The sequence below is a fragment of the Quercus suber genome, unplaced genomic scaffold (genome assembly GCF_002906115.3).
Source record: "Quercus suber isolate HL8 unplaced genomic scaffold, Cork oak 2.0 scaffold_48, whole genome shotgun sequence".
Classification (NCBI taxonomy): domain Eukaryota; kingdom Viridiplantae; phylum Streptophyta; class Magnoliopsida; order Fagales; family Fagaceae; genus Quercus; species Quercus suber.
Genome location: NW_027069513.1, coordinates 201,934 through 274,022, shown reverse-complemented (window position 1 = coordinate 274,022; position 72,089 = coordinate 201,934). Strand labels below are relative to the sequence as shown.

Sequence of the window (72,089 nt, the reverse complement as noted above, 5' to 3'; positions counted from 1 at the left end):
ATAGGGACAAATTTTTTTTAGTTAGTTTGGGGTACCACTCAGAGCACTTCGTCTCACAGTGCCCGGCAGATATTTGGGCAGCGAATTACGGCAACAGTGTTGTCGTAATTCGCCATTTTTCTCTTACCACCTTTTCCAGCATTCTCTCTCCTACTTTTCTTGGAATTTCGGCAACACTGTTGCCGAAATTCAATCTCTCTCCTCAAATCTCCAAATAACTTGTAACAGTACCTATAACGCAAATATGTTTCAAAATTAGCAATATTTAATCAAAAGACTCCAAATACCTCGTACAAAAGAGAGAAAGATTCTATCCACGCTAAACAAGGGCACACCATAAATTGGCCCTTCGAGTTCAAGGAAAACGTGGGGGTTTGGAGGTATTACTAGATAGCCATTGAATTGAATTCAATAAGGTGATTGAATAATTGCGCGTTGAGGTGGATTCGAGACACGTTATAAGCACAATAATTGAGAAAGAATCTGACATATATGGCTCTTTGTGCAGCTGTACTGCGGTATTGCCTATCAGTCTGTGTGGTTCCTATCAACTTTTTTATTTTTGCTGAAAGTGTGGTTCCTATCAACTACTAAAAACTAAAAAGTGTGTGAGACAAAGGAATTTATCTAGTTAATTGAGTTTATTTTCATGGGTTTATTATACAAAATTACAGTTATTCAATTTTAAATATTTTCACTTAGAATTAAACTAAAGAAGCAATGGAAATAAATACATCCAGCTTTGATTTTAGATCAACAATTTTTTTTTTAGGTTGAAAGGATCATAATGAACAAGTAGAATGGTTGGTGTGCTTTACTCAAACAATTATTTTGAGGTTACAATTGAAGGGTCTTTTCTTGTAATGTTTCAGTTTGTAACTTTTATGTGAAGAAAATTCAATGCCGGGTCAAGTTGTTCAGCTAGTGGAAGGAACTTTAGTTCCTAAAAATAAATAATAAATGTAGTGGAAGTGTTTCTGAAAAAGAAGATAAGAAAATAAAAGGACAAATTTGACTAGTTGGAAGGAACTATGAAGTTTACTTCCCAACAGTAAAAATTAAAATTAAGAAAATGAGTGGAAGTTGTTTGATAAGGTTGTTCATGAAAAAGAAGAAGATTGAAGAAGTATAGGACTAACTGATTTATTTATTTTTATTGTATTTTTAAGTAATAAACAAAAGGAATCGGATATGCCTATCTCTTCATAAAAAATCAATCAAAATAGATAATCTTTAAGGGAAAAAGGAAATGAGTTTGTTGAGTTTCAATAATCTTATCAACATTGGATAACACAAAAAATACATTCTCCAAAGATAATTTGAATTTTTATAGTTAATTTTCATTGTCCAATATAATGTGAATAACTCCAAATGATTTGATTCATTATCTCTATTAAGATGGATTGACCCATTTTGACACAATTAAACTCGTTTAATTTATATAAATAAAATTCATTTCTTTCCTATGTAAATTATAATTTAAATATCAAATTGAATAATTACGTATGGCATTGAATTCTCTATTGAAATTTGAAACTCTAAGACCCCTTCTCTTTCATCAAAAATAAAGAAAAATGTCTCATTTCATTTTATCGTTTTTAGATTTGTATTTATAAATTCTGGTGGAAACTCTTGTAATAAGAACTTTTAGATTTTATAGTATAATTATATGAAATAAAATTTAAGAAGAATTTATATTCTAATAATAATTAAAATTTATGTGTTTACAAAATATAAAAATATTTAATCACTTTGGGTTATATTCTTTAAATGAGTTGACATGTGTTGTATTAGTGACAACCTAAGACAGTATATTTATTTTAATACTAGTCATAAACCTGCACTATGCATGACAAAATTCAGCGATTTTTTTTTCCAAGTAAAAAGTTAAAATAATAAATGAGGCTTATAAGGGAGTTCCAAGCCATTCTTAAAATAATTTGATTATTTTCTAATAAATTATAGTTGATACAATATGTTAGATTTTTAAACTAGGCTATCAATATTTGTTATTTAAAAATGTTTAAAATTTGTAAAGATATGTTAATCACTTTGGGTTATATTCTTTAAATGAGTTGACATGTGTTGTATTAGTGACAACCTAAGACAGTATATTTATTTTAATACTAGTCATAAACTTGCACTATGCATGACAAAATTCAGCGATTTTTTAAACTAAGCTATCAATATTTGTTATTTAAAAATGTTTAAAATTTTGTAAGTTTTTTTTTCTTCAAAAAAATATAATACATTTAACATTCAATTATTATATAAAACTAAATATTTTATAAATAATATAATGTGCAAATAAAGTTTATTTTTAGTATTCTTTATAAATAATTTATTCTTTATACGTCTTAAATAGTATAAAAAAGAAGGGGGTTATAATTAAATTTAGGGTAAAATGTCATTTTCGTTCCTAAACTATCACAAAAGTTCGTTTTTCGTCCCTAAACTATCACAAAAGTTCGTTTTTCGTCCCTAAACTTTCAAAAGTTTTATTTTCGTCCCTAAACTTTTCCAAACATATTGATTTTTGTCTCTCCGTCTGACGGAGTGCTAATGTGGCTTTGACAGTGTACTGATGTGAGAGGGATGAAAATCAATACATTTGGAAAAGTTTAGGGACGAAAATAGAACTTTTGAAAGTTTAGGGACGAAAAACGAACTTTTGTGAAAGTTTAGGGACGAAAAACGAACTTTTAAAAGTTTAGGGACTAAAAACAAACTTTTATGATAGTTTAAGGACGAAAATGATATTTTACCTTAAATTTATCACTTATATTTATAAAAAAAAAAAATGTGAATCAAATGTGAACCATTGAGCTGATTTTAACGGGATGAATGAATAATTGCGCGTAGTGGTGGATCCCAAACACTGTCATTGCGCCTTTTCCAGGAAGCACAATAATTGCAAATTTGACTCTTTCATTTGTAGCTATGCTGTGCGGTGGCTCTCACTTCCTACCAACTACTCCAAAGTGAGTGAGAGAAGTAGGGTTTGTTTGTTACGTCAATTTAAATATATATTTTTAATTTTTAAATACTATACGTATTTTTATATTTTTTTTATCTATATATAGTTTAAAAAAAAATTGAAAATTGTTGTTTAAATTTATATACCATACAAGCTCGTAATTTCTCTAGCTTATCTTCGTCAGTTTAAAAAATTTCAGTTATAAACTTACAACTTAGATGTTAGTATCTTAGAATGGTTGGTGTTACTTAAACCATTATATTCTTGGGTTAGCATTCCTGTAGTGATCGTACCTGCAAAGGAAGAAAGAAAGACTCTAGTGTTTAATTTTGAAAGGTTAAAAGATAACTTAACTGCAATTGTTAATGCAGGTTCAGTTAACTCAATTTGTAAAATCTTTGATTGTTGAATAAGAGATTTGAAATTCAATCTCCGCTATACTAAAAATAGATTGGTATCTTAGTTTGATGATAAAAAGTTATCATCAGAAGCGGACATCATAATTAGAAACTATTTAAAAAAATAAGTGCAATTGTTAACAAACTATTTTAGAAAACTGTCTAAAAAAATGTGCAATTGTTACAAACCATTTAAGAAAAGCTTTTTATCATAGTAGACGTCATAAATTGAAATTCTCTAAAAAAAAAAATGTAATTGTTAACAAACTATTTTGAAAAAGTTTTTTAAAGAAAAAGGTAATTAATATTTTAATACTAGTTATTTTTATTTTTTATAAAAGTCGTATCAAATTTTTTTTATAAATAAGAGATTAACATTTTACTTAAAAGTACCGATTAACAATATCTTTTAAATTATGGTAGCCAATGAATTATGAGAGTGTTTGGAATTACTGTTTAAACAATAATTTTCAATGTTTAATCAATTTTACACGTTTTTTCATATAATTTTTTACCCACAAATATTTTTACAATAACGTACTAGAAAGCCATATCGCTGACTAGGAACCATAAAAATTAATAAATAAATTCCATAAAAATAAATAAATAAATAAATGAAGACAAGAAAAGACAAAAGACTTACCTTTAACTAGCTGTGAGGCATTTACCTTTGCCCCTGTGAGTGTTTACTTTTGAAAAAGCGAATTTGATTTATGATCAACTTTGTCAGCCAGTGTAATTATTTTGCTGACTAGCAACAGTAATATGCTTAGCCACAATAATTCTTTTTTAGTCCAAGTAATATCCTTTTTCCCCTTTTTATAAGAGGGAGCCTTAGGTTTAATGCCCAAGAGAAAGGACCTTAATGAGAGGGAATGCTGATTAACTTTTTTTTTTTTTTGGCTAAATGCTGATTAACATTGTTTGCTATTTTACAGTTGTTGTCCTTTCATCTAATCCATAATATTTTCTTATTATGTTCACTTATATATTTTCAACAAATTAAAAATTAATAGTTATGTCATTAATTAAATGTTTAAATTTTAAATCTTTGTAGTCTAAAAGTATGTATAAAAATAAATTTATGAATCGAATAGTAAATAATATTCAATTGGAAAAAAAAATTGACATATATGTTAAAAATATAAATAACATACAATCTAATGGTTTGATTTTTGCAATTTATAGCCATGTTAATTTTTTAGTGAGAATTGTAGTCATTGGAACTTTGTACATTTGATACTATCTATGTGTATTATTTAAACAAATCAATTGACTTATTAGAAAAATGATAAAATTTGTCTACAAACTTGGTTAGCCAATGGTTATAACTGCACTTAATATTTTTTTTTATTAAATATGAATTTTGACAAATTCATCATGGATTACATTTTCTTCTTATATCTTTTATTCTTGCAAAATTTTCAAAAGATCAAATATTAATAGTTATGTTATCAATTAAATGTTTAAATTTCAAGTTTTGTAGTATAAAATTATGCACAAAAAATAAGTTTATAGATGGAATAATAAATAATATGATAAACTTTGGCAACAAAATTTGTTATAGTCTAAAGCTAGAACTCCACTTAATATCTTTTTATTGAGTATGAATTTTGACAACTCTACCATTAAATTACATTTTCTTCATATATCCTTTATGCTTACAAAATTTTCAAAAGATTAAATACCAATAGCTACATCATCAATTAAAGTTTAAATTTCAAATTTTTGTAGCATAAAAAGTATGTTTGTAAATCAAAAAGTAAATAACATTTTATTAGTATAAAATTTGACATGCGTGTTAAGAACATAAAGAAAATAAATTCCAATAGTTAGACTTTTAAAATACATAACCATGTTTTTTTTTATTCTTTAAGAAAATATAATGCATTTTACATTCAGTTATTATATAAGAATAGATATTTTGTAAATAATGTTACTTGTAGTTAGAATTTGTTTCTAGTACTCTTTACAAACAATTTATCCTTTATACGTCTTAAATAGCATAAAGAAGAGGATATTATAATTAAACCTATCACTTATATATATATATATATATATATATTTTTTTTTTTTTTTAAATTCATCTTTTGCTTTTAAGGCGTGCAACATAATGGTCCTTTACCACTAAAGGTGTGAATCAAATGTGAACCATTGAATTGATTTCAATGAAATGAATGAATAATTGCGCATAGTGGTCCTGGTGGATCTCAAGCACGGTCATTGCACCTTTTCCAGGAAGTACAATAATTGAAAATTTTGATTCTTTCTTTTGTAGCTGTGCATGTGCTATTAGTTGTGGTGGTTCCCATTTCCTACCAACTACTATAAAGTGAGTGAGAGAAGTTAATTTCTCTAGTTTATCTTCGTCGGTTTAATGTACAAAATTTCACTTATAAACTTACCAATTTAGATGTTAGTATGTTAGAATGTTTGGTGTTACTTCAGCCATTATATTCTTGGGTTAGCATTCCTGTAGTGTTTGTAACTGCAAAGGAAGAAAGAAAGACTCTAGTATTTACTTTTGAAACGTTAAAAGACGACTTAAGTGCAATTGTTAATATTGGTTCTAATTAACTTAATTGGTAAAATTTTTTATAATTAAGTAAAAGATCTGAGGTTTAATTTTCATCTACATGAAAAACTAATTGGTGTTCTGGTTTAATGATAAAGAGCTATATCATGACTAAACGCTAGAGGTTGAAATTTCTTTATCATTAGGAGCAGAAATTATAGATTAAAATTCTCATTAACAAACTATTTTAAAAAAGTTTTTAAAGAAAAAAAAAGTAATAAATATTTTGATACTTAATTTTTTTTATTTTTCATAAAAATTATGTCAAAATTTTTTAAAAATAATATATAACAATTGACCTAAGGTGCCCATTAAAAATATCTTTTAACTTACGTTAGCCAGTGAATTATATTGATGACCAGCAACAGTAAAAATAAATAAATAAATGAGGACAAGAAAAGGCAAAAACTTTGAGTGCTTACTTTTGAAAAAGTGAATTTGATTTATGATCAACTTTGTCGGCCAGCATGATTATTTTGCTGACTCGCAACAGTAATATGGTTAGCCACAATAATTTTTTTTAGTCCAAGCAATATCTCTTTCCCCCTTTTAATAAGAGGGGGCCTTAGGTTTAATGTTTAATGCACAAGAGCAAGAACCTTAATGAGAGGGAATGCTGATTAACATTGTGGGGGCAGATAGCTAGGAGGTACTATTAAAACTATATATATCGGGCCTATGGCTTAGTCCGAGGATATTAACCAGTCCGAGAATGGTTAAACAATATTATTATGAGAATGGTAGAAGAGAAAGAAATAGGGATTGTACATAATAGTCCAAAAGTTGTCCGATGAGAGAAGTCATGTCGAAAATGTGGATCTGCGATCAGTAGGAATGTCCTACCGTCCTGAACATCCTACCAGGTTGTATAATAGTTAGAAGGCAGACATTGGATAGAAAAGGAGTAGAGAAATGCAACAAATATCTACAAAAGCTGTCACATCCGCATTTAATGCTCTGCAGCTAACTCCCTAAGTGCATTAATATAGAGGTGATACTTGAACAGTGCTTTTCAGCCTTACAGCTACTACGTGAAGACTTATGGGAAGGGTTGATGGGACAAGCATCAACACCGACTATCCTGCATACACGTGGAAGGTGGAGATGAAAAAGAGGGGAGTATATAAGGGAAGAGGGGCAACTAGAATAGAGGATCGAGAATTGAGGAGAAGAAAGATTGTAGCGTTTGATAAACAAACTTGTAATTGAGCTTGATAGTAATACAAAAGATTATATCTCCTCGGACTTTGCCGAGGATAATTTTTCTTCATTACTTATCTTCTTCTTTTTATTCTCTTATCATCTGGATCCATTTAAAGGTTGTTCGGTCAATGACAGCCAGTATTCAAACCCATTTTCTACAAATTTATTATTTTAGGCCTCTTTGGGCCTAAGTTCATTCACACCGTGAGCTTGGATTTTAAACTTGGTCTCTACAAACATTGTTTATTAATTTACGGTTGTTGTCCTTTCATCTAATCCATAATATTTTCTTATTATATTCTCTGTATTTGTATCTTTTCAATCTTTTCAAAAAATTAAAGACTAATAACTATGTCATTAATCAAATGTCTAAAGTTTAAATTTTTATAGTCTAAAAATATGCATAAAAAATAAATTTGCGAATCGAACAATAAATAATATTCGTTTGGAAAAAAAAAAATGATATGTATATTAAAAACATAAATAACATGCAATTTAATAGTTTAATTTTTGTAATAAGTAGCCATGTTAATATTTTAGTAAGAATGATAGTCATTGGAATTTCGTCCATTTAAAATTATTCATGTATATTATTTAAATAAATCAATTGGCCAAACTTTGTTAGTCAATGGCTACAACTGCACTCAATGTCTTTTTATTGAATATGAATTTTGACAAATCCATCATGGATTACATTTTCTTCTTATGTCTTTTATGCTTGCAAAATTTCTAAAAGATCAAACATCAAAAGTTATATTATCAATTAAATGTTTAAATTTCAAATTTTGCAATATAAAATTACGCAAAAAAAAAAAAAATTTATAAATTGAATAGTAAATAATTGGATAAACTTTGGCAACAAACTTTGTTATAGTTTAAGGCTAGAACTTCACTTAATATCTTTTTATTGAGTATGAATTTTGACAAATTCACCATTAAATTACATTTTCTTCATATATCCTTCGTACTTACAAAATTTTCAAAAAATTAAATACCAATAGCTATGTCATCAATCAAAGTTTAAATTTCAAATTTTGTAGAATAAAATTATGCATAAAAAGTAAGTTTTTGGATTGAAAAGTTAATAATATTTTTGATTAGTAGAAAATTTGACATGCGTGTTAAGAACATAAATAATATAAATTCTAATAGTTAGATTTTCAAAATACATAACCATGTTTTTTTTTTTTTTTAATTTAAGTTGTAGCCTTAGGCTAAAACCAAGTTTGTAGCCAAACTTTGTCATAAATAATATTCAAATGGCACGAAATTTAAATTGCTTATTAATTATGCTAAGCCCCCACTTTCTCCCATGGAGATAATATCGCAGCCTCACAAATCACAATTACAAATATGAAGAAAAAAAAATTTTGCCACTTCCTCAAATCCCTCAAATGAAACTAAAAAGGTTCCATCATCAAATTTATGATGTTTCACATTTCTATAAATATAAAGCAACTAGCTTAAGCATATCTGGGGCAAAATCGCTGCAAAACAAAGCATAATATTTTCTCTAAGGTGGCATCAATCCCCAAGAAACTTCCTTTTCTTGGTTGTGTTCATGTATGGTCTGATGACCCATTCAGTCTGAGCTTCATCTTGATCCAATGTTCCTAATGTTATCTGAGACAGCAACAAAGAGACACCGAGTAGAACAATCAAATACAAGCAAATTACATAACAAGCTAAAAATTACAGAGAGCAATCCATCATCTAAGTAGAGAGCAACAAATTATGAATAGATGCTGATGAACTATAGACACCAATAGAAAGCTTGGCATCAGCTCAAGTGGATCAAAAGCATTACAACTAAAATTAACGGCGTATAACCAGTGGCATCATTAGGGTAGCCCATTTCCACACCTTTAATAGTCAAGGTCTTGGGTTTGACATGTTGTGAGTATTAAAAACTGTGGAGATAAGGTCTCCTGTTGTTGTTCTTGGTTCTTTTTTTTTTTTTTTTTTCCAATTGCCAAGTAAATAATGCTTCATTCCAAAAAAGGATGAAAAGGTACAATAAAAAACCAAAGTACAGGCAATGTGCTAAGGAACCATAAAAAACAACATACTATGGAAAAAGGTCTTCTATTGTTTGACAAAACAATTAGCATAGGTACACCCATATATCACTCACGCTTATTTAATATGAATTAAGGTCCTTTTTCTCCAACAACACAACAACCAAAAAAAAAACTATTAATTTTGGAAATATGTTTGTATAGATCTACAATCTTTATACCCCTCAGGAATCTCAGGAATCACAGGTCTTCGGATTACTCATCAATGGACATAAACCTCAAGGATATCTGGTACAGCGTGATGCCGTGGCTAATGCAGGCTATCATAAACCAGCACTCTTACCCACCATGAATTTAACTCCAGAGTGACTACCACTCCCAAGTGTTTTTCTATATAATTTGAAGCCCAAAGAGTAGTAATATATATTTGAGGACATAAAACCCAAAGATCAATCAGGTTTAATATGAACTAAGACTCCCCCTGTCAACAAAGGGAATATATACATACACACACACGTGCACATATAATATTTATTTAGTTATGTGTGAGCATTTCAGAAATATATTTGTAGATTTGTAATCTTTTTACCCCTCCAGGATCACAAGTCTTTGGATTTACTTATCAACGGACATAAACCTCATTGATATTTGGAACAAAGTGATGCTGTGGCTATTGGCTAATGCAGATTGCAGACAATCACAAAAGATTCTTACCCACCTTGAATTGAACGCCAGAATGGTCATCACTCCCAAAGGTTAAATTTATAATTAAATGCCAAAGGGCAGTAATATAGCTTTGTGGAAATAAGAGTCATTTAATATAGCATTGAGGAAATAAGAGCCATTTGCAGCCATAGACTTCCTTAACCAGAAAAACGTTGTCCTCCACCCTTCAATTTGCTCTATTCCAAAAAATGTGCATTTCAAATATCAGTGGGTAAGTTTTTCCTACTCCCCCAAATGATCCTTCGCTACAACTGTTCCTCTCTTTTATTCCCACATTATAGTATTAAGGACAGCATTTAAGATTGAAGTCAAATCAGTCAATATGATTCTGTTACAATGCTGTTACAATGTACACTTTTTCAAAGGGAACAACATTTGTTGGGTAGAAAGTTAACAAAGCTACCAGCCAGAAGGTTGATACACAAAATGAAAAAAACTATGAAGACCTTTTATACCAGTTCATATAATAAAGGCCATTTCCTAGTGCTAGTTCCTATAAGTGGGATTCTAGGAGGGGTGGCTATCCTCAAATACTTTCAAAGTGGCCACTCACAAGAGTCAAATCACAATCTTATGCTTCACAGCATAGCACTTCACCATCTTTAAAGATCACATCACACATATTTTCTTTCTAATTCAGTTGCTTTATTATTTATTTACTTTGGCAACACCACTACGATCCCATCTTAGAAACATCTGGTCTTCAAATGATCCATCCAAAAATACAGTCCAATGTTTGAAATTGTTTAAACTAGTAAAGATAACCAGAAAAAACCTAATTATTGTTAAAAATGTATACTTAAGAAAACTTTGCTGATTCCAGTGAAGTGGCGGGATTCTACCTCAAAGGTAATGAAGAAATCCAATGCTAAGATGTATATATTTAGGTCATTACTGAGCCCAATGCCCTAAGGATCAGTGCCTTTCAGCTATAATTACTAAAAAATGGGGGGTGCTACGGCATCACAATAAAGAGATAGTTCTGGTGGACACAGAACAGAAGAAGGTAAAAAGAAGAGAAGAAGATAGATTGTGTAGACACAACAAATGCTCACCAATTAATTGATGAATGACATCAAGCCAAATAGAGGGGATGGCTAAGGGTCCCAATGAAACATGAAGTTAAGGACAAGTTTGGATAAATATAATGAACAAGAATAGGGAAGCATAAAAGGAGATGATAATGACAGGAGGATTTAGGCTGTGTTTGTTTCGGGTGAAAACCACTTCCGGAAATGCTTTTCCGTAAATGCGGGTGTTTGGTTGCACATGGAAAATAAATTTTTCGGAAATGCTTTTCAGTTGACCGTATAAAATGAGCCTTTGACCCGGAAATGCTTTTACATTTCTATTTTACCTTCAAAGTGTTTCCGGAAAACACACCAGAAGAGAGAGAGTGAGAGAGAGCTCAGATCGCACCCAAAGACAGAGAGGGAGCTCAAGCACACACCCAAAACCCATATCCAAGCTCACCTCAACCAAGCTCCGGCCAGCCCACCCAAGCTCCAGCCAGCCCAGATCGTGCCGCCCCACGGTCCAAAACCCATCTCCAACCCCAAATCGCAAGAAGAGAGAGTAGAGACGGCGAGATCGCGCACAACCCCAAATCGCACCACGAGCTCAGATCGCACCACCGCACCCAACGGCAAGATCGTGCACTGGTCTCGTCGCACCCCAGCACTGGCGAGATCGCACCCATGACCCACCCATGCCGGATCTCTCTCTTTCTCGATCTACCTCTCCCTTTCCCTCAATTGGCGATCACTCTCTCTTCCTCCCTCTCTCCCTCTGTGACCGAATTTTGAGTTTAATGAATGCTCTGTTTTGATTTTTGTTTCTTTTAAGTTTATATATTGAAATTTTGTATTATGAAATTTGTTTAGAAACTGAGAAAATGGTTGAGAAAATGTGAGAAACTTGTAAGAAAATAACATTTTCAGAATGCAACCAAACACATTAAAACATTTTCTAAAACAATTTTCATAATGCAGCCAAACACTTGAATACATTTTCCTTTCCCGAAAATAGCATTTCTGAAAAATATTTATTTTCCGGAAGCGGTTTTCACCCGAAACAAACACAACCTTAAATAAATACCATCAGAAAAGGAATGTACCAATTTAAACTCATATTGAGAAAACCTAAGACAAAGGAAGAAAATGGATTTACAAACCAATATGCACACATTGGATAATTACACATGCAGCTGATGGGTCTTGAACCCACAACATTATCCTCCACCTAGAACTTATAAGGGGAGGTGCAAATTTAGCTAGACCTTATATATATCTGTGTGTGTGTGTGTGTGTGAGAAATAAATTTTATTGAAAAAAGTAGGCTCTAATTGTCACAAAGCAACATATAATGATGATAGTGATATCAGTTTGTTTCAGCTGTATAGTAGTACTCAAAACCTCTAAACCAACAATGACGAAAAAGAGGATTCATGACAAGAAATATTATGGAACATCAGCTAAATAGAGAATGTGAAAGAAAATCCCATTTGATCATAGTTCCAATATCTTAAAAGGAAAATAATGAAATGACTTCTTTACAAAATACTAAGAAGCCTCCCCCCCCCCCCCCCAAGAACATGCTTACTTGTGACAGGTTCTTGGATGTTGATCACATAAATAACAAAGCAAAAATATCTCCTACCATCATTATGTATTCACGCAAAATAGCACCCAACAATAGCTAGCATATGATAGTGTAATACCAGAAGCAAATTATTTAAGGTGTTGTGAACCAATTTCCACACAATTAAAAGAGAATAATCCTTCAAAAAAATTAAGCTTTACTGAAAAGTAACAAAGTAGCATAAGATACCTTATAAAGCCGCATTTCAAACCGAGGACCGACTTCTTTAAGCTCAATGGATTTAGGACCTCCATGCTTCTCATAAATATGATGCCTGATTGTTTACAAGCTGTTAATAGGGTTCAAAAGCAAACATGTGTGCTATTCAGCCATAGTTCCACATCAAGACTCATTCCAAAATTTGGCATTTGACATTTCATGTGAAATCCAAATAGAATTGGCATCATTAAGGGCATAAGTGACATTTCAATCGATATTCATGTGGGCCCGGGCATGAATTTAAGAAAAAAACTAGAAATTTTTGTTAAAAAAATTGACTCCAACGTAAATTTGAAACAATGGGGGCAATTTGCACATAACCAATCAAGCAAAGGGCATTGCAACCACCCAAAGCTTAGGAAGGAAATCTGCAATTTACTCTTTTTGATTTATATGCTAATTACTGTAAATACACACTTTTTGATAGGTTAATTACTGTAAATACACACAAACATGGAGAGGGGCACTTTGCCTATTACCAATCAATTAGGCGAACATTGAAACTACCCCTTTTTTTCTTTCTTTTTTATTTATTTTTATGATTCAATAGTTGAGGGAGGGTGGATTTGAACCCTAGACACCTTTGTTAGAAACACCAAGAGGTGCCAATTGAGTTACAAGGCTCTTGGCTGCAACATCCCTAAAGTTTAGTGAGGGAAAGTGCAATTTGCCCTTTTTCTTTTGTATGTTAAACATTGTGAACACACATTCACACGTAATTTATGTCAATGGAGATAATATAGGTCCAAGCTAACATAATCATTACTGACAAAAGTTTAACAAACTAGAGAATAGCCAATAGAAGCATCACTAAAAGTATCAAACAATAAACCAACCTGAATGAAATATAGTCAGACTCATTAGCAAAAGTTATAATGCGTTTGGTATCTGGCTTTGGCACTGGAAAAAGATGCTTCAAAATGTTTGCTGTCCTTTCACCTAGCTATCAACAATATAAAAATAAATAAATAAATAAAAAGCTGAATAAGATCAAACAGGGAACACTTTTTTTATAAGTAAAATATAGAGGTTATTTTAACAAGTTTTTGTTAAAAATGTAAATATAAAACAGTGAACACAAAAGCAGAATTGATGCTACATCCATGAGAGTGGGGAAGCCAAAACTGCCAAAATAAAGGCTCCTACTGTGTTTCTGGCAGTAAAATCCTTCAAGTTACTTGTCCTGTACTTGTTCCAGTTGTTCTTTTAAAATTTTAATACTAAAATAACTGAGAAACCATTTATGGTACTGACATTTACATCTCACGGAACTCATTTAAGAAACCATAGATACATTCCATATTTTTGCTACATTCTATTAGATATGCAGTGCCCTTGGGGCAGAATTCACCAATAATTTCTGACAAGAACACAACCTCAATATACAGTTGAAAACTCTCCATATTTTTTTAATAAGCTTTCTTGACATAATATATTGATTAAATCCAACAAAGATAAACAATACCTTTGTTGAAAACTTGTTAAGTATCAAATGTGGGTAAGCCTCAGACATTGTTCCAATGGCTTTCTTGTCCTTAATGTCATGTCTTGTAACCTACAGGCAAACACTTTATTAACATATTGATGCCCCATACAACAAGGCCAAAGCCAAAGCAAAAGTACAAAAAACACTAATATGATCATACTTACCACATTGAGTAATCCAAAATATGCAGTTGGACCAAAGGGTAGATGGCTTATAGTGATACCATCTGGCACACCACGGTGTTCATGAACTAGGATAACATCTGTAAAATCATGTGCACGGCAAGTTTCAATAATTTCTTTAATAACCTGCAAAGGAGAAAAATTCAAAAAAATTATGCCACAAGCTTAGCATCATCACATATGTATCCATTATCAGGATGAATTTTGTAGGAGTACCAATTTTCTAATATCGCAGTAAAATAACTTGTAGCATATTCTAATGTCCGAAGAATGAGGAGCATTAGAATTCCAAAATAAGCTGATAAACTATATACAACTTCTTCAAGTGAGTGAGACTAATGTAAGCATGTGCTAGAATAGAACTAATAGTGAATATATCTACACAATATTCAAATGAAGAATGGAACTAACGGACTGGTGTAGTCAAAGTGCCTTGCTTGCATAGGCACATGGGTGAGGCGAGGCGCCAGTAAGGCTTTAAGGCAAGGCACCTTTAGTGCGAAGCTCGCCTTTAGAGCCTAGGTGAGCAAGGCAACTGCCGTAAGCCATGAAAAAGGCACTAAGGCAAGAGACTCAGTGGTTTTTTTTATAAGTTTAAATTTAATTTTTTAAAAGAAATTTTTTAAAAGAAAAAGAATAGAAGGCTTGTCAAACCTATAATTAGATTATTAATTTACAGAAGCTTGTAAAACTTATTCTCACATTAATTAATTTATTGAAGCTTGTTGTAAGCCTAATATTAGAATAAATAATAGAGCCTAAAACATGTTAAGCCTATTTGAAATCAATTAATAGACCTAATTTCCTCATGCAACACATTTAAAAACACTTGATTATAATATTTCAAATCATTAGGTACATATTGTTTAAGGTCTATATCTATATTAACTATATTTAGATTTTGGAGGCTTGCTTTAATCAGGCTAGCGCCTTTTGGTTGCCTCACACCTTGGGCAATACAAGGACTTGGCGCCTTAATGTCTCCTTTCACTTTTGATTACCTTGTAATGGACTAACCAACTAGTTTGTGCCAATTCACTCAATGGCAAGTTACATAATTGAATCAAAAAGAGAAGTAAAACATCACATAAAAATCTTTCTGTATGTAATAGGCAGCAAAACATGTTGATTATCATCTCTGTTTTCCACTTAAAATTCAATTTAGTCTGTTTGACAAATGCAAAAGCTTCACAAATTTTTTTTTTTTTATAAGTAAAAAGCTTCACAAATTACAGGCCAACTACACTAATACTACCCCCATCCCATATTGTTGGTCCTGATTAAACAATCCAACTTTTTAAGGGAACACGGAACACCATTTAATGCATTGTCTTGTAGTTAAAAAGGTAAAAGTTTTCATAACTACCCTCATTGATTTAAACTCCAGTGAAAGAATATTATTGAGTTTTTATATAAAGTAAAGGATAAGATAGGAAATTTATTTATCAACTTCAAAGAGGACTACATTTTGGTATATCTTAAAATGGAATAGCGGACCAATAATTTGGGAAGGAGGGAGCACAATCTTTTTGACAAAAAAAGGGAATAAGATAGATGGTTACACAAACTGGATACAATCAAAAAACAACATTTTAGCCACATTATGCATGTTCTTCTATTAAAAAAATCAAATATTTTGTAAAGAATGATATATTTCTTCTAATCATAAATCTATTAATAAGATGCAAAAAGGTACAACATGGAAATTGGATATCCACAAATTCTAATGCCTCCAAGCATGTCTTGAACCAATGGGAATGAAATATTAGAATGAAGCAATTGCAAATGCAGCACAGAGCAATGTGGGTGGAGAAAAGGGCTGTTCACCAACCTGGCCACCACGATTCATCCGTTGTGCATTAGGAAAAACAAACTTCAATTCCTGCAGGAACATGCTAACAATTGCAATCATGACTAAAACTAAATTCCTTGCAGAATGCCAATGAAGTAAGCTAGAGTACAGCTGGAATACATTAATTGAGAAATATGGAACAAATCAAAACCTTACCAACCTTTACAAACTGTGTAAGTGGAGCACTTGGATTACGGGATGTAGTTATCAAAATTTTAGGATCTCTTTCGGATGCATTGGCATACTCATCATCAATATGTGTCCTCGGGACTAAAATAAATTGCATGCACCATCAGGGGAGAAGAATAAAAACATAAACAAAATTTTAACATATATATATATATATATTACAACTTTAGAAAAGTTACAAATTAAACAATCATGAAATAAAGATAGTAAACAATCATAATTAAGTCAGAATCAAGATTCTTCTTAAGACAACACACACACACATACAAAGTTCCTGGATACAATCATCTTGGTGTCTATCTATCCATCAACAATGACACACAAAAAATTCTATAGCTGCCCATGGCTCCATATTGTGTGATCAATTTGCAAACTATCCCATGTGCCTAAACTTCATTAGCTCATTTTTCTTTTTTGGACATTTTATGTCATAATTAGACACCTAAGCATATATCCAATTACACTTTGAGGAAAAAAAATGTTCACAGACAAAGTGTTTCACAGCTCCATCGTTGCAGTCATCCTAATGTGTACAGCCCAAATCCAAATTCACTCAAACTGTAGAAACTAAGAAAGCTAGAGTTTCAACTTCCAAGTTATCATGATGAATCCCATTATTCACAAAACTTTCAAATCACTCTTTCATATGTGAGCTTATCAACAGACACCGTCAACATTTTCCGAATTCCTCTATTAAAAAAAAAATCCGTATACATGTTCCGACTTTCCAATGCAAACTCTAAGGGTCCATTTGGTTAGGCATTTTGGGAGCTTAAAAGTGCGTTTTTAAAACCCAAAACTCCGTTTTGCAAGAGAAACTCTACATAGTTTTTTTACAAAAACTCATTTTAAATCCAAAACACCATTTTGCAGTAGTTTATCCAAATGCACCCTAAGCTACACAATCCAATAACATCAAACAAAAGCAAAATCCAGCAACGCTCACTTCCAAATTAGTCAAACTAAACACAATACAAGCACCCCATATTCAACCTCAACTAAAGAACACAAACTATTAAGTAGTAACACTATACACTATTTACCATTCTCCATTTCAGCTTCCCATTAAAATCTACCCCCCTCCCCACCCCCCCCCCCCAAAAAATACAAAATTAACACCAACAATCAAAACCCATCTCAAAAATACCAAAAAGACAAAAAATTTCATACATTCATGTATGTATGAATGTGAGAGAGTGAGTAAAAACTGAAAAAAAAAGCAGCAAACCTTGAAGGGCTTCTTTGATCATTCGCTTTTTCTCATAGAGAATGCGTTCTTTGCCTTCTAAGCTCTTTCTGTACAAGTACTCCCTCCTCAAACGAGTGTTCCTTCGATTCATCTTCGCAAAACCCTAAACCCTATTCAGGGTTTTAGAGAGAGAGAGAGAGAGAGAGAGGAAGAAAGGTTAGGGGTTTACGGTGTGGTTTTTGTTTCGTTAGGGGCTGTTTGAAATTGAGAAAAAGCAAACGACGTCGTTTTTATGTATTTTGTTTAAACTAAACCGTGCGTTGCTTGCTATCAAACTCAAAAATTACAAAATTGACCCTACTTCTTTCTTTTTCTTTTTCTTTTTATTAAGGCAAAAAAAAAAAAAAACTATTTTGGTCTCTATATTTTGGTTTGTGTTATTTTAATTTGGTCACCACAAATTTTCTTTGCACTTTTTTGACAACCAAACACAAAAATACATATTAAATTTTAAACTTTGATAAACATATATCAACTCAGCAGCTAAACAGATTTTGACCCAAAATGACTGTAAATTGAAATCAATAAAGAAAAAATTGACAACAAGTTGAAATAACAGTTTATAGTTTATATGCTATCAAAATGTAAGAACCAAATTGAATGCAAATTAAAAATAATATAACTAAATTAACAGCGATCCAAAGCTTTTTGCAACAACATTTTGGTCTTTTTGGGATAAAAGTTTAGGTTAATTTTTTGTTAGAATGGATTGATTTTAACTATTTAAATTGTTCTTTTCAAAAAAACTATTAAAATTTTTGTAATTTAAATTTAAATTCAAATTAATTTGTATTAGTCATCTACTTTTATCTATATCATGATGGTGTTTGTGAAGAGTGTTCTTCAATTTTTTGCATATAATATCGCATGGACTATATGCTACTGCTACTAGTGTCTAAATTAGTGAGTGGATTAATCTTGAATTAGCATAGAGAACCTAGGGGGTTGGTCGAGTTAGTTGGGCTCTCGGTCTCAAGGTACTTGTATTGGGCTTGACTGGGTGTGCTCTCCAGTTCGAGTCCTGCCACCTGCATTTTGAAAAGAATTTTTTGGGCTAGCGCTTTACCCCTTCGTGGGCCCACCCGGCGCGAACAGTGATCAATTTTTTGCATATAATATCACATGGACTATATGTTACTGCTGCTAGTGTCTAAATTAGTGAGTGGATTAATCTTGAATTAGCATAGAGAACCCAGGGGGTTGGTGAGTTAGTTGGGCTTTCGGTCTCAAGGTACTTGTACTGGGCTTGACTGGGTGTGCTCCCCAGTTCGAGTCCTGCTACCTGCATTTTGAAAAGAATTTTCTGGGCTAGCGCTTTACCCCTTTGTGGGCCCACCCGGCGCGAACAGTGATTAGTTTCTGGTTGAAAGACTTGAGAAAACACTGTGCGAGAGCAAAAAAAAAAAAAGATAAATAGGAGAAGATCCCCCTTATGTTTATTCCTTGATATGCCCTCAATTTTTTATGCAAATAGCTCTAGAGAACTTAGACAATTCCTAAGTAAGTAAAATTTTCATATTGGATATTCTAATGTCAGGGTTGGTTTGATTTCCTTGAATGGTAGAAAATGGTGTCATCGTGTCTACCTCATATTGGATTATTCTAATTCATTTGGGCTTTCAAAGGAATGCTACAATTTTTTTTTTTTTTTTAATAAAGGAATACTACAATTCAACCATGATATTTTCCACATTCTCCATTGAAAAATTGTTTTATTATTATTATTATTATTATTATTATTATATATATTTTTTTTTTTTTTTTAATAAAGGAATACTACAATTCAACCATGATATTTTCCACATTCTCCATTGAAAAATTGTTTTATTATTATTATTATTATTATTATTATTATATATATATAGTGAAAAAGAAAGCTGTATGGTCAAATAAAACTTGATGCATAATTGGACAAATTGATGGATCATGGATATTATTGGCAGAGACAAGCAAAACAAGTCTGCAATCCATGTGATTCAGGAGCTCAAGATTCATGTTCCAAGCTTTCAATAACTTAACTAATTAGATTAAAAAATAGCTAGAGAAAGCACCAAGGAGTTGTTGTTGCACTATTTTCATGAAATTATGCAATTTAGTTCCTCATTTTAGTCAACAGGCTGTGGAAGCTTTTAGTCTTGGTTTGAAAGGTACCATGAATTTTGGAAATTTTATATATTCTATAGGTTCATTCCAAGAGGAGTGGAATAAGATTCCATCACCAACCAACAAGAAAAGTATGACCAAATTCCTTCACCTTTTTTGCATATATATATATATATATGTATACAAATTTGGTGGCAAAACTATGCACAACACAGTTGAATTACATTATTGAAACCAGCCTCAATTAGCCCTCCTTCTCAAAGAGACAATTCAAATGCAGTAAAAGCGCATAATTAATCATTGAGCAAAACTTAGGTACAGTACTTAGGTGCTGTTCCTTAGGTTTTCTTTTCAAGATTTTGCCATGTGGATTTTTTCTCATAGGATGGAAGTGTATTTTTTAGTTAAGTAACCACATGACTGAATCTTAAGAGGAAAATCTAAGCAACAGCACCTGAGGTACTGTACCTAAGTTTTGTCCTTAATCATTAATTAGTTTTTTTACATACATCATAACTAAAGTCAAGCACAGCAGAGAAGAAAACAAATTAAATACGGCTGCAATAAAACTGTAACTTACAAAAGCAGATAAAAGTAACAATCTTTTTCCTTTTTTTTCTCTTCCTCCCTTGTTCAAAAAAATGCATAATAAAAATTTATAGACAAGAAATATAAGAATAACAAGCATAGGGAATATTCACTTTTCAACATCCAGCCTTGCTAGTTCTAACACTTCATTATGTAGCTGTGTCATGGCTTCGTAACATTTCTCAACATATATATACTCATTTTTTAAACATATACATAATAAGGAATTGAATTTTGGGTATTGAGGAGCATTTAAAAGTCTTTGAAACAAAATTACAACTATGATATAGCTTATACACAATGAATCTTCTCAGAAGTAACTAGACTGATCCTGCAAGACCTCAAGCTGAGCCAATAATTTTGCAACAGTTGGTTTCAATTTGGGGTCGCCATTCTGGGCTAAATCGATAAGCACTACCTGAGCTGATTCCCCATACTTTACTCTGTATTCATCAACTCTTAAAATCCTCTCCAATATCCATAGTGCTTTCTCCTGAGCCTTCACATTACCTGATTCTAAAAATTTTATAATGGCTTGAACGCCTGATATTTTGGCAATGTAATTGCTTCCATTCTCCCAAATTTCATCTTGCAAGAGAGTTGCAAGGGAGCCAAGTACAGCCTCATCTGCTTCCCTATCTTTACCTTCCAATATTTGAACCAATGGAGGAATGGCACCTGCCTTGACCAAACAAAGTGTACTATTTACAAAGCAGAAACCATCATGAACATCACAATAGGCATCTGCAGAAGCAGGAACACACAACCACCTTGACTTTCTAGGCTTTCTAAGAGATAGTGTATTCTGTGATAACTGGGCTAGTGAGGTTGCAGCTCTGCATTTTGCAACTGGTGACCCACTTGAAAGCAATTTCAGAAGCAAAGGAATCACCCCATGTTCCGCTGAGAGAAGCTGTAACTTCTTATCAGAAGGATTTGTGAACCGAATTAGTACACCTGCAACGCTCTCTTCTAACCAGCATTTTGTGGGTGTTGAAGGTGCATTGCTTGAACTAATAATAGAGATCAAAATTGGCAGAAAATTTGCCTTCTTAAGTATATCCGTTGCTTTCTTATAGCTAATGGGAAGATTGCTTAGTATGCCAACTGCTGCAGCTTTTTCACTCTCAGATGTTGATGATGAAATAATACTGACAATTGTACTAATGTGTGTTTCTCCTAGCTGTTCAGTTAACTCTTCTGGTAAATATTTAGATAGGGTGTAAATCAAGTTTAAGGAAAGACTCCTGATTTTTGTGTTGTTTTCCATCAGGAATGGTAGAAGTAGCTGAATGGCACCATTTTCTTTCATTTTCCTTCTAACTTTGGATGCACTAGAATGGGCAGCAATGCTGTTAAGTGCTTGTAAGAGGTGACACTGAATTACTGGACTAGACAGATTTAAAAGTGAGAGCATCTGATGTGCCACATCTTGGTTAACAAGAATGGATTCTGACTCTGCAACCCTTGCAAGAATTGCTGATGCTGGCTCCCGAAGAGTCATGAGCACAGACGTGACAGAGAAGAGGAGCTGAAGCAGCAGTGCTACTATTCCTGAACTAATCAAGCGTTGAATGTTTTCTGGCAATCTGGATAAATTTTGCAATGCACTTAAAGCTGATAATTTAGATTCAAGTTTTCCTGCATTAAACATCTTGACAAGGGGCTCAATTGCCCCATCTTCTCCAAGTGCAGCTCTCCACTTATCTGTCAGCTCCATCCTTGATAGTGCTGTTGCCATGAGAACCTTACTCATGTCAGAACCTGCATATACATTGCATGGAGTGTTAATCAGAGAACTTATACTTTTTGTACCCTGCAGAGGAGAAACAGAATTTGTGCTTTACTAGTGACAAACCTTAATATATTTAAGATACAAAAGCTGGGAACTAAAAGCGTGCGCACACAAGCATATGGTCACTGTTTTAATTGAATTATACATGGACAAGTGGTGACAAAAACAAATTCTCTTCAATTTTAACCCAGTCACTCAAACCATATCACCAAAATTTGACCATCTGTGACTTAATGCAATCTGCAGCAAAAGTATGGTGTTTAAAGGGGGTGAAGGGTAGGATTGAAGTCTTCAATTGGCTTTTTCCTAAATTTAAGGTATATATATCCTATTAATTGCTCCTCTAATGGACACACCAAACCAGCTATTACCTCTTTTCATCAAAGCCAAAAATTGAACTACACACGAACCCAATCCCATTGATGTCTTCACTGCAATGTTAAGATGCAGCGAGCTTTTATTTTCTATCACGAGGTCTCCAAATCCATTGCCCCAATGACTTTGAAAAAGAATGAGCCAGTTGCTTATCTTAATTATCAAGTCTTACTGTAAAAAAATTCTTGGATGTGAGAGAATCAAGACCCTCCTCTCCTTCAATCAATTATGTCACAATTGGTGCTTCAAGTCCATATTTGACTCCAATTTGATGAAATAGAAGACTAGTACAAATCCAGAATTTTTTATATCAAAATTTTAAACCACTCTAAACTAAACTAGAATGACAATTCAACATCAAAGGAACAGAACTAAAACAGATATATGGTAAAATAGGAAAGGCACAAAGTAGCACACAGAAAAGTCAGTGTAATCACCTTCCTTTAGGTACTGAACCAGTGGCTTAAAGTAACCAGCCTCTGCCATATGAAGCGCATTTTGAGTGTTACTTGAAAAGGCATTTAACAATTTCCCTGCATCTCTGGAAGCAACTGGATCATCCCCATTTAGCATAGCAACTAACATAACAATACACCCTTGAATTCTGCCCATCCGCCGCCTAACTGCAGGAAGATCAGAGAAATTTACCAACAGGCCAACAGCTTCTCTCCTCTCTTCCACATCCCGTGTCAAAGACTTCACCAGCGTTGACAAATACTCAACATCCACCATCTTTTCCTGTACACTCCAATTAATGAAAAAACATATAAATTTGTGATTTTTGAAGTCCAATCCAAATGTTGGGTTAGTGGGGAAAAACAGACAATAGATTTACATATCATATACCTTGTTATCAGCATTCTCCAAAGCTAGTCTTCTTAGTATTTGAATTATAGTCAACCTATTCTCCGGCCTGCTTGAACCTAAACGATTAAACAGAATTGGAATAATCCCTTCTTCATCAATCCATTCATTACTAACTTTTTCACTTCCAATCAACTCATTCAATCCCAAAAGTGCATATTTGAATTCTTCATCATTGCCATACTTGAGTTGCAACACAACATCACCAATATCAAGAGATTCAAGACTAATACTCTCCTCCTCTATTTCATTCACCACTTTCAACTCACTAACAAACTCCGATACCCAACTTGAACTAGGACTAGAATCCAAACTAAACCTTGCACTCATCAATTCTTTATGTAAGTCCCCAATCTTTTCTTTTAAATCTGTGGACACTCCAAGACTAGCTAAGAGCAAAAGGCCTAGTGACCGGCCAAGATCATGAGTCACTTCCTCCACATGCTTAACAAATGTATCTGAATTGGGACTTTGTACCAAAACCTTGGAGCGGTTAAGCTGTTCCTCAAGGGATTCCACTGCTTTTCGAATAGTTGACCTGTCCATGAACTTTTCGTTGTCCTTTAATTCATTCAGACTTGGTGAAAACCTTTCAACAAGCAGTGCAAATTCTGTGAAAACCTCTCTTTCAGTATCTGAGTCTTTTGCCAGCGAGACAATCTCGTCCACCATTGCTATTAGCTCTGTCATGAGCTCTAAAAAGCTTCTAGTATCAATAGTTCCCATTTCTTTATGTGACACAGAGATTAAAGAACAAGATGAGGAAGGACTTAGCCAAATAGACAAAATTTTGATATACAAACCAAAAAAGAAAAACTGTATGTCTCTATGTGTCTATGTGAGGAAGAAATAAACAAATAGAAGAAGTATACAAAGAAAAATAGTGGGAATTGAGAGAGAGAAAGACAAGAATAAGAAGAAATATAAGGGGGGTACTTATTCTTTTGTATTCTTTATGCTTCTCTATGCCTTTTGTACAAATAAGAAACGTATATATAGAGAAACAAAAAAAAAGCAAAGAACAAAAAAAGAATTCAATAGAAAAGAGAGAACAGTCAGAGAGAGTGAACAATAAGGAGCTGAACCTGCGGAGCAAAAGGCAAGAAAGACTGACTGAAGGACTGACTGAGTGGCTGAGACTGCAAACCAAAACTTTGTTGCTGTATATTTCAGCTCTACGTCTTAGACCAGTAACCACAAAGAAAAAAATCAAAGGCAAAGAAAAGACCAAGACTTGTATATATAATTCATGTTCTTGTTCTTCTTCTTGTTGATCTTGTTGGGTCAGAAATATATGAATGAAACAAAGAAAAGATAGAGAGAGATTGTTGGAGTTTTGCAGTTTGGTATCATGCGGAGAAGGGTATTTGGTGAGTCAGTGTCAAACTGTCAAAGTCTGCTCTTATCACACGTTAATCAAGTTACCAACAATTATAAATGTACAACCTCTTCTTCGTCCTCTTCTTCAGCCATTTTCGAGGTGAAAATTCAATGAGAGAAGACGAAGTCAAATTCTGTGTTCCTCTCTCTCTCTTTCTCTTTCTCCCTTTCTTCTCCGTTTGACTTGGCCTTTTGAGTGTGTAACTGTTTTTATTTTATTTTATTATTATTATCCACAATTCTAACTTACGGTTTGCTTTGGTTATTTTTAGTTTCACACATAACAAAGGAGCTTTTACTTTGTGGGCTTTTGGAATCATTGAATGTGAATGTGTGCGGCAAATTCTTTCTTGGGGTCACCGGTCACCTTTTTCTTCCATTTTTGAAGCGGGTTGAATAAGGGGTTTGTGGCTTACAGTGGGATCATATAAGAACATTTTGTTTTTACATGCTGTAATATTCAGGCAGTGTTTGTATAAATTGTTGCAAAACAATGTTTAAAGTTTAAAATGATTGTTTGTAAATATAAATAAATAAAGCTATGAGGAATTATTTTTACGAAACGGAGTTTTAAGTTTTAAAAATACACTTTTAAATTCCCATAACGCTTAATCAAATAGACTCATAATAACCTATATAAAAACATGTAAAACATAAAATGATTGGAATAAAAATATATACTATTTTTTTAGGAATATATATATATATATATATTAGCTTTTAATTTATGTATACGCATATCTAGAGGAGGTCCATTACGTATACATAATTAGTTTTCTTAATAAAGGAGAACCAATTATGTGCCAGAGCTCCCACTTTTTCTTCTTCTTTTTACGGATAATTTGACCATTGACAATTGAGAATGAAGGATTTAAACCCTAGATGCGTGTAGTGGAAATACTAAAAAATGTCAATTGAGTTTCAAGTCTCTTAATTATTCAATATATATCACAATATACTAGTATTTTTTTTTTTATTTAATGAAGACCAATATTTTGGTCTTGATTGAATATAGTTAAATAATGTTTTACAGCTCAGCATTAACTAATATTAGATTGACCCCATTCTCTTCCAAAAATAAAAGAAATTGACCCCATCCGTGCATCATAAATGAACAGGTAGGTTGGAAAGGATTTTGATTTCTCAACTACAAGAGGGAGGGTATGATAAAAGATTAGGTAAAATGTAATTGGATTAATGAAAAATTTTAAACTTAAGAAACATTTTTTATGGTTGAAAAATGAAAAAGACTTCCCTATTCAATTTTTTTATTTAAAAAAAAAAAGACTTCTCCCTTCCCAAACAGACTTCACCCATTCTTCTTCCTAAAATGTCACCACAAGATTGTGTGTAGAACAGAACAAAAGTCATGCCCACATGGGTTAGTATAAGGCTCTAAGCAATAATAAATAATTAATTTTTTTACCAAAAAATAAATATATAATTAACATGGTCATTTGGGTGGTTAAGTATTTTGATTAGAATCAGGGCCGGCCCAACAAAATTTGGGGCCTAGGGCAAAAATTTTATATGGGGCCTTTTTATATGTAAACATTAATTAAATAAAATCATATAATACTAATTAAATTAAGATTAATTTGATGTAAATGTAGAACTTGATGAATAATACTAGCTCAACTAAGGTTAATTTCAAATAGAAGATTGAATATTATAGTTGAATCAAAAGGAACTTACTTTAACTTGGATGTATGACTATGCATAGTTAAGTACAGTTGTAATCTAAATTTTAATTTTATATATTCTTTTTAAGAGAAAGAGATAGATAGATATTATTTGGTGTGTGGCTTAGTAGGAAATTAGTCATCATTGGTGATTTATCACATTTGCAGCATTTTATTTGAAACATCTTAGGGTTTCGATTGGGTTAAATTTTTATTGGTCTCCTATTTTTTCTAAATTTTAATTTTATATATTCTTTTTAAGAGAAAGAGATAGATAGATATTATTTGGTGTGTGGCTTAGTAGGAAATTAGTCATCATTGGTGATTTATCACATTTGCAGCATTTTATTTGAAACATCTTAGGGTTTCGATTGGGTTAAATTTTTATTGGTCTCCTATTTTTAAAGCCATGTTAGAAATGAAAAAGAAAAAGACTAAAAATACTACAAAATATTCACAATAAATGTGATTATGACTGTAATTGATGAATTTCAACAACTTAATATATTTGTATTTGAATTACTTTTTTATATGATTGGTGAAATGTCAATTAAATCTATAATAAAATTTATGGTATTGTTAGCATCGCTCTTAAAAAAGAGTACTAATTATTTAAAAAATGTTATATTTTTATAAAATTTTGGACTTTTTACTAAGAGAGATGGGGCCTTTTTTTAATAGGGAAATTTTTTATTTGTTGTGGGGCCTTAGGCCTAGGCCTAAGTTGCCTAGGCCTTGAGCGGCACTGATTAGAATAACCCAATTTTTTGGTGAAAACGACCCCAACCAATCTAATAGGACATAAGCTTTTCACTAAATGCAAATGGCCCACAAAACTCCTATTTACCACAAAATATATGATACAGGCAAAACGTTGATCATGTTCTCCTAAAAGGCATTTCTTTTTTGGGGTTCACACTCTAACAAAAAAGGGGTAGTCATAGAAGAAAAAACACAAAACAAAAAAGGGTAGCCCCAAAAGCTTAGGAACTTGATTTTCAATTCCAATGAGCTGGGATGTTTTATTTTTTCTTGGAAAAGGTTTGCATGTAAACACTTTGCACGTTTGAAAAGATTAGAATAGGATTTGAAAATGTGCTCAAATTGACAATAAAAAGGGGGTAGTCGGAGAAGAAAAAACACAAAACAAAAAAGGGTAGCCCCAAAAGCATTTTAGGAACTTGATTTTCAATTCCAATGAGCTGGGATTTTTTTTTTCTTGGAAAAAGTTTGCATGTAAACACTTAGCACGTCTGAAAAGATCAGAATAGGATTTGAAAATGTGCTCAAATTGACAATAAATTATTAAAGTAACATTGGAAAAAAAAAAAAAAACATGTGAGTAGGTTGGGGAAAATGCCAGTGCTGCTTGACCCATCTTGTCCCTTTTTGTGTTGCACAAGTTTTTTCCATTTTAAAGAGGGGATGAAACTGTGACAAGTTGATTATATTCTACCTAGGTGTGAATTAATCACTTTTGTTGTTAAAGCCTTAAATCCAATATAAAATAACTAGTCACTAACTAGTGTAATACAAAGAAAATTCGAAAAATAAAGTATTGTTAAATAAAAAGTTAAATTAAACAACTTATAGAAATGAACATACATAATTTAATTATAATTTTTTTTTAAAAGATCAATCCTAATTTATTTTGATTTTATCTAGAAAGAAACTAATATAATTTTAACACTACTTCTAAGTTGTAACTCCAAAAACCAAATTAACCAAATATATATTAGAATGATAGTGAAAATTTTTGGTTTTTCAAAAGCTTAGGTAGCAAGTTTAGAGGAAATCAACTAAAAGTTTGTTTGAAATTCAGTATTGTAGATAAAGGTAAAAATTAGTTGAAATAGTACAATGAAATCCACAAATAGTAGCAAAAATAAGCTGAATGGTAAAATAAATTGGCAAAATTAATCATGCTAAACAAACACGTGGACATTGACATACAGAGATATAGACTAAAGCCAAAACAGTTCAGCCAACTAAGACTTATTAATTTCCCAAATGATTCAGGTCAGCTCATGAGTCATTTTTCTAGGTTTCCAACTAATCCGGCAAAACAATTTGATAAAAAAATTCATAAGATTTGAAACCTGCCAAACAAAACCAGTCCATCTCATAGAAGTGTAAACTATTATTATGAGCAACTGATGAAACAAAACATGTTGGAGTAATGCTGTCATAGCAACAAGCATACAATATCCACCTTTCAAAGTTAACCTTCAGTTTAGAACTTCAGAAATAGACCTCTGAAGGTAAAATTCAAATACTGCAAGAAACTTAAAACAATTTTTGGACTAGTTTCAGAACCAACAGAATAAGTTTTCTCTAAAACGCAAGAACTTTTAATCAGTATTGTCTTCTCTTCCGGTAGTCTTACTACTCTAAGCATGAATCCCTCTATGAAGACTGACCAAGCGAGTTGAAGTATCTATTTGGGATCCCCTCACAGCTGAACCACTCTGATAAGCACTCCTCTAGGTTTCCAACTAATCCGGCAAAACAATTTGATAAAAAAATTCATAAGATTTGAAACCTGCCAAACAAAACCAGTCCATCTCATAGAAGTGTAAACTATTATTATGAGCAACTGATGAAACAAAACATGTTGGAGTAATGCTGTCATAGCAACAAGCATACAATATCCACCTTTCAAAGTTAACCTTCAGTTTAGAACTTCAGAAATAGACCTCTGAAGGTAAAATTCAAATACTGCAAGAAACTTAAAACAATTTTTGGACTAGTTTCAGAACCAACAGAATAAGTTTTCTCTAAAACGCAAGAACTTTTAATCAGTATTGTCTTCTCTTCCGGTAGTCTTACTACTCTAAGCATGAATCCCTCTATGAAGACTGACCAAGCGAGTTGAAGTATCTATTTGGGATCCCCTCACAGCTGAACCACTCTGATAAGCACTCCTCCCTGACCCTCCATATGCAGCGCCTTGATACCGTGTACCCTGGTAGCCACCACCTCGTGACTGACCCGTCCGGTCCCTTGAATACCCGCCTCCAGCAGCTTGGCTTAGCGGGAAAGGTCTCCCTCCACCACCATATCCTGTGCGCCCAGTGCCACCACCTTGTCTTCCCTGAGTGAAAGACAAGTTTTCTTGCCACCTACCTCCAGGAGCAGCTGTTCCAGCAGCATAATCCTGGTTCTCTCTCCGCCTCTGAGGCAGATCCAAACTACCACCACCTAGCCTTGCTTCTATCGCTCTCTCATTACTGTCTGCGAGGACGGAGAGCTTCTCTGTAAACTGGAATGCCAGAGCTTGCAACCTAGTGTGCTCAACATCATGGAAAACGATGCACTGAGTTGGCTGATCCCAACTTGCATGGAGCTCCTCGTTGATCATCATCTTGCTGACAATACTGTGAGTCTGGGCATCTGAGAGGTCAAACAGTTTGGTGAGCTGGTCCAAGCTCAGGGAATCATAAGATGAGGAATAAGTAAATAGGTAGGTCCTCAGAGCCTCTTCCTTGATCTTAGCCTTGAGCATCGCAAGTACATTCTCTCGATTCCTTAGAAGCTTCCATGCATCAAGGGACTTGATGACATCAAATGCCTTCTCAAAATCTCCCTTGCTAAGGGCCCTGGAGGCAGCCATTATGTGGTCTCTGACATTTTCTGGGGGACCTGTAAATGTTTGCCTCTCACTCACCTCAAGCAACCGTCGGAAAGTCTTACTTATGACCTTGCGTTTTGCATCATGAATGTTAGCTGCCATGTTGGGTACTTCCAGCAGCATGGCACAGATCAGATGGACAGCCTCCAGGAGCTCAAGATTTATGTGCATATGGTATGGCATTTGGCGTCTCCTTTCAATCCTTTCCTGTTGTTTTTGTGCAGGGGACAATTACAACAGTGAGTCCATGGAACATACACGTGCACACTTACATAACATAGATGTACAGAAGCTAATCCAACAACAATATTTACAAGAAAAGATGCGCAATTTTTAATTCCATATGGAATAACCAACAAATAAGTCTCATACAACACATTCTACACAGCCTGCAAGCTTTCATTATCATACACAAGATGAATGAAATCAAACCAGCAGAACTGCAGCTAACCTCACATCAAAATCTACATTCAATTTTTTTATTAACCTTAAATGTAATGGCTATATCATACAGTCACATCATCATATATTACCTTTACTCCTCCATCATCTCATCACATGATTCACATTGTAGCCTTTTTTGTATGATGTACCATGATGTGTGCATGTATGTGTAAACAATTAAAATCCAAATAGCAGTTGGACAAAACCTCACATAGTATGAAAGGTACACAATCATACTACATCAACCATGGTCCAAGCATTTTTTTTTTTTCTCAAAAAAATAAAAAAAATAAAAAATAAAAAGGTCCAAGCAATTTACAAGTTTCTAACTTTTTCTTTCTTTTTTTTTATTTTTTATTTTTATTTTTTTTTTTAATTTGATTTAAGAAAAGAGTACCAAATAATTATAAATGTATATATGAGACAGAAAGCAAACATCAGTACCTGTTCTGGAGTCTTCTCATGATATCGGCTTTGCGAAACACCTTGTGCAAGCAACTCCTTTACCCTTCCACCAGAATATAGTTCAGAAAGGCAGCCATGGCCCTCTGTAATTAATCCAACCCGGAATGCACATAGACCAAGTTGGGCCATAGCTCTATTGAAAAGGATCTGTGTTGATATGTCCATATGCTGAATACTTTCCTGTAAGTGACTCATTAGCAGCAAGTCACGTGAAGTCGAAAACTCGTCTAGGAGAGCATGGTGGTAAATATCACATAGCATACTTCTTGCCTTAGTCCGCTCATCCCCAAACTTGTAGATGAGGGACACCAAAAAATCCATGTGAGTCCTGCTATTCGTTGGAAAGGTGGCTTTCCGAGGCACAAGCTCTGGTGTAACAACAAATGCAGATGGCCCCCTACTTTCCTCAATCACTTTAGGCTCCTCACCTGCTTCTCCATTATCTCCATCTCCTGTCTGCTCAGCCAGTTTTCTCATGGCATCATAAACCTCTTGTGGCTTATAATAGATGAGTTCAACCCGCTTTAATGCAACCTTTGCAGCAGCTTTGAGGTTCCCAACCCGTTCTAAATAATCCTGGACATTTTGAGCAAGAACTGAAAACATGGGCTCATCCCTGAGTCTCTCAACATACTCACGAGTGTGGGGATCAATGCATTGCAAGCTCTTGAAAAACTCAGTGTCTATCTTTTCAACAAAGGCAACCAAGTTTCCCCAAACCCGGATAGTACCGTTATATTCTGGTCCCTTCTGGGTTTCATTCTCATCAGGTTCCACCATATCATCTACCACAATGTTGGGATACTGGACAAGAATGTCCAATATCACAAGCATGTTCTGCACGCATTTCTTCCATACATTTATAGGCATGTAGCCATTGAGTCCTGGATTGACGTCAAATTGTGCCGAGACAACACTAAATAGAATTTCCAGTTTTTGAGCAGGGGTCTTAGCAACCTTGGTCAAAAAAGTAAGCTGCTCAACCTGCTCAAATCTTCCAGTTCCTTTCCTACCCCGAGCAGCCACAACCTCCTTGAATTTCTTGTTAACTGTATCCCATGTAATCTCACTAGGATTCTTGAATTGCTTATCCATGAGCTTATCTTTCTTGCTCATCTTCTTCTCCCACTGTCCATCATCATCATCTTGGCTATCCCCAAACTTGTCATCATCATCATCATCCTCGTCCTCAGAATCTTTGAATTCAATTTTTGTCGGATCCTCTTCAATCTCCGAATCAGTTTCTTCATCCTCATCCTCCTCGTCATCCTCGTCCCTTTCCTCCTCACTCTCAGGATTTTCTCTACACTTAATAATCATATCCTCATATTGTTTGTTGTTTTTCTTCAGCTTTTGTTTCATTGAGTTCAAGGCCTTGGCATTGCTGCTGCTCATCTTCTTCTTTGCATCCTTGTTTGCCAAAGTCTGACTCAGGAAGTCCTCCAGCATCACAAGTGTTTTTATGTAAAGGTTGGGGACCTTTTCAGACTCTGTGACACGCATGACTTTCTCCAGCTGCTTGTTTATCTTGTCAAAGCTTTCCTGCAAGCTAACCCAGTCATTTATTTTCATCGCATTCTTCATCTGATCAACCGTGGCTGACATTTCCTCAAAGCGCTTATCTTTTGCAGACCTGACAACCCGCTTTTTGCCATCGGAGTCATCGCCATCACTGTCATTCCCATCATCAATATATTTATTTTTCATGTTATTACCTACGTTGCCAGCGTCAGCAGACACCTCATTCTCAATCTCGTCACCATAATCACTATCATCATCTTCAGAATCACTACCACCCTGTCAACAGCAAAAAATAATAATAATAACAGTTAATAACAACCTTTATCAAAACTGGTTCTCAAAGTTTGAACATAATACAGAATAGAGTAATTGAGACGAGCAAGGCATCTAAATAAAAAGTAAGAACCTGGGACGTCCAAAAACGCGAAGCCATCTCAGAAATTGGTTAAATCCAACAGGCTATAAAGCTCCAGAAACTGCATTTTAAACAAAAACCAAACAAAATTTCAGATACTTCAGTGAATTAACATATCAGATTCAAGTGTCTTAACAAGATAAAGCACTTAAACCCCACAAAAAGAGTCGGTCGGGCCAAAACAGTTAAAAACACAAAAGGGTCCTATGGTTTTTGGGAAAAAAATATTATAAATTTAAACAAGTTAATGCTCTTACAGTTTTACGTTCTTACCATCCACATAAAATACACATTAACCAAAACACACACACACAACTCAACTGGGACAATCTATGAGAATCTGAGCAAAAGAGCATCAAACACTGAAAATCAAAAGTACACCTTTACATAATAAAACCGATTCAACAAAACCCAACAACCATATACTCTCAATTTTTCAGGTACAACAATGAAATCAGAAGTTTGATAATTCATACTAAGCCTCTGGAAAATCCAGATAATGCAAACAAAACAAAAAAAAAAAAAAATCCTTAATTATATTAATAAACAAAAAAAAATAAAACAATAACAAAAAACAAAACACGCACACATACATAGAACAAAAACTAAAACAAATCTTTCATGGTTACCTGTTGTGTCTGTGGCGATGTTGCTGGCTGCGGCGCTGAGAGAAACAAAAGGGTGCGTTCGTAGAGTAAATAGAGGTTACGGAAGTGTTTTAGTCTTTTATTCTGGATGGGCTGGGCTTTGTTTAGCCCAAGGGCCCAACCTAAATGTTAGGTTATTAGTTTTGTTTTTAATTTTTAACGTTTCACTTAAAAAAAAAAAAGTTTTACGTACTTTTATTTTTAGGAAATACGCAAAATTAAAGTAACTTTATTGTGGGTTCTATTTAGTTCAACTGGTAAAAAAATTTATAGTTAAATAAGAGATTTAAAATTCAATACTCGTTTATATCAAAAACCGATTAGTGTCTTAATTTGATAATAAGTTATCATCATAAGCAAACATCATAGATTGAAACTTTCTTTAAAAAAATGATTCTATTCTAATTTGAAATTACTAAAAATAAAATAAAAATGACCAAATTACAATGTAACCAATCATTTACAAAATCAAATTAGTGTAATTGTTATGGAAGTATGGTCAAAGCCTATTCTTTATAAACATGTAAATGTGTAATTATGAATGCATTGTAAAACTCAAACATTTTTTCATATTAAAAAAATGGTAATTTTGTCAATTATACTGGACAGTAAAAAAAATCTAATTATAAAACAATATTTAATAATCTAATTTGTTTTAGAACTCATTTTTTTAAATTATTTATCTCTCTTATTTTTCTTCTTCATCCACCAAGTAGTCATAACCTTCCAAAGCCAACTATTTATAGCAAATAAAAGGAGAGACTGCAAGGAAGGAGAAAGAATGTTTGAGTGAAAATAATAATAATAATAATAATAATTAAATTTAAAAATCATAACAAGAGCTATAGTTCTCTTGTAATAGCTTTTGCAAACTTTTTGAATAGTATGCATGACCAATATTGTAGGGATTTTTTTTTTCCCCTTTTGGAGTTTGATTAATAGGATCCATTTTAGAGTTTTAGGTATTTTACTTTACATAATCAAATGAAAATGCTTTTACAGTATAATTCTTTGTTGTAGAATGTTATTTCTTTTCTTTTTACACAACCTCTCAATGTCAACCTAAATGAAATATAATAAAAATAAATAAAAAATTGAACATGTGTTAAATTACCAATTCTCCCTAAATTTATTTTGCTTTAATTCAACGCATGGATCATATTAAATCAAATTCTGTTGAAGATAAAAATAAAGCTCCAACTCTAAATTGATAGTATGGCTTTTAAAGTTTATACTTTATATGGTTTAATTTCAAATGTTTGCCAAGCTATATAGATATGGATAAACTGTATATATAGTAGATAAGCTTATTACATTTTCTATTATAATCTCCCTTTCAAATATCTTGCTTGTAACAATGTTATTCAAACAAGAGAGCTTTGCAAATGATTGGAAGGCTCCATATATATATATATATATGACATTGACATTTTCTTTTTCTTTTTTTAGAAACAAACACATATACATACAAGAGAGAGAAAGAAAAGAGTTTTAGCACAAAAGCATGCCACAAATTTCATTCAGAAACCATGGTAGCTTTTAAGAAAGTGTAGGATAAATTATATTACACACAACATACTCTCTTTTATAAGTTAGAATAACAATCTATATCCTTATGTGATTGCTTTTTATTTTATGCCCTTAAAGAAATTTCATGAGTGGCTCTCCCTTAATAAATCTCCAACTATTTCTGTTTCATGTACCATTTTTTAAGGATCCAACTTCGTTCCTAGTTTGTTTCATGTGCCATTTTTTAAGGATCCAACTTTGTTCCAAGTTTTATAACTAATAATTCTTATACTCTCTAGTTTGTAACTAATAATTCTTATACTTTCTAGTTTGTTCAAAAGATTTTTTTTTAAATCAGAACCTGTACCTATATTATGGGCCTACATTACGTAGTCCATATTCAAATGATTAAAATTCTTAAGAAAAATGGTAAAGTTACAAACTATTTTATAAATTATTTTATAAACAGCTGGCATGGTGAATGATTATGAATTAAAAAAAAATGATGTTAATGGTGGGTCTAAATGAAATCCACTAAAAATTTGCTACATTAATAATTTCTAAAAATATTGTAGATTAGTCTATAACTATAACATTACTCAATTCTTAATCACATGATTAAATTGAGAAGGCAATGCCACAACTCACAAGGAAAAGGAAAAGGACATGAAGGTAAAAGATGATCCAATCTTTCTGCCTTAATTGTCTCTCCTCCAATAACTCACATTTGCTTAATCTACTTTGACAGTTTCCCTTAATTTTTGAGCAGTTTACTCTTTCTACAATTGAAATGTTCATCCTCAGTTAATTTATCATCCATGAATGTAATAATATAATTGAAGAATAATGCTACAGTCACAAACTATTTTACAACATTTTTACAAAATATTGATGTGGCCAAACTTTTATTAGTTTTCATTTAAATCCACCATTAATATCACTTTTTCATTTACCAATAATCATTCACTACATCAATAGTTTGTAAAATAGTTTGTATTTCTAGCATTATTCATAATTGAAACGCTGCCTAGCTCTATAGTTAATCACCCATAATAATTCAATTGAAAAACAATCCAATATATTCTCTCTTTTTCTTTATTCCTTTCTAAAATGTCTGATCATTCAGAACCCACCACCCCATCCTCCACCTTGACACCGACCTCAGAACATGAACACTCCACATCATTGGACTCCCTATCTAAAACCAAATCGGCCATTGAATCTCTCTCCTCCATTCTCTCCTCCTTTCCATCCAATCTCTCCTTTTCTATCTCCTCCTCCAACCCTAACCCTGCTTTCTCTCTTCTCCATGACCCCCAAGTTGCCTCCCAAGTATCCTACCTCCTTCGTGAACCTAACTCTGGAGCTGGTGACAACAACCTCTGTCGTTGGCTTTATGACACTTTCCAATCCGGTGACCCTAACCTCCAACTCATTGTCCTCCGCTTCCTCCCCATTATTGTGGGGATCTACCTCTCCCGTGTTGCACTCCGCAAACCCCTTGCCGGCTTTGAGGCCGTCCTTCTAGCCCTCTACGCCCATGAGACCACCTCGCGTGCCGGCCAACCCATAACCATGAACGTACCGAACTTGTCACTTCCCAGTGTTTACCATGAAGCCAAAGCACCCATTAACAACGACTCCACAGAGCTTAACCTAGCAGTCATATCTCCTAGTTTGGAACCACATGGGACTGTAAGGTCTACGAGAAGAGCCAGGATAGTTGGGGTGGCCTTAGAACTATACCACAGCAAGATTTATCATATGCCAGTTGGGTCCAAGATTGATTTCTGTGACTTTTGTGTGGTTTGGGCTGGTCAAGACAATAATGATGATGACAGGGACTTGAAGAAGGAGAGCGAGTCAAATGGTCGTAAAGAGGGAAGGATTCCATTGCCATGGGAGTTGCTACAACCTGTATTGAGAATTCTTGGTCACTGCCTTATGGGGAACACGAAAAACAAAGAACTGTTTGATGCGGCGTGGGCAGCATGTAATAGTTTGTATGCAAGGTCCATGCATGATATCGATCCTAAGGCACTTTTGGCCACTGGGAGTTTGCTTAAGCTTGGCAAGAAGGCTATGGAGCCTTCGGAAGATTTAGATCCAACTGAAATACGAAGGTCTAATGTCCTTGTCATCTAAGATATGTACTCCTATCATAGTATATATCCTTCCCCATAAGAATCCATTTTGCAATGATGTGTGAGAAATAAACGCCGCTCTAAATTTTTTCTATTTATCCGCATGAATTATACTGACTATCCAATATGAGCAATATTCCATGTTGGATAGGTTAGAATTGTAGAATTATACACTGCATTTTGGACCAAGACCTTTCTTCTTCTTTTGCCCATTCCTTATTTTCTCTCTATTTTCCTCTCCTTCTAAACAACTTTCAATACATTTCTCTTAGAATCTTCATCTATACCTCTAAATTAAGCACCCAACTTTATGCATGGGTTAGATAAGATCCTTTTGTCAATGATCCCATAAACTCACGCTCTATGAGATTAAGTATTAAGCATTCTTAATTTTCCTGTTTTCACTCAACCCCTTTAAATCAAACCAGCTAATTAATTTCATCCCACGTATCACACTTGATGCATGTATATAGATGCACATCATGACACATATGCTCTCAACCAAATGCTAATTTAATTCATTCTCCAAAAAATAAATGCAAATTTAATTCATTTTGAATTGAATATCATTTCAAGAGAGAGTCAAAATTAATTATGTAATGTTTAGTAATGGACCTAATGGGCTGTCTACCTCCTTCACGCATAGTCGAATTTAACTACTTGAATTTAGAGATTGAGGAATTGGTAAAATTGGTACGTAGTAAGCCGAAGGACAAATTGTAATTCATATATAGTTTGTTCTTGTACTCCAACGTTAATCAAAAGGTAGAAATACTATAATCAATATGCCATGAACGACCATTGTCCATGGGGTTGGGGCAACTCAACTCTGCCATTGAATTGCAAATAAGTTAATAGGTGGAAAAGTAACACTTCACCCATCCAAGATTGGCTCTATTAATCACTTTCACAATTAAAAACATAATATAACAAAAACATAGAACTTAAGATCTAAAAAGAATATTTGTAGATATTATGGAAGTTACTTATGCTTTGACTCAAGTAAATTCATGAGAATCCTTAATTACAAAAGAAAAATCCTGACATCACTTATAAACCCAAGATCTATGTGCAAAATACTTGATGTGAGGCTCAGTACATGCTTGCATAATACACATCCAAATAATTCAATCCAATCAAATTTGCACAAACAAACATATATATCTTGACAGCATTGTTGTCCTAACTTCAAACTAACATATCTTACCCATTTAAAATCCAAATTATGTCAAAGTTGTGTATATTTTGAAGCCCTAGATATCTTATTAATGGAACAATTCTTACAAAAATTGGTTGAGTTTCAAAAGATAATATTGTTTTAAAAAGTGAACAAATGTCATGTTCAACAATGCAATTGAAGCGATTTTGAACATTTTTTAATTGTGGTTATTTTCGAACTATTGAAAATACTTAATTACCCAAACATCCTTATTAAGGACTGATGACTTAAGTTATACTAGGATACAAAATAGGATGTCTATAGGTAGCTCCTCCTCCTTCCCCCAAGAGTGAGGTGTCCTTAGGACCCTATGGCCAACTCCCTTGTATATTAGTCCATCTTTTCCTATTTGGGATTCAAATAAATATACTCATTTTATCTATAATCAAATAGGCACTTTAGGATTTCTAACTTTTTATTAGGGAAACATAGGTATTTTTGAGTTATTTTTTCATTCATTCCTTAATAATTTAAAGCAAATATACTCTTCTTATTAAGTATATTTAAGTTAACTCAAGAGCAGACGTCATAAATTGCGAAACTTAAAAAAAAAAAAAAATAATAATAATCTTTTTATGAAAAAGAACATGTCCTAACTCAGACGCACTCCAAAGAACATGCTAGTCCTACTTTTATTTTGGTCCAAAGTTAGCCACCCAAACAATTATCAAAACCATTTTTCCAACAGTTAATTATCAAAAAAATAAATTTTTTTTTTTTTGAAACAGTTAGTATAAAAACTGAGCAAATTCTATGAATAATCACAGACTTAAATTTAGCACGCATGCAGGCAAAGCAGTTACGCATGTCTTACGTTGTCCTCAACGTGCAACTCTGCCACGTATATCACCAAAGGTGGCAAGTGGCAACCTCTGTGTTTGTCTGTGTGTATGTTACACTGTTACACTTTTTAACTTACAAAGCGAGGGATCTCTCTCAGTGTGTGTGTGATTGTGAAAGTGAAAGAAAAAAAAATGAACCCCCATAGTCTGTTTGCTTCGGCAGCCATTAACATAGGCTTGGCCTTAGTGACTCTCACCCTCTTCTCCATCTTCAAGAAACAGCCCTCATTCGCTCCCATATACTACGCTCGTCGCCTCTCCAATGGCCAACAGATTCACTTCCATGATCAAACCTTCTCTTTCCGTCGCTTCCTCCCTTCTGTCTCTTGGATTCCTCGCGCTTTTTGCGTCACTGAAGATGAAATTCTTGACTCCAGTGGCCTTGACGCTCTTGTCATCATCAGACTCTTCAAGTTCGGGTCAGTTTTTATATGTTTCTGAATATGTTTGCTTTTTTATAAACTCTCGTTTACTTAGTACTGCTTTTATTTTGTTTATACAATTCAGTTTTGTGGGGTTTCTTTGGATTTCAGACTGTGAAGATATTATGGGAAAAAATAGCTAACCTTTAGTTTTTTGTTCAAGGTTGATTTTCACAATGTATATATATATATATATATATATATGAAAGGAAGGGAGGCACTAGTTTATTTTTGGGTGGTTGGAATATTTTTGGGTTCTCTATATATAAATGATATGCAAACAATTGTTGGGTCAATGTTGTTTGTTTTAAAATTTGAAGTGGTCAATGTGTAAAATTAGAAGGTATAAGGCTTTGACACTAAACTGTTTGATTTATTGAACCAATGAGATCTCTACTGATTGTTAGGCATGTGTTAAACAATAAAGATTTCTGGATCTTTCAGGGGTAATCGCAATTCATTGGAGTTGGAACGAAAATCTATACTTATGTTGTTGATTTTGTTTTAAGCCCAAAAGAAAAAGAAAAAGAAAAAGAAAAAGAAAAGCTTATATTTTAAGGGCACATTACTGATTATTGTGTACTTGTTAGTGTACATAGTCTGTACACACCACCCATTTCATGTGTTATATGTGGACATGCTTAAAAATGTGGAAGCTTGTGTGAAATTATGGATATTGTGTGCAAGGAGTGTGCAGTCAAGAGTGTGTAAGAATATTTACCAGTATTTCAATGGCTCTCCTAGAATAAATCTTTTTTTATTTTCATGTCATGCTCCATACTTGCGATTTGAATCACTGAATGCTGAATATTTTCTGAATTACAAATGTTTCACCATGCTCATGTTTAAAGTATGAACTTCCTTTCCTGTACTACAGAACCGAAATCTGATTGGCTGCATTTTAAAGAAAATGTGTCAAATCATGCGTTCAGTTTTATGGGGTGTGTTTTTACTCGAGCAAACCCTTTTGGGCAGAACCTTCCAGAAATTAATGCAGTTAGTTCTAAGAAATTAATGATGGGATATTTTTGTAATGACTTATGAAAAATGATTTAGCATATCAATAATGCTATGTATACTCTAGTTACAAATTTTGTTGATAATGATGCTCTTAGATTTTCATTATTCTAATTGTACTTGTTTTGCAGTATCAAATTTTTTGTTGTATGCTCTCTTGTGGGGTTGGTGGTACTTCTCCCAGTAAATTATAATGGCCAGGATGTACCATACCAGAGCTATCACTCCTTGGATTCTTTTACAATATCTAACATTACTCCTGGTTCTAACAGGTGAGACTCTCTTAACCTTGCACATAAAACATTTACAAAGACTGTCATGAAGAAAGTTTTGCACATCTAGCTATAATTTTTTTTTCGAAGTTATTTTCAGATTTCAGTTCCAAGTCTAAAACATAAGAATGTGTGGCTATCATTGTCAACTATTGATCCTAAAATGTTGGGAGTTTAAAAAAAAAAAAGGTAAATAAATCTTATGCTCCAGGATGTTGTTTTGATATTTTATGTTCAAGAGAAAAAAAATAAGGACACAAATTTGTGGATTAATGCCAAATATGCAAGATGATTTTGTTAAATTGACTTAAATAAATGGATTCGATAATTAACTGAGTGATGTTATCTCACTCCTAATGTTAGATGAAACATTTTGTAGCATTTTGTACCTGATATGGACAGTTGGATATTGTTGACCATGTAATGCTCAGCAGAGAAATTCTTTTACGATGCCATTGTAAGTGGCGAATTAATGATTGCCATTTTCCTTTAAATGAAATTTTGTGAATGCAAGTTTTAAGAGTAATTCTGTGTCATCCTTTGGAATCTGTTATCATTAAAATTTGTGATGGCAAGACCATTATTGTATCAGCTTAATTAGAGGAAGGCAAGAGTGGTATTAATAAGACTTCTCTGAACAATGAACACTAATATATACATTTCTAGGACTGATTCCACAAATAAAAAAAAAAAAAAAAAAAAATTACTTAGTGAGCATCCAGAACCAAACTCTCTGGTTTCAGATTATTTATGAATTTACTAAAAAAAAATATGGTTTTAGCTTAACAAAAAATAAAAATAAAAAGTTTAATTGTGCTTCTAGTACCAAGAAGCTACCTCCATGTTTTAATTCATAACACCTATATGCATGGTGTTAAAGTGCATATATGTATTCAAACACAACTAGAAAACAAAAATGCTTGTATCATACTTGTTTAACTCTTTTTTTCTTTTGGTAGCATCACATATTATCTTATTTATACAAGCTGAACTGACAACATTAAAAGAAAATTTGCTTACCGAGTTTCTTCCTATTCCAATCTGCAGGCTTTGGGTGCATTTTTCATGCTTGTGGATTTTATCTTTCTACGGCTTATACCTACTATATCAGGTGAGTTTTTCAGTTAGCTATCTAGCTATATAATTAGTAGTTTACTCCACAAAACCACTTAATGCATCATATTTTGGATTGGAGGAATGCTGCTGACAGTCACTGTATAAGCAACACTCACTCTTTGTATTAAGTGAACATTACAGGTGACTTCCTATTTTTTTTTTTTTTTTCACCTCAGGAATATGATGAAATTTTGGTTAAAAGGATTCAACAACTTCAGAAGATTAGGCATCGACCTGACCAGTTTACTATTCTTGTTCGGGAAATTCCCATTTGCTCAGAACACAAGGCTCATGGGTGTTCTGTTGATCACTTCTTCTCTAAACATTATCCATACAGTTATCATTCTTATCAAATGGTATACAAAGAAATAGATCTTGAAGTGTTGCTGGTAAGTTTTGAATGGTTTGAAGGTGCTAATTATTGAACATCCATGTTATTGGCTATGTCAGTATTTGCAGCATTTGCCTTCAGTTGTCCATGAGCCCACAGCTTCCTTCTTGCAGATCTATATTTTCCATCTACGATTCTATTTCTTATTTATTTTTCTTCAATAGTTGATGGATAGTTGTTGAGGATGTCATCACAACTGTTAGTCTCTTAAAAAAGTATCTACATTTTTTTGGGGTGTTTTTCCAAGAGGCTCTGAGACCTTCACACTAGAAGTGTGGATATGTTGGAAAACCTCAAGAAATATGACCAAGAAATATTTGAGTGAAGAGTTTATTTTCTTCAGTTGATAGTTTTCTGTTGGGTGGCACTGATATCATCCCTGCAACAACATGTTCAGGTTATTATAATTCAAAAAAATTACACGTGTGTGTGTGTGTGTATTTGAGTTGTGATGGGAGGGTCTCTTAAGCTAAATTTTCAGTCCATTTACATAATCATACTGCTGCATGTAGGGGCTCTAGCCTTGTTTGCATGAGTGTTTTCTACGTTTAAGAATAGCCTTTGTAATTAGATTTTTGTTTTGGTTCCACAGAATTGGCCTTAAAGAGTGTCGTTTTTTTTTTTTTTTTTTTTTTACACATTTCTAATGAAAGATGTAAAATGACAAGTGCAAATCAGTGGTAATACATAAAATTATTGCGGTATCTTACAACAAAAATTAACTTTTGTCATTAGTCCTCTGGCTTGACTTTTTGAAGATGGTGATTTTGTTTTCACTGAGTACATGTGGAATTTTCAAGTAAAAATATGATATTTTGTGAACATCCTTATTTTATCTCAGCAACACATGATATATCCTTCCCTTTCAGTTTTTTCCTGTTTGTGATGGGCACCTCTTACAGATATTATTAAATGTAGAGCCAGGCAGAATCTATTGCAAGAAAGATAGAGGACTTGAGAGAGAGGCCCACAGCTAACAAACATAAGAGAGAAACTTTGCTCTTGGATGGATCTAGAGAAGATGCTGTGAAGATATCCTTGCACGAGGACAGCCTTCATGTATTTTGTGAAAAGATACGCCAATTACAGCATGAAATTGTTATCAAGCAAAAGGTAATTATGTTGGTGGCAGTAATTATGATTTATTCCAATGTTGGAGACGTGGACATAATCTATTTAAGAGAAGGGTTGCAATAGGTTTAGTCACTTTATTATGAATGGATCCTGTACAGAACTGTGGTTAGTCTGTTGAGGATCCGTAGCTAACCCTAATGTTTAGGACTGAGGTTATGTTGTTGTTGTTGTTGTATGTCATGTACTTTTCTATTCAAATTCTTGTATGGTTTTGGCATTTCATCTCCTATGCTTTCAACAACATTGCAGTTTGTATTTGCAGCATTTTCTCCATTAAGCTAATTGGATAGGTTTCCTTGCTCTTTATATTTCACTATACTTTGATTTAGAGAAGTGTGCAAAGTAAGGTACTGCTCTAATTATTTGTACCTTTAGGAAGTTTGTGAAGGAATAGTTTTCACTCCTCCCAGATGTAGTCCTTTTCTATAATGGGCGGCTGTATCTTTTATTGAATCTGCAGTTGCTGCCTTAGTGAACTTGAGTTGTGTTTTCTAGAGTCATTTAAAATGTGATAAAAATTAAGCATCTGTTGAACTCCTCATAGTTAAATATAATTGTCATGATCCTCTGGTTTTTCAAGCTTAGATACCTGTGGAGTACTTGATAAGCAGAATAAAGTGAATGTTTTAGGTATAGCTAAAGTCACTCTACTTCTTAATAATCTGCTACACCTCTATAGTGAAATTCACTGTTCATGATCTTCTGGTTTAGCTAGCTTAGATACTTTTGGATTCCTTCATAAGCACGAAACCATGAGTATTTTAGGTTAAGAAATATTGATATGCCTATCTTTCAATACATGCTTAAGTGGCCAAGTGGGAAATTGGGAACACCATTCATATATACATACGGTACTTTAACTCTTTGTTTGAATAGGTATTATTCATGCATTTGTCTAGACTCAGGCCACTTGGGTAAAACTTGTACGGCATTGCTTGAGGCTTGAGAGGGATATGATAAGATTTGAAGAGTAGGAATTTGCTTAGGTGTTTGTATTGCAGTAGTGCTGGTGTTGGTGGTTGAAAGGCAGTGGTGAAAAATAGGCACGTAGGTTCTCTAAACAATATAGCCCAACTGGTATTGTGATGGGTGTTCTATGGAAGTTGTAATGGTGCAGGGATACTCGTCATGATGAGGTTCCATTGAGAAACTTCATAACAGCATGCATATGATTCTTTTCAAATACTGTTTTACGCCCCAATCATCTAGTATGAGCAAAAAAATGTTTAATAAAATCATCTTAGATCCCCTTCAAAAAAAACCATTAAGATAAAAAAAAAAAAAAAAAATTTACCTAAGGGATTTTGTGTCCTGTGTAATATGAAGTCAAGGCAGCTTTGCTCAAACTATATATTTTTAGGAGTATAACTGTATTGTGAATGTTCTTTGCCTCTCTGAAGATATTTCAAATATACATGTCCTGAGTTATTGTATTTTTGTAGGAGCTACCTGTTGCCTTCGTCATATTTAAGTCTCGTTGTGGTGCTGCACTAGCCGCTCAATCTCAGCAGCACTCACATCCACTTCTATGGATCACCGAAATGGCTCCAGAACCAAGGGATGTATCATGGAGGACTTTGGCAATTCCATATAGAATACTTCCACTTTACAAAATTGGAGTTGTTCTTGCAGCATCACTTCTTACAATTTTCTTTGCCATCCCAGTCACTGCTGTTCAAGGAATTGCCAAATATGAGAAACTGAAGAAATGGTTTCCTCCAGTCATGGCTGTAGAATTAATGTAATGACTCTGTTCCTGCTGTGCTTCTTCTGGGATAAATAATATCTGTGGAATCTTTTCTACTTATCCCTTTTGTCTGCAACCGAGTAACAGTTGCTAAAAATTCTTCAAACTTCAGTGTGACATGAACAAAAAAATTAAGAACGTAAAATAACTCTATTAGTTTGTGTGTGTGTGAGAGAGAGAATTTTGTTAGGAGATATATTTTGTAACATTAGCTTTTGTCTCAATTGTGTGACACTCGTTTAATTTGCATGCATTTAGTCTATGTATTATCAGGCTTATCACTATCTCCGAGGAATGTTTATAATTCCTTTGATTGTTTCATCTAATGTTCACCAAATCTCCTTCAACTTGACACATCTATTTTGCTGCAGACCAGGATTAAGCTCTGTCGTGACAGGGTATCTTCCTAGTGTCATTCTTAAAGGATTTATATACATTGTCCCCTTTGCAATGTTTGGGATGGCTAAATTACCTGGTTGTATCTCAAAGAGCAAGGAGGAGATTAAAGCTTGCAACATGGTCTTCTATTTTCTAGTGGGAAATGTTTTCTTTTTGAGTGTGTTATCAGGATCATTACTTGATGAAATTGGAGAATCTTTTTCTCACCCAAAGAATTTTCCTAGTCATTTGGCTAGTGCTGTCTCTGCTCAAGTAAGCTTGGTTAACCTTCATTCATTTTCGGTTTTTCTTTCATTACATCTTTTTTTTTTGTTTTAAACTATTTTCTGTGGCTGTGATGAAAAAAGGACATCAAAAAAATGAACAAACAGAAACTAAACCAATTTATCTTACATCTGTATTGGTATAGTTTCACATTTTACATAAAATTGGGATTTCTGGCAAATTAGTCTAATTATTCTGCACTTTTCTCTTTGAACAGATCTTTTGCTATAGATTTGACAGCTAATATATTGTGTTTCAGGCAGATTTCTTCATGACATACATCTTAACAGATGGGTTTTCAGGGTTTTCTTTGGAGATTCTTCTGCCTGGCTTACTCTTTTGGGATGTTATAAAGTCACACACAGTTGGCCGTGGGACGGAGAAAGATCCTTATCTTTATTCACTACCCTACTTTAGAATTATTCCTATGGTGTCCTTGTCAGTACTGATTGGTACAGTATATGCGGTTGTCGCACCATTGTTGCTTCCATTTCTTATTGGCTACTTCTGTCTTGGCTATCTTGTTTTTATCAACCAGGTTGAATTTCTTACCCTTCTGACCTTTTTATATCAACCAGGTGTATTGTTTTACATGTAAATGACCACTTCTATGCCACTAGTTTTTCAACTCCCTCAAGCTATGTTGTTACAATAATGATGTCATTAAAACCTAGACAAAAGTTATAAGATGGGAGAAAGGAAGAAGAAAGATTTTATCAACTTCTAAATTTTTACTCATCACACTCCATCCGAAAACATGTTTAGGCATGTTAAAACTTCCTTTCATGCCCGTTCTTCATTCAATATTTGATTGTATACTATAAGACTAAGCAGCAAATCTGGTTTTTGAAAATTCAGGTAGAGCTCTGGCCATTTTTCTTTTCTTTATTCTTTTCCCCTGAAAAGGAGAAGAAAAAGATGCCTCTGGAAGAAGCTATCATTGCAATGCTGATGCATTATACATTATTCCTACTTCTAACCAACCAAAAAATAACTAATGACCCTTAGGGAACAATCATTTTATCATCAAAACTTTTGCTAAAAAGTCCTTAAAATATTATCAAATTTTTTTGATAATGGATAAATTATCTTGACATATTTAACTTTCCATTATGTATTGAACATTTTGTCTTGAGTTAACATCAAACTTGTTTCCACACTTCCACAAATGGAACTATTAACATTTGTTTCAGTCATTGTGAGGATTGATATACACCTTGAAAGTCAATGATTTTCTTTTGTTAACAACATTATTTTTCCAACTTACCAATATCAAGGCTTATAAATAAAAATATGTTTTGCAGATTCAAGATGTATATGCAATTGTGTACGAGACATGTGGACAATACTGGCCATACATTCATCACTATATTCTTGTTGCAATTGTTCTCATGCAAATTACCATGATTGGTCTTTTTGGACTCAAGTCAATGCCAGCTGCTTCCATATCAATAATTCCTCTGCTCTTGCTCACTTTGATGTTTAATGAGTACTGCAAGAAACGTTTTCTCCCCACATTCCATCATTACTCTATCCAGGTATATTTGGTCCTTCAAAATATTTTTATATGATTCTTACAAAATGATTCCTCAAAAAGCAAAGAAATCCATCACTTTATGCTGATTTATTTATTGAACTCATGACCTTACTTCAATTGATGTCTCGCAGTGCTTATACCACAAATATGAGGTCAAGAATCAATTAGTATTTTTGTATACCGTGCTTTTGACATCACTCCATATTTATATACTGCTTGGTTGAAAAAAATGATTTCTAGCCGAATGGCGCTTCTCAATATTGCATTTTGTGCGTTAAGAAACTGAAAATGTCATACACTAGATATTACCACCTGAGAATTAGAGACTCATAGGGAATGTCATATCAGTAAGGTTTTGGACTAAACATGATTTATGTACTAGTTGAACCTCTCCACATCAAAGCTTAACCTTTTGGGTTCAACTGTGGGGCCAAAATGAATTGTGGGAGGGAAATTGCCTCCCCAACCTTTCAACAAAAACAGGAAAGAAAAAACCAAGGAAGAGAGTCGAGTAGAAGTAGAAATTTTCTCAATTAGAAAATTTCCCCTTAACACAAGAATTCCCTTTTAGGAATTTTGGGTTTCCAATGATGAACTAATATTTTGAATAATTAGGACTTAAAGCCAGGGTAGAAAGAAGAAAATATGGGTTTTCTATAATTATTTAAAAGAAATTAGGCCCCATGTAAAATATTTTGGAAACTTTCAACTTTCAAGTATACTATCATACTAATTCTTTACTTTGATTTATTTTCTTAATTTACTTTTAATTAATCCAATAGCCTTTTAAATTGATATGTTAATTGATTATTTATATTGACATTTTTTAATATAATGATTATGAAGAAACCTAAGTATAAAAATTGCTTTTATGTTAAATCTAACTTCTTTCTAGTTGGTTAGCTCATTTTCTAGATGGCCTTCATTTATGTTTCTTAGTTATGTGTTCCTATTATTCTGTTTTGCTTGCATATTTTGTATCTTCTAAGATGGCAGTTGATCTCTTCTACCAAAAAAAAAAAAAAAGAAGAAGATGACAGTTGATCAAACGTCACTCACATACATGCATCACCATTTCCAAGATTAATGTTATCATGCTCTTTCTCACACGTCTAATTTATGACAATTTTCTGGCATATGAGGTCATATGGTTCATTTAGCTCATCAGAGTGTGCGGTTGTTGCAGTACCTCCTTCAAAAGTGTGGTCTATTGCTAGAACTTTATCATGGAATAAGTGAAAATTGAATTTGCTATATTTCACCTGTAACCTGATATGAATTTACTCTTTCTTATTAGAATGCTGTTGAACATGATGAATTAGATGCGAAGAGCAGTCAAATGGAAGTTAACTATGAGGATGTAATTAAGGCATATTGTTCACCTTGTTTGCGGCCAGTAAACTTCCTCACATCAGAATCGAGTTCAACACAACCATTGGTTTGCTCATCGTCACTTTAATTCTAGCTTTTTCGTTTTCCTATATTCGGTAGTAGTACTCAAGAAAATTCTTTTTAGATTCTTCATGTGATGTTGGATTACTTGATTATCAAGTTTGTTTATGATCTTCTTAGATCTTATGTGACATGTTCTTATGTGACAAATCGATTTTTATGGAAAATAATGATTTCGAGAATAAGTATTATCAACAAAACAAGTTTTTGGTACCAGGTTTGAACTTATTTTATCCATGACCACTTGCAAACAAATGCATTGCACTATGCTATTTATAAACTGTTGTCGACATTCACTTATTAATGATGTGTATATCCAACATACATTGTTTTAAAGAATAATATAATTTTGTATATTTAATGTAAATAATTTTTCAATGAATAACAAAATTTTGTACATTCATCATACACAATTTTTCAATGAATTGTGTCCATTCAACATACACAATTTTTCAATGAATAACAAATTTTTTACGTTCATCTTATACAAATTTCCAATTATGTACATTCAATGTACACAAATTTTTCAGTAATTGTACAAAATTGTGTATATACAATGTACAAAAATTTTCAAAGAATGTCAGTAATTTTATCCATTCAATGTTCATATTTTTCAAAAAATGTACTCAATTTTGTTTATCTAATGTACACAAATTTTCAAAGATTATATACAAGTTTGTATACTCAATGCACGTAATTTTTCAATAAATTTACAAAATATTGTACATTCACCATACTCAATTTTTCAAAAAATATACAAAATTATATACATTTAACATACACATTTTTAATGAAAGTACAAAATTGTATATAACTTATACAAATTTTCGAAGAATGTAACCAATTTTGTACATTCAAAATACACATTTTTCAAAGACTGTACAATTTTCAAAGATTGAAAAAAATGAATGTGTATTCAATATACACATTTTTCAAAAAATGTACTCAATTTTATCCATATAACATACAAAATTCTATACATTTAACGTATACAATTCTGTACATTCAATATGCACAAATTTTCAAAGAAATTATTGAATGTATACAATTTATTGAAGAATGTAAACAATTTTGTAAATTCAATGTACATATTTCTACGTTCTTTGATAAAAATGTGTATGTTGAATGTACAAAATAGAGATTTAGAGAGCTTGTATTGTGAGTACAAAAGAGAAATTCTTAAACCTAGTTTCACTAATTCTGTCAACTCAAATTTAAAATCTCAAGATGATTTTTTTTTTTTTGGGTGATTTAAGCTAAAGTCTTAACACCTTCTTAGTTCTAGAGCGGATAAGAATCTTTAAAGCAGTTCTTGAACTCAAATGCGATTCGCGTGGAGTATTTCAAATAAGAAGAGTCCAAGCTATTTGGAACAAATTATGGGGTGTTAGTAAAAGTATCTTCAAGTTAGAGAGTAGGATCATGAGTCTGATTTGGTTGGAAACTTCAATTTTAATAGTGAAATTCCTTCTTATCTTGGAGTTAACTCTTATATGGTGGTTTTTTTTTTGTGTGGATGTTATCTATTAGTTGTCCACTTCATTACTATATGTTGTGTTCTTTACCTTATTTTTATTACTTTTTATTACCTTATCTTGGAGTTAACTTTTTTTTTTTTTTTTTTAGTTGACTTGCAATATGAGCAAAGAGAAACTAAAAGGGACGACTGATTAGTGTCAAGAAAAAAAGATCAAGCATGGTCTTAAGAAAAAAAGATTAATAATTTTAGTGAACACTAAACACTCTCGTTAGGGGTGGGGGAAGATCAATTAGTGTGGAGAAATGGTAGTTAATTGTATGTGGAAAATAAATTTGGAATCATTTTCATTTTAGTGAGCACTGTCTACTTTTTAATATTTGATGGAAGCCACATAACAAGAATAACAAATTTATTTAATTTATGAGCAGTGCTAGATGCACCAAAAAAATATACAGACTTTTTCACTCTCTTTACACGAGCCTTCACATCAACTAGGTTCCACTGCACTTCAAATGTGAGAGGGAGTACAATTCTTTGTGAACGTTTTCATTGACTCTAGCATTTTCAATAACTTATATATGCGTACAAAACAATCACCACCATTTTCCTTTATTACAATATATATCTATAATTTTTTTTCTAAGTAACAGGTTTCTTCTTGACTATTGTTTTGAGAATTGGGGGAGAGGGAAGATGTGGTTTCTTGAGAATTGGAATGGATGGTGGAAGTGACTTTCCAAAACCTGGAAATTGAGGAAAAGGGTTTATAAAAGGGAGTGGTCTCTTAAAAATTGGAATAGGTGGCAAAAGTGGCTCCTTGAAACTTGGAATTGGTGGTAGAAATGGTTTCTTAAAATCAGGAAGAGGTGGAAGAATTGGTTTCTTAAAACCTGGAATTGGTGGTAGAAATGGTTTCCTAAAATCAGGAATAGGTGGAAGAAATGGATTCTTAAAACCTGGAATTGGTAGAAGTGGTTTCTTAAAATCAGGAATAGGTGGAATGATTGGCTTCTTAAAACTTGGAATTGGTGGTAGATTTGGTTTCTTAAAACCTGGAATAGGTGGAAGTGGTTTCTTAAAACCAGGGAAAGGTGAAAGAATTGGCTTCTTAAAACTTGGAATTGGTGGTAGAAGTGGTTTCTTAAAACCTGGAATTGGTGGAAATAGTTTCTTAAAATCAGGAATAGGTGGAAGAATTGGCTTCTTAAAACCTGGAATTGTTGGAAGTGGTTTCTTAAAATCAGGAATAGGTGGAAGAATCGGCTTCTTAAAACCTGGAATTGGTGGTAGAAGTGGTTTCTTAAAACCTGGAATTGGTGGAAGTGGTTTCTTAAAATCAGGAATAGGTGGAAGAATTGGCTTCTTAAAACCTGGAATTGTTGGAAGTGGTTTCTTGAAATTAGGAATAGGTGGAAGAATCGGCTTCTTAAAACCTGGAATTGGTGGTAAAAGTGGTTTCTTAAAACCTGGAATTGATGGTAGTGGTTTCTTAAAATCTGGAATAGGTGGAAGAATCGGCTTCTTAAAACTTGGAATTGGTGGTAGAAGTGGTTTTTTAAAGCCTGGAATTAGTGGAAGTGGTTTCTTAAAATCAGGAATAGGTGGAAGAATTGGTTTCTTAAAACCTAGAATTGATGGAAGTGGTTTCTTGAAATTAGGAATAGGTGGAAGAATCGGCTTATTAAATGGAAACGGTTTTTTAAACGATGGAAATGGCTTCTTAAGAACTGGAATTGGTGGTAGTATTGGTTTCTTGAAACTTGGAATAGTTGGAGGAAGTGGCTTCTTGAAAACTGGAACTGATGGTGGTAATGGCTTCTTGAAAATTGGAGTTGATGGTGGAAGCAGCTTCTTCAAAATTGGAACATGCGGTGGCGTCTTCACAACTGGACCATGTGGCGGTAATGGCTTCTTGAAAATTGGAATTGGTGGAAGAAGTGGCTTCTTAAAATTTGGAATTGGTGGAAGAAATGGCTTCTTGAAAGCAGGAATGGATGGTAGAAGAGTCTTTTTAAAAATTGGAACTTTTGGTGGCTGTGGATTTGTAAAAATGGGAATTGATGGTTTCTTAAAGATTGGAATGTGTGGTGGAAAAGGTTTCTTGAATCTTCCTTTATCAAGATCTATTGTTGCTTTGAACCCTTCATTGTTAGACTTTCCATTAGTGGTTACACTAATCCCTGCACAAACAAATACATTAAAATGAATCATTTAGAATTATACACAAAGCCCAGCACAAACAAATACTATCACTTCTAAAAATGAAAAATAAAAGCAAATACTATCATGATGATCAGTAATTTAAAATTATATGATGGAACAACAAGAATGATATTATATGCAAGGATGTCTTATTCTTTATCCTTTGATATAGAATATGGCTTTGGAATGAAGAAACCTTAGATATTAAGAGCAATATCTATTGCTGGTGGTGTTAGAAATTTTTTTATGGGAGGCGCGATTAACTTTAATCTTATAGTCATTTAAGGGAGGCTTATTAACACTTTCTTTAAAATTAAATAAATTGATAGTTTACAATAAGAGAAGGGAGATTTATACTCTGGATGTCATGGACAACAAAAAGTATCAATCAATTGAGTTACAAATCTTTTAGCAAAGAGGCTTGATTAACCCTATTGTATATATGTAATCATTTTTCTTCTCATCAAATCATATGTCGTGCTCAATGATTCATGGGCCCGCAAATATATATTACTTTGAAACATTTTCTTTTACAAGTTTTTGTCAAAATTTTGAAATAAGGTTGTGATTAAATCCTTCCTATATTATAGAGAAGTGAATTAAACAAAAATTAAATGAGGTAATAAGAAAGGAATCAAAACAGGCTGGTATTCCTCTAAAAAACAATAGAGTGGTAATATTACATTTTACAAGAACCCACTTATGATAAATTTATAGCCTATTATATTTTTTATTTCTTAGAGAGAGAGAGAGAGAGATATATATATATATATAGTTTAAAAAAAAGGGGTCGATAGTTGATCGGTGGTGAGAAAGGGGCAAAGAAACAAAAGATACCATTGGGAGAGTTTTGTTGGTGCAGAGCTTAATTGTTATATTTCTTTTTTTAGTATTCCACAAAACGTGTTATGCTTTTAAAAGCGGAAAATTTTTTGTGTTCTATTGAGCTTGTTTTTCATTGACTATAAAAACATTTTCATAGACTTCCACCATACTAAACACCAAAAAAAAAAAAAAAAAAAAAAAAAAATTAACCTCAAGTGCAGCGAAGCACATTGCACAATGGGAGTAAGTGAGTCTTGTTGCCACAGCTGAACAGAGGAGCTGTCTTCCTTGGCTCGGTTTGCATGCACAATGGGAGTGAGTGAGTGACTGATTTTTGGGAGTGATAGTGTGTGATTTTTGGTGAGCAAGTCGAATGGACTTTTGGGAGTGAGAGTGAGTTTTGAGAGTGTTTGATCTGAGTGGGAGTGAGTTTTTTGCTTATTTTTGTGTTAGAGTAACGGAGTGTGGAGAGGTGGGTTATGGCTGGGTAACGGTGACAAGCACAGGTGGGCAAAGTGTCAAATTTTGAACCACAGGTAGGCACATAGAAATCGGGTCAAACCACAGGTGGGTAAATTGTAATTATCCCTAATAATAATAAAGTCGAAGGTATAGTCTAATGATTCTAATAATAATAATAATAATAATAATAATAATAATAAAATCTAACATAAATTATAATTAGTTTAAAATATCCAAAATATTTGTGTTGTTCCTTAGTAAGTAAGAAATAGTTTTTTTTTTTAGAGGTTGAGAAAAGGTAAGCAATAATTATATTCTAGAACCAAAAGTGCTTCTCTCTATCTTCCACATGCACGGTGTGCAGGAAAAACGTAATAATAATATAATAATAATATTAAAGTCGGTGGTATAATAGATTCTAGAATGTGAAATCTAATGATTCTTTAAAAAAAAAAACATCAATATAATTAGTTTAAAACATCCAACATATTTGTGATGTTCCTTAATAAGTAAGCAAAACGCTTATATTTTAAAAGTACTAATCAATTTCTAATTTGAAATTTTCATAATTACCAAGAAAACCAATATTCATTTAGTAAACACTATTCGATGCTCTCAACACATACTCATACAACATTTATTATAACAATTTAATTCAATCAAATTTATAAAATTTGGAATATAACAATCCAATTCAAAGTTATTTCACATACTTTTTTTTTTAGTGTTTTAACTTATGATAGCAATAATTGAACCTCAAATTTCTTATTTAACTATCAAAGATTTTACCAATTGAGCTAACTAAAACTCACTGTTGTTTCAGATACTTTTTTTTTTTTTTAATGAAAGTTATTTCACATACTTGGTTATATATTTTGCCACAACTTACATTAGTATTAACTTGTAATTAGATTATATTACTTATACACTAGTTCGTTACTAATACTTAATAATACATGTTTAGCAGAAAAATAAATACTTAATAAAACGTTATTCAATTATCTGTTTTGACCATGCAATGCAGTACACATTGGTGAGACTGTTTGCTTGGACTCCTTGGTCATGACCAGTAGGTCTAGAACTAAGCAAAATTAAGGGGGGGGGGGGGAATTTAAAATGTGACTAATCATATCTGTCAAGTTAATCTTTTATGAGTTTTACTTTTTTTTTTTTTTTTTTTTTAATGAAAGTTATTTCACATACTTGGTTATATATTTTGCCACAACTTACATTAGTATTAACTTGTAATTAGATTATATTACTTATACACTAGTTCGTTACTAATACTTAATAATACATGTTTAGCAGAAAAAATAAATACTTAATAAAACGTTATTCAATTATCTGTTTTGACCGTGCAATGCAGTACACATTGGTGAGACTGTTTGCTTGGACTCCTTGGTCATGACCAGTAGGTCTAGAACTAAGCAAAATTAAGGGAAAAAAAAATTAAAATGTGACTAATCATATCTGTCAGGTAATCTTTTATGAGTTTTATTGACGCATGTTCTTTGGGCATAAGTTAGTGAATTATTTTAAGAAAATTTTTATTTGAGAATAAAAAAAAACTGTCAAATTAACGTTATGCCCTTTAGGCATATGTTAATAAATTATTTCAGGAAAATTTTTATTCGGTGATCGAAAAAGTTGTCATACTTTTTTTTTGACAAGTTTTTTAATTCACAATAAAAAATTTTCTAAACTAAATTATTATTGTATACTAGTACTGTTGCAAACTTAAATATATGAAAAAAATTTAAAAGATGATAAAATTTCTAGAGATATTGTGCTTGTGTTCATGGAACCTGGCATTGAGATTCTATTTCAAGAATATGCATGTGCTAAAATTATGTTTGATGCTTTTACCAGAGCATATCGTGTATGCTTTAAAGCATATACTTAACTTTTAGTTGAGAGATTCAATGGAATTGTAATGAAAGTTTTAGAGATATATTAGTCCAATAGTGTAGATTGAAGCCTAGTCCTACTTTGTGTATAAGTCACTGATATATATTTGTACTACAAGTTTATTAATCATAGTAGTGTATGATTACTAGTTAGTATAGAGTTTAACCTATTATATTTAGCACATGCTTAATTAGTTAATTAAAATCAGTTAGGCTAGGCATATGTGTAATCAATCAATTAACCAATAAGAATTAAATATGCCAGTGTATATAAACCCTCCTGTAATTGTAAGTGTGGAAGGTCATAACAAGAAAGTTAATTGCATCTTTATGTTCTTTTCTCCCATCTAATGGAGAAAATGAATTTCCATAAGGTCCACCATTTTTATTTCCTTCCAAATTGTAAGGGAATGAGAAAGTAGAGCGAGTTATATACGATATGAGGCCCACCTCTTTCCCTTCTTTTCTAAAACCTTGCAAACCCAAATACTATGAAGGGGAACTATTCTCCTTTCTCTTTCTCTTTCTTTTCCTCTCTCCTCTTCCCTTTGTTTTCTCTTTCCTTGTATTTCGTTTTGTCAAACAGTGTAAAAGTTTCCTCTTTCACTCTTATTTAAATGATTAGTTATTTACCATGACTTTTGAATAAAATTTGTGATGTGCCTTTATGTTAGAACCAATTTTCCTCTCTGTTATGTGTGTTTGTTTCTCAATTTTTTTTTTTTGATTTATTATTTATATATGAATCATGTTAGCACATTTCAAATTAAATATGTTGAAACTCAAAATAACTGAAAATGAATAAAGAGATGAGTTATAATAAAATTTGTTAAAGGAAGAGTTACTTGTATGTAGGTTAGAATAAATAAATTAAGAGAAGTTTTCTAAATTAATAAATAGCATGTAGGTTATGTGAAGAGTTGTAAGACTATATATATGGTTATGCTATGGACTAATTTCATATCAAGAGTGAATGAAGAGAAATAGTTAAAAGCAAAGAGTATTGTGTGAGAGAGTGAATTCAATAATATTCCTAAATACTTGAGAGGTTTCGGGCTAAAGAAAGGTGTTCTTTTGGTGGAGCTTTGAGCTTGAACACTTTGTGCAGAAGTTGTTCTAACCATACAACATTTGTTGGGTTGTTGTATCCTGGGGGAGAGAAGTTAGAGAAGGTCTGCATCGGTTACAAAGATTAGCCAACTAAGGGCATGAATCTCCTTAGAGAGAGCGAGTGTCGTGTGTCAGTCCAAATAGTGTTGTATTCATCTCTTCAAATTAATAATATTCAGCGTATTATTCAGTTTCTCTTTGTGTTGTTTCGATTATTATTGTGTTTGCACCAAATAATCTCTTTTACTCTCTTAATCACTTTTTCCTTTAGAAGGTGGTGACTCCCTTTATCTATTTATTCACCACACATTCCATTCCAAACCTTAAATACCATACTATCCTAACTATACTCAAAACCCTAAAGCAATCCCAACCAGGAACCTAAGCTCTCATCATCTTAAACACTCAACTCAATTCAACATGACCTTAACCCTAACTGTGCTCCTATCAGAATACATCTACACTCTCCCAACATGTTCAAACTTGGAGGTTTATGCATCTAAAACCATGCATGTGCATGGTCCTAGCATATGCATGCATGGCTATTATGAAATAATATTTTCTTTCTTTCTTTTGGGTAAAAGAATTACCAACTTTAAAGTTTTAATAAATAATTTATTAATATAACCATTAAGATTCATATTTATGTTATATAAAAACACACACACACACACACATATATATATATATATATGTTATGACATTGACAGAGACTCAACTATTTTGAACTTTCTTCCATAACTTGTTATGATAAATTATAATATGAACATCATTTTAAAAGGAGTCCACTATTAAAATTTTCTTCTTTTTTGAGCTGACCTAGAAATTTTAATCTACATATAATTCTTCCCTAGTTGGGGCTGAATCCATGATCCTTTCCCCACCCTACAATTACTAACCACCACCCACAGGTTGTGGTGGCTTAAAATCTTCTTTATTATGCACCAATAAAAAAAAAAAAAAAATACTTCTTAAGAAAAAGAAATTCCTTATTTCAAGAAAAAGAATGAATAGTTGACTACCTAGTAAAATATACAATTTTGCTGATTGATTGTCATGGCAATAAATTGATTGTTTTAGTAAAATTACCATCTGAGTTTCTGGTTTGGGCAAACTAACAAAATAAACCATTGTTGAAATTTCATGAGTTTGACTCTAGATAACCTTAAAAAAGGAGGTGGTTCCAACATTATTGTGATTCTCTGTAATAAATCTCAAAAGAAAATTGTAATAAGAACCTAAACCAGGGAACTTGAGTTGTCATTGGCCAATTTGTTGTGGATTTGGGGTCCGATGAGCTATTGTACAGTGCAATTACCCCTTAATGTGTGTGGCAGAAGTAAACAGAGTGAAATTTTTTTAAAGTTATAATAATAATAAGAAGAAGAAGTGAAAAAGTTATGATCCAATTGTTGAGATCAAAGATAAACTTTTTAATTTTCTATCTCAGCCATTAAACAACTATTTCAATTGTATCTCAAATCTCAATCCATTGGCTATAGGTAGTTTCCCCAAGGCTTCAAACTGATGTAGAGGTTGTTTGGTTCAACCTTTTGATTTTGGATTTTTGGAAAAAGTGGCGATTTGTAATTGCTTCTTAGGAGATGCAAATTATGCAATTGCAGCATAAAAACACACTTTTTCACCAAATGCCCTATGGTCACATTTTTAAACTACCAATATGATTTAGGCCCCCCAAAGAAAAGCTCTAACAAAACATGCACGTAGTAGGCTTCATAGGTTGGGCCTTGCACTGCTGAAAATTAAGGTTAACTTGACTGTGAGTCCGTGACTCATTGTTGGTTTCTAGGCTCTCAAAGTGTGGGCTTCGATGGGCTGATATTGTTGGGTGTTTTTGAATGGGTCGGGTTGTTGTTGGACAACTAGAATGGGCTTGGGTTATTTTCTTTTCAATGGGTCGGGTTAAGGGCTTTTGCTTCGGTTAGGGATGTGGAGGCTAATCTAGGTTCTAGGATGATCAGGTTTCGGTCAGTTGAGACTGTTACCAATTTGGGACAGACTCGAAGGTTTGCTTCATGTTACACTCTGACTCTCTTTGTTCACTATAAATAATATTTTGTGTCTGTGACTAATTCTTAGTATTAATAAATTGAAACAGTTTTGGACCTTCATAACAAACACATTGGTTTTCAAATTAGTTTGCTTCTCAGGTGAATGCAGTTCAGCTGTTTGATAAAATTCCTCTCAAAATATGCACAATATGCTGTCTAATAAGATAGTCTGAATAATTATATAAAAAATTATTACTTTTTTGTTCGATAAGTTGTGGTATTTTATTAATGGAAACGATTAATATATGCTCAAGATAATGAGCATGAGCACACAGTAACATTAAAAAATTCTGCTTAAAAAGATTGCTTCTTTCAGTTTTGTGTACAACTATTATTTAGATGGTTGTCTTATATTCTGCAATGTTCAGTTGATCAAATTGGCTACTACCTAATAATCCTAAGTAGGTGACTTTATCTACCCATTAGTAAGCCATTCTTTTTCACATCATTGCCAAAACTTCTATTTTGCGAAATGCTTTGATATGCTTAACAAAGCATTTGTGATCATTATGTTATGATTGAAATACCATTATTAGGCATGGTAACTAAATTATGGTGAACAAGTTATTGCTTATTGTTACATTCCCAAAAGCAAAAGACTTAGAGACCAAACCTTTTGCTTAGGAAAAAAAGGATCCCTTTGATGAGAGAGTAAATCTCCTACTGTCTATAGCAAAATTCACATCGTAAAACTCTAGAAGGATCTAATTTCAACACCCACAATCTCTCTTTCTCTCTCTTATTTGTTTGTGTAAATGGAATGGTTGAATTTCAGGATCAATAAGCATATTGGTTGGGAACACCATTGTTTAGCTAGTACCATGGAAATTAACAAGTTGAGATTTAGAACGAGATTTGGCGGTGGGGGTTTTGTGTACCATTTTGTCAACTGTTACAAGTTTCGGCAATTCTAGCTGAAACTAAACAGTATTAGCACATATGGTTGATAGGATGTTTCAAAGAGCACAATGGCAAGTTGAAGAGGATTTTGGCTCCAAGGGTGGCCAAAATGCACCATTTCTCATTTTTAAATGGGGTGTTTTGAAAAAAAAAATTATATTTTATAAAATTAGTCTTTTGTTAAATCCATGTTTGTTTTGCATGTTGTATTTATGTGTAGTCTGGTTTCTTAAATTTTCTTTGTAAATTTTAATATAAATAACACACACACATGCATACATGCAGAGTTTTGAAGGTGATATAACTTTTAATAAAATGTCATATCCTGTTAAAATTATGAATATAATTTTATTTGTTAAATCTAATATCATTGAGTTTAACAGAAAACCATGACTTGCAAGCTTTCTAAACATGAGGAACACATTGGACATCCATACGGTGGCCAATTGTTACACTGAACTGCAACTATGTTGCTCCCAAAGGTCAAGCTCTTACTGCATAGCTCAAACCATCCATGCCCATATGATAGCTTCTGGGTTCAAGCCACACCACATCCTCAACCGTCTTATGGATATCTATTGCAAATCATCCAATATTGCCCATGCTAGCCACCTGTTCAACAAAATTCCCAAACCAGATATAGTTGCAAGAATGACGTTGATTACTGCATTCTCTACTGCAGGAAATCTAAAGGTAGCTTAGGAAGTATTTGGTGGAACCCCACTTAGTATGCGACACTGTTTTTTACAATGCAATGATCACAGGTTATTCCCACTACAATGATGTCCATGCTGCTATTCAACTCTTTCGTGATATGAGGTGAGACAAACTTAGGCCTGACAATTTCACTAGTGTTCTTGGAGTGTTGGCGTTAATAGTCGAGGTTATGAAAAGCATTGCCAACAAAAATGTGTTGTGCCGTGCTAAAGCCAGGAACAGGGTTTGTTAGTTCAGTGTTGAATGCGCTTATATCCACTTACGTTATGTGTGCATCTTCACCATGAGTATCATTGTCTTTCTTGATGGGTGCAGCTAAAATATTGTTTGATGAGATGACAGAGAATGATGAATTAACATGGACAACAATGATTACAGGGTATGAGAGGAAAGGTGATCTTGATGCAGACCGTGCAATTCTTGATGGCATGACTGAAAATATGGGGGTTGCAAGGAATGCAATGATTTCGGGTTATGTGCACCGTGTTTTTATTCTTGAGTTTATCCACATGAGTGTAATAAGTGCTTGCACTAATGCTGGATTGTTCAAACATGGAAAGCAAGTGCATGTTTTCATTTTGAAAGAAGAGAATCCTAAACCAGAATTTTTGTTGTCTGTGAATAATGCATTAGTTATGCTATACTGGAAATGTGGTAAAGATGATGAGGCGAGGAAGATTTTTGATAAGATGCTCATAAGAAATCTTGTTTCGTGGAATGCAATCTTGTCTGCATATGTTAATTTAGGGCGCATTGTGGAAGCAAAGTCCTTTTTCAAGGAGATGCCTGAGAGGAATCTTCTGGCATGGACAATGATGATATCTGGTTTAGCACAAAATGGCTTTGGAGAGGAAGGTTTGAAGTTATTCAACCAAATGAGAATAGAGGGTTTTGAGCCATATGATTTTGCATTTGCTGGAGAAATTACATCTTGTGCAGTGCTGGGAGCTTTGTAGCATGGACGTCAGCTCCATGCTCAACTAGCTCAGCTAGGGCATGATACAAGCCTCTCAGCTGGAAATGCAAATATCACAATGTATGTGAGATGTGGCATTGTTGAGGCTGCAAATTGTGTGTTCCTTACAATGCCTTATCTGGATTGAGTACCTTGGAATGCCATGATTGCAGCTTTAGGGCAACATGGACGGCTGCAAGCAATAGTACTTTTTGAACAGACATTGAAGGAAGATATAGTACCTGATCTGAAAACTTTTCTCACAATTCTCTCCGCTTCTAGCCATGCTAGTTTAGTCAAAGAAGGACATTGTTATTTCAATTCAATGCATATTTGTTACGGTATAGTCCTGGGTGAAGATCATTATGCTCGATTGATTGATTCGTTGGTTTGAGTTGGGAAGTTTTCAGAGGCGATTGATGTGATTGAATCAATGCCTTTTGAGTCAGGTGCACCAATTTGGAAGTCTCTTCTTGCTGGTTGCTGGATGTATGGGAACATGGATTTGGGGATTCAAGCTGCTGAACGACTTTTTGAACTAATGCCACAGCATAATAGGAACTATGTACTTTTGTCAAACATATATGCAACTGCAGGCATGTTGATTGATGCAGCTAAGGTGCGGAAATTAATGGGGGACTGGGGGATTAAGAAAGAGCCTGGTTGTAGATCGATTGGATTGAGGTTTAAAGCAAGGTTCATGTGTTCTTGGTTGCTAATACTGTGCATAATTATCTAGAGCAATTGGTACTTGAAATGAGAAAACTTGGGTGTGTCCTTAACACAAAGTATGTGCTGCACAATATGGAGTATGAGCACAAGGATTCTGTCTTGTAACTCATAGTGAGAAGATGGTGTAGCTCAATGGTGCAAATATGTAGGTGGTTTGGATACCAGAGTGTGGTATGAAAGGTTAATGTACCATATTTTGTTTTGAGGTAAGGCAAGTAATATGATTGTTGGTTAAACCACTAATTTTGAATATGAAATTTTCAATAGGTGATTTTTATAAATTTCTCAAGCATGTGCCCCTCTTTTTTTGTAGGGGGTATGGTACTCACCCGAATTTTAGCCATTAGATTTATTTGTTTTAATCTTAGCCATTTGTATCATTTTAATAGGATATCAGTTACCGGTCAATCATATAAAACCAAAAATTGAAAAAAACATACGGTTCTTCTTTTTTGCATCGCAGGTTCTTCTCTTTTGCTGTCTCTTCTTTGTAACCTTCATCGCCAATGTTCTTGGTTAAATCACTGAATCTATTTGTTGGCATCCTGTTTGGATCTTTGGATTTGGATTTGAGGGGCCAAATCCAAATCCTTTGTTTGGATATCTTAAAAAGAGATGGATTTGGATTTGATCCAAACCCATCCAGGATTTGAGGCATCCAAATCCCTTGATTTCAAAGCCTCTCATGTTCTTCTTCAAGGAAACGCTCTCTTCTACGTTCTGAAACTGAAGCCACCATCGTTCCTAGGGTTTGTCTCTCTCATTTCATCTTGTCCTCTTAAATGTCTTTATTTATCTCTTCCATCAATTTTAAATCTGAATTACAAAATGTTGATAGGATTGTCTAGGTTTATCTATGCCTCTGTGGGTTTCGTTTGATTTGTTTGTGGGTTTTGTTTGATTTGCTTCTTATTTTTTGTGGGCTTGTATCTACTATTAAGGATGGGAACTAGGGTGGTTTAGTTTTTTTAAGAAACTGTTGAAATGCAAAGTGTTTGATGAAATGCTTCTATGAGCTAAATTTCTAGGAGATACTTGTATGAGTCAGTGATTCAAATTTTAAAAGTTATAGCTATAAAAATATTAAAAATACAGACTTTAACATCTTTTTTTTTTTTTTGTTCTTTTATTAGACCAAGAAATTATCAAAATTTTAAATTTTGTTATCAATAGTTAATTTAATGTCCAGGTTACATATTCAAAGCATCAATATAACCATTCCATTTAAACTGCATTGAAAATTTTTCAAATTGAATTTATGCGAAGTAAATGATGTAGTCCAGATTGCCACCCCTTCTCTAACTATAATCTGTATTCATCTAATTGCTTCATAGTCATAATTTATCACATTCTAAGTTGTTTATAATCTTCATGATGATATTGTAAAGGTGGTACACCATTGTGATTGAATCTTAATCTTGACTGAAGGCAGACATCAGGTAATTTTGTTACTAGCCTGGTCACAAACTCACAATGAGGGATATTCAGAATAAGCTTGTGACAATTAACTCAAAGCCAAAACACCAAAATACTAAAATAACAAGGAGAACTTACCACTACAAAATATAGATAGTTTTCCCATTAAGCTTGCTAAGGTTGAAAGTGGTACTAAATTTCTGTTTTTTTTTTTTTTCAATGCTTTTGCTTTTTGTGTGTGTGTGTTGGTTGTTTCTTAGATTTGGTTAGTTTTTGTATCAAATTTTACAGGCTCCGGGTATGCTAGGTTTGTTGTAGAACACTGTAGGGTCATATATCCAAGGTATACACATATACATGTACATATATTCTTTGTGTTTGTGTTTGACTGTTTTGGTTAGGTTGTATCAGTTGTATAATTGTATTGCTGGAAATGGTGATTAAATACTAGAATGAGTTAGAAATGGTTTACTGTACTTTGCACTTTCAATTTTGAAGTATCAATTTTATCACTTGGTCAATCAACGGGTAGTTGTCCCTATTATTAGTGGATTGGATTGTTGTCACTCTTCTAAAGGTACTAAGAAATTCCGAGGAAAATAAAATGCAATCTTTATTGTAGAGTGGCTTGAGTGGAAATTATTTCTTGAATTTTCTAGTAGTGGAAATTCTGTAATTCAAAGTTGTAGAAATTTTTTTTCCTCATTTTTCCAAGAGATAATTTCTGGAACCATTTTGGGCATATCTTTAATGAGACATCTTTGTGTAATACACCTTGGATTTAGAAATCTTTCTCTTTTGATAAGTAAAATGTAATAGCCACTCCTTGGCATTTAAAATTTATGAAACATTGAGATGGTACAGTGACTACTCTATTTGCAAGACATTGTAGACTTACAAAGCACGTTGCCATGCATTTAGAAATATTATCTTGTTTTAGTTGATTAAGCCAAATATATATTTTTATGTATAGATTAATATTTGCTAATTAGGATTCTTAGTTGTCCCTGTTATTATTGGGTTGAAGTGACATTAGTTTCTGAGATTGCTATAGTGACATTACATGCATGAATTTTTTTTTATTAGCTATAGATTCTTATAGTTTGTATTTTAAAATATAAACAGAGACAATAATGAGATGGAAGAGATATGTCCACTCAGTGAAAACGTAGTAGAGAGGAGATGGAAGTATATGAGGAAGAGGTAATGAGATGAATTCTCCTAATGCACACCAACCATGTCAGCATTCAGTATAAACAAGTTATGTAGCTGAGCCTCGTAAAAAAAAAAATAAAATAAAATAAAAAAGGAGTAGGAAAGGTCCATGTCAATATTCCCTAAATACCCTTCCTCTTGCCTATATAGTTAGTTGTTCATGTGGTGGCTACATTAATTTTTCTTTTTTATTTAATGTGCAAAGTTCAAGTTCCCAGCCATCAAACCTGGTTAATTCCTTGTCATATCAGCATCCGCTATATTACCATTGGCAAGCACCCTTGCTCAATCCACAAATGGAGGTATGGTAGAAAGGATTTAGTCCCATTATGATTATTTTAATTTATATCCTAAAGTCGCTTTCTTTCTCTTTTGACATAGTGTTTGCAAAGTTCTCAAGAGAATACTAAATTACTAATGCTGGTTATTCATTAGTACATGGCCTAATTATAGGTCCAAAACAATTTTCCATGTCGAAACAATCATCAAGCTTTTGTATGAGCAACAAATCCAACCAAATTTTTTTTCTTTTAGGTTTGCATTATTAGTTGACTTTGTCCCTATTCACATTATTTGGAAATTTTTTTAATTTTTTTTCCTTTGCTTTATCAATTTATAGGAGCTAAATTTGGTAATGGAGAGCTTCCTTCAAACCAAATCTCAGTGCATTATAAGTTTCTATAGCTTCTGAGCAACTATTTGAGATAATTGGCTACAACTATGATCTTTATTTGTAAAATTACCAAGTAGTTGACGAGAAAATTGTTGCAGAAATATTAAATGTAATTTTTAACTATTGATAACATTGCATTTTGGCAGACTTTGAAATCTAAAATTATTTTGAAATGTAGTCATAGCTTGCAGCTGGTTTGGTGTGTTTTTGCTTTTGCATGGTTGCTTCATTTTGTTATTTCCTAACAAGAATATCATTAGCTATTTTCATTAGAATGCATAATTTATTTGCTTCTCAATTTTACACTCTCTTTCCCTTCATATTTTGGATATCAAGTTCTTCAAGAACATGCTCTAAGACCTAAATTTATTTTAGGTTTCAATTTCAAGCTCTTCATGAAAACACACTAAGGCCTAAATTGTTTTAAGTTTCAATTTTTTCTTCTTCTTTAGAGTTCACAGTTACAACATTGTATGGTCTAAATATAGGGCTTGTTTGGAATAATTTAGAGGAGCAAATGTTTCCTAACAAATAACGTTTGCTTTGGGTCACTTTTTTTCATTGAGAAAATTTAACACTATAAAGGCACCAAAAAAGCTGAGATGTGTTTGATTAAAATACCAATGAGATGTCAAAAATCATTAAGTTGTCTTGAAAACCTCTAACATGACTGAAATATCTTTACAATCACTAAAAAAAATCCAAGATATCACTCTAACATGGCCAAATTGAGTGGTTTTGATACTATTATGGTAATTTTCAAAATATTTAGTATCTTAATCATTCTAGGTATTTTTAGCACTACTTTGTTCGTTTTCAATGTTTTTTTATTATTAATTTTGAAAGTTTAAAAAAGTATTTTAGTCATTTTATAGGTTAATGAAGGTATTTTGGAAATATTTGAAGCATTGGGGTATTTTAGTAATTTTATATATTTTTAAGACTATTTTTTGAAATCCTTAATTTCTAGGGTATTTTTTTTTTTTTTTTTAATTTTCAAGTTTATAACTATTTTGGAAAAATTCATTGTTAACATTTTATTTATTACCAAGATTGGTATGAATTGACAAAAGTACAGTCATATGTGATGTTGGTACTACCTAATATGATTGAAAAATAACAAAACTATTGAATATAACAAAGGTATGATCATATGTGATTTGGTACTGCCCAATGTAACATTAGAACCATCAAATGTGAGAAAAAATAATGGTACCACCAAATATGATAAAAGTATAATCAAATGTGATGTTGGTATTGCCCAACGTGTCAATAAAACTGTCAAATATGAGAAGAAAATTAGGGTACCACCGAATGTGATAAAAGTACAATCAGATGTGATGTTGGTATTGCTTAATGTAATGATGGAATTGTCAAATGTGAGAATTTTTTTTTTGAATATGACAAAAGTATTGTCAAATGTAATGTTGGAACTGCACAATGTGAGGATGAAACTGTCAAATGTGAGAAAAAAAAAAAAAGGAATCACAAAATGTGACAAAATAATTGTCACATGTGATGTTGAAACTACATAATGTGAGGATGTAACCGTTAAATATGAGGAAAAAAAAATAAGGGAACCGCCAAATGTGACAAAAGAACTGTCACATGTGATGTTGGAACCAGGAACGGAATTAGGATTCGAAGTCGAAGGGGGCAAATATAATTTTTCTTGAGCTTATTTTCTAAAATTTTAAATATATATCTACTATTTAATATTTTTAAAATTTTGGGGGGAGGGGGGGGGCATAGCCCCCCTCAGCTTGTACATGGTTTTGTCTTTGGTTAGAACTGCATAATGTAAAGATGAAACCGTCAATTGTGAGAAAAAAAATAAGGGAACCACCAAATGTGACAAAAGAACTGTCACATGTAATATTGAAACTACACAATATGAGAATGAAACTATTAAATGTGAAGATTTGATAACTTGATATAATTCATTGTTAACATTTTAATTATTATCAAGATTGTTATGAATCAATAAAAATACAGTCATATGTGATGTTGGTATTACCTAATATGACTAAAAAATAATATGACTATTTTTTTTTAGAAGAAAATAATAGTACTATTAAATATAAAAAAAAGTATGATCATATATGATTTGGTATTGCCTAATGTGACGTTAAAACAATCAAATGTGAGAAAAGAATAATGATACCACCAAATGTGACAAAAGTACAATCAGATGTGATGTTGGTACTGCTCAAATGTGACAATAAAACTGTCAAATGTGAGAAAAAAAATTAGAGTACCACTGAATGTGACAAAAATACGGTTATTTTTTTAGGTTCTAAGCATATTTAAGTAATTTTTTAGGTTACGGGGTCATTTCAGTAATTGTCTAGGTTTCAGTGTCATTAAGTTATTTTTTAGGTTTAAAGGGTCTTCTGGTAGTTTTAAAGGGTTTCGAAGGTATTTTGGTCATTTTCAAGTGTTAAGGGGTATTTTTGGTCATTGTTTTAGGTTTTTTGGTTATTTTGATCATTTTTTATATTTTAGGGTAATTTCAAAAATTCTTTTAGGTTTGGGTCATTCGGTCATTTTTTAGGTTATAAAGGTATTTTGATCATTTTTTAGGTTCTAAGAGTATTCTGATAATTGTTAAGGTTTCGGAGGTATTTTGGTCATTTTCAAGTTTAATGAGGTATTTTGGTCATTTTATAAGTTTCAATGGTATTTGAAAAATTTTTAAGGTTTCAGGATCATTTTGGTAATTTTTAAGGTTCTATGGGTATTTCGATAATTTTCTAGGTTTAAGTTACATTACGATTGTTTTTTAGGTTCTAAGGGCATTATTGTCACTTTTTAAGTTACAAGGTCATTTTAGTCATTTTTTAGATTTCATTGTCATTTAGGTCATTTTTTTTAGTATCTAAGGGTATTTCGATTATTTTTTAGGTTTAGAGGGTATTTCAATCATTTTTTAGATTTTAGGGTCATTTCGGTCATTTTTTAGGTTTTAAGGATATCCCAATAATTTTTTTTAGAGTTTTGAGGTTATTTTGGTAATTTTTAATTGTTAGAATGCATTTTGGTAATTTTAGAATATTTAAGGGTATTTCGGAAATTTAGAGACTTTAGGAGTATTTTTGTTATATATATTCGTTGATTATTAGGTAATTCGGTGGGGCTGGGCTGGGTTGGGTTGGCTACGCCATATGTAATGTTGGTACAGCTTAATGTGACGATGAAACTGTCAAATGTGAGTAAAAAAAAAAAGAGAACCATTGAATGTGGCAAAAGTATAATCATGTGTGATATTGATACTGCTTAATGTGACGATAGAACTATCAAATATGAGAAAAAAAACTTAGAGTATCACCGAATGTGACAAAAACAAACAAAATTTACAATGAAATCCAAAAACTAAAACAAAATCAACTCCTAAAACACAAATCATTTTTAAATACTAACCTACAGACTTCCACAAATACCACCAACCTACTGTATAAGCCAAAATCATTACAATTCCAAATTAAAACAATTATTCCAAACCACACAACTACATACATCACATCAAAACAAATGTTCAAAGCTCACAACAATCCCACAACTGAATATAACAATTGCAATCTTCAATTCAAAAGATATCAATCTTTGCTATTAGATGGTAGCTGATTCCACAACATGCGCATTAGTTTGCAGTTTCTTCAATATTGTTAATGTAAATATAAATTCAGAAAGAAAGTCAGTGGTTAAATAGTTATTTGGAAAACACACGCACACACACGCGCGTGCACACACACACACACACAAAGGAATAAAATCTTGATGAAAAAGATAAAATTGCTCTGCACCTTTGACGTAGATTGATCATGTCTTTGTTTTCATCATTCTTTTGAAACACACGTCTATAGACTGCATAAGCACCTATACTTGTTGGGCATAAAAGTCTAAGACTGACTCATGGTTGTGGGTTAGGAAACTAATCTAGAGTTATAAGAGAGAAAGGCCTCTCTTGAAAGACAAAGGTCATTAATAAAACTAAATACCAAACGATGAGTTTGAGCTTTTGGATTTCAAATTAGTTAATTCTTTTTAACTAGAGTTAACTCCTTGTCTAGAGAAATGTTATATCTTGGATGATAAGTTGTTACTTAATGTTATGAGTAGGGAAAAAAATAATTTTAATGATGGAGTTCAGATTATAATCAATAATAACTTACCAACTAAAATTTATTAGAAAAGTTGTGGCACTATTTTTAAATCTAATTACATGGTTTGTTTCGTTTTGTTACATGGGAAGTTGTGTAAGAGTTCTTTTAAACGCCTATTGTTACTGGTTTGGACTACTTTGGAGGAACAGCTAAGCTGTCCTCCCTTAGGTCCTAGTAATTCTTGGGAAAGTAGCCACTTGACAACACAAAAGACCTCCAACTTTTGCACACACTGTCAAACCCGTATAAAACAGAGATAAGAATCATTTAGCCCAAATGCAAGCACTCAAAAACTAAATTCCCAAAAAAGAAGAAGAAGAAGAAAAAAAAAATGCCATTACAGAACCTTCTTCACCCAAATACTCAAATCGAATCAAATGGTAAAAACTAGGAAAAATTAAAAAGAAGAATCCAACTGGTAGGGAAAAAAAAATTACCTTCACCAGACGTCGTATATCACTATGTGATCGAGTACACAATTACGCGGCTCCATCTGTGCACAGTTACACGGGTCCACCCGTTTAGGCAAATTAGGCACTTCCTCTCTCTCCTCTGGTGTCGGCTCTTCCTTGATCGAAAGCGGCGGTACTGTCCGCACTGCCTCTACCTGAGGCTGATTGCGTTGACGATGGTAAATCATCACTGCGAGGATGCCGGTTAATGTTGTTAGAGTCAAGATACTCCCTCGCATGAGGGGCACAGATACTGGTTGTGGGTGGCTTGGAGGCCATATGTTGTCTGGTGGTAACAGAGGTTTGGGTGGTGGTTGTGATGAAGTGAAAGGGCGAAAAGGTGGGATTGGAGGAAATTGAAATGCTGGCGCTGGCGGTGGTGGAGTAAGGGAGGGAAATGGGGGGAAGGGTGGAGGCGGAGTGAGGGGGGGAAATGGGGGGCAGGGTGGCGATTGTGAAGAGAGGGTTGGAATTAGTGGTGCAATGATGGTGGTAAACAACATGAACAGGGCAAACATGGTTGAAATATTTGGATTTTGGAGTTGGAGCTAAAGGTCGTCTGTTCTGAAATAGCTATAAAGTCATAGCCATGCTTTTTGATCACCTTCCTATCCATTTGAAAACTATGAATGATAAGAGAGTTAGAGGAAGGGGGGCTGGTGGTTTCAAGTTTGAAGAGAACTGGTTACTGTGGGCAGACTGTGCATGACTGAAGTATGGACAAATGGTGGCTGTGGCAGTCCGGCTTTGAGTGGTGTAAGGGACTGTTGTGAAATTTTAAAGTATTTGTAAGTGTACGAACCGTACCAAATTATAGTTTGACAAAAATGAGATCGAACCAACAAGGACTTAAATGAATGTAGGAAAATTAATTAAATCTTAACCAAATTAATCCTAATCTAGTTTAATAAAAATTGGTTTTTCTGAGATTAAATAAACTAAATAAATAATAAAATTAAGCAAATAGTTAAACTAAGCAAAATATATAAAGCAATAAAAAAAGTAAACAATCAAGAGAAATGAATTAAGGTTTTGGAATCAGCTTTGTAAGTTATATCAGTATATATTTATGATCATTAATTTTCCTAACCACTATATGATAATCTAGAAATCAATCTTGCTACCATGGAAAATATTATCATTAAAACTTCTATTTAAATATCTATAACATGTTTTTCTTCGCTTCTTAAGTTTAAAATCAAATCATCAATTGTATCTAACAAACAAATCACAAAAAATATCCAATTTTAAAATCAAACAATTATAATCCAAGCATTCAATTAATTAAAATAAATCATAAATCATGAGAAAAACATGATTGAGCTCATATCTAGAATCTTATCTTAGTTAATTGATGTGAAGCAAGAACAATTTAAATCATTAGAGAATAGCTATTGTGGAAAAAATCAAATCACATAAATACTATTGATAATCCTTAACAAGATTTCATCATCAACCTTAATTAAAATTTTAGCTACTCATAATACTTGAGATAAAATATAAAAATAAAATACTAAACATTCAGCTAGACAAATAAAATAAAAAAGAAATAATTGCAATGCCTAAGAAAGTCATAAAAGAAACTACGTGCTGCTACCTGCGCTCCAGTCCTAGCCGCCCTCTATTTTTCCTGTTTTGCTCCCTTTATATACTTGCCCACATACAGCCGACCTAAAGCCTCCAGGAAAACCCATAGTGACCTAGAGCCTCTCTTATTTG

At 32.9% G+C, this 72,089-nt stretch overlaps 6 protein-coding genes and 1 pseudogene across 6 annotated transcripts; 3 read left to right on the top strand and 4 right to left on the bottom strand.

The window, feature by feature from the left end:
- Positions 1–8,413: 8,413 nt before the first annotated feature.
- On the bottom strand, positions 8,414–16,577 carry LOC112001691 (uncharacterized). The gene is made up of 7 exons (XM_065771711.1): positions 16,437–16,577; positions 16,256–16,306; positions 14,407–14,550; positions 14,222–14,311; positions 13,593–13,699; positions 12,727–12,811; positions 8,414–8,776 (listed from the first exon to the last, which is right to left on the bottom strand). The coding sequence occupies exons 1-7, from the start codon at positions 16,560–16,562 to the stop codon at positions 8,678–8,680; spliced, it is 702 nt and encodes a 233-aa protein (XP_065627783.1). The 5' UTR covers positions 16,563–16,577; the 3' UTR covers positions 8,414–8,677.
- Positions 16,578–20,489: 3,912 nt separating this feature from the next.
- On the bottom strand, positions 20,490–24,958 carry LOC112001683 (U-box domain-containing protein 44). The gene is made up of 4 exons (XM_024033860.2): positions 24,525–24,958; positions 23,422–24,167; positions 23,013–23,313; positions 20,490–22,169 (listed from the first exon to the last, which is right to left on the bottom strand). The coding sequence occupies exons 2-4, from the start codon at positions 24,163–24,165 to the stop codon at positions 20,716–20,718; spliced, it is 2,499 nt and encodes an 832-aa protein (XP_023889628.2). The 5' UTR covers positions 24,166–24,167; positions 24,525–24,958; the 3' UTR covers positions 20,490–20,715.
- Positions 24,959–29,066: 4,108 nt separating this feature from the next.
- LOC112001643 (eukaryotic translation initiation factor 3 subunit C) lies at positions 29,067–33,681 on the bottom strand. Its single transcript, XM_024033817.2, has 4 exons — positions 33,607–33,681; positions 32,969–33,038; positions 31,021–32,838; positions 29,067–30,339 (listed from the first exon to the last, which is right to left on the bottom strand). The coding sequence occupies exons 2-4, from the start codon at positions 32,993–32,995 to the stop codon at positions 29,335–29,337; spliced, it is 2,850 nt and encodes a 949-aa protein (XP_023889585.2). The 5' UTR covers positions 32,996–33,038; positions 33,607–33,681; the 3' UTR covers positions 29,067–29,334.
- Positions 33,682–36,243: 2,562 nt separating this feature from the next.
- On the top strand, positions 36,244–37,475 carry LOC112001644 (uncharacterized). The gene has a single exon (XM_024033818.2). The coding sequence runs from the start codon at positions 36,244–36,246 to the stop codon at positions 37,276–37,278; it is 1,035 nt and encodes a 344-aa protein (XP_023889586.2). The 3' UTR covers positions 37,279–37,475.
- A 1,869-nt stretch (positions 37,476–39,344) lies between these two features.
- LOC112001698 (CSC1-like protein At3g54510) lies at positions 39,345–49,202 on the top strand. The gene is made up of 10 exons (XM_024033876.2): positions 39,345–39,757; positions 40,909–41,049; positions 42,097–42,160; positions 42,342–42,554; positions 43,475–43,669; positions 45,133–45,431; positions 45,809–46,088; positions 46,360–46,638; positions 47,405–47,638; positions 48,935–49,202. Exons 1-10 carry the CDS (start codon positions 39,471–39,473, stop codon positions 49,094–49,096), a joined length of 2,154 nt encoding a protein of 717 aa, XP_023889644.1. The 5' UTR covers positions 39,345–39,470; the 3' UTR covers positions 49,097–49,202.
- A 2,006-nt stretch (positions 49,203–51,208) lies between these two features.
- On the bottom strand, positions 51,209–57,145 carry LOC112001666 (protein PELPK1). The gene is made up of 2 exons (XM_065771755.1): positions 57,007–57,145; positions 51,209–52,749 (listed from the first exon to the last, which is right to left on the bottom strand). Exons 1-2 carry the CDS (start codon positions 57,143–57,145, stop codon positions 51,209–51,211), a joined length of 1,680 nt encoding a protein of 559 aa, XP_065627827.1.
- A 3,289-nt stretch (positions 57,146–60,434) lies between these two features.
- LOC111985149 (pentatricopeptide repeat-containing protein At1g25360-like) lies at positions 60,435–62,745 on the top strand (annotated as a pseudogene).
- Positions 62,746–72,089: the final 9,344 nt, after the last annotated feature.

Bases quoted from the DNA above. Each gene is read 5' to 3' on its own strand.
- LOC112001666 (XM_065771755.1), bottom strand. From the start codon at position 57,145: ATGCAGACCTTCTCTAACTTCTCTCCCCCAGGATACAACAACCCAACA. The intron at 52,750-57,006 runs GTATTTAGGAAT...TTGTTTGTGCAG, and splicing joins TTTAGCCCGAAACCTCTCAA to GGATTAGTGTAACCACTAAT.
- LOC112001683 (XM_024033860.2), bottom strand. From the start codon at position 24,165: ATGGGAACTATTGATACTAGAAGCTTTTTAGAGCTCATGACAGAGCTA. The intron at 23,314-23,421 runs GTATATGATATG...TGGAGTGTACAG, and splicing joins TGGAGAATGCTGATAACAAG to GAAAAGATGGTGGATGTTGA. The intron at 22,170-23,012 runs GTGATTACACTG...ATGTATATGCAG, and splicing joins GGTTCAGTACCTAAAGGAAG to GTTCTGACATGAGTAAGGTT.
- LOC112001691 (XM_065771711.1), bottom strand. From the start codon at position 16,562: ATGCAATTTATTTTAGTCCCGAGGACACATATTGATGATGAGTATGCC. The intron at 14,551-16,255 runs GTTGGTGAACAG...TCTCCTTTGCAG, and splicing joins GGATGAATCGTGGTGGCCAG to GTTATTAAAGAAATTATTGA. The intron at 14,312-14,406 runs GTAAGTATGATC...GTTTGCCTGTAG, and splicing joins ATTTTGGATTACTCAATGTG to GTTACAAGACATGACATTAA.
- LOC112001698 (XM_024033876.2), top strand. From the start codon at position 39,471: ATGAACCCCCATAGTCTGTTTGCTTCGGCAGCCATTAACATAGGCTTG. The intron at 39,758-40,908 runs GTCAGTTTTTAT...CTTGTTTTGCAG, and splicing joins ATCAGACTCTTCAAGTTCGG to TATCAAATTTTTTGTTGTAT. The intron at 46,639-47,404 runs GTTGAATTTCTT...TATGTTTTGCAG, and splicing joins ATCTTGTTTTTATCAACCAG to ATTCAAGATGTATATGCAAT.
- LOC112001644 (XM_024033818.2), top strand. From the start codon at position 36,244: ATGTCTGATCATTCAGAACCCACCACCCCATCCTCCACCTTGACACCG.
- LOC112001643 (XM_024033817.2), bottom strand. From the start codon at position 32,995: ATGGCTTCGCGTTTTTGGACGTCCCAG. The intron at 32,839-32,968 runs GTTCTTACTTTT...TGCTGTTGACAG, and splicing joins CGCGTTTTTGGACGTCCCAG to GGTGGTAGTGATTCTGAAGA. The intron at 30,340-31,020 runs GTACTGATGTTT...CAAAAACAACAG, and splicing joins ATGAGAAGACTCCAGAACAG to GAAAGGATTGAAAGGAGACG.